At 36.6% G+C, this 72089-nt stretch overlaps 3 protein-coding genes across 8 annotated transcripts in view; 2 read left to right on the top strand and 1 right to left on the bottom strand.

Moving 5' to 3' along the window:
- Positions 1-11555: 11555 nt before the first annotated feature.
- Positions 11556-43286, bottom strand: LOC115213024 (B9 domain-containing protein 2). 4 transcript variants are annotated; one of them, XM_036504111.1, is made up of 5 exons: positions 43270-43286; positions 42759-42769; positions 22229-22336; positions 18911-19036; positions 11556-13918 (listed from the first exon to the last, which is right to left on the bottom strand). In XM_036504111.1, exons 3-5 carry the CDS (start codon positions 22314-22316, stop codon positions 13605-13607), a joined length of 528 nt encoding a protein of 175 aa, XP_036360004.1. In that variant the 5' UTR covers positions 22317-22336; positions 42759-42769; positions 43270-43286; the 3' UTR covers positions 11556-13604. The 4 variants fall into 4 exon arrangements, with proteins under 4 accessions (XP_036360004.1, XP_029637783.1, XP_036360006.1 ...); XM_029781923.2 differs by lacking the exons at positions 42759-42769; positions 43270-43286 and adding an exon at positions 33698-33831; XM_036504113.1 differs by lacking the exons at positions 42759-42769; positions 43270-43286 and adding an exon at positions 33698-33831 and having other exon boundaries at positions 22250-22336.
- Positions 30528-56608, top strand: LOC115213505 (putative gamma-glutamylcyclotransferase CG2811). Of its 3 annotated transcripts, XM_036504114.1 has the most exons (5): positions 30528-30533; positions 34367-34374; positions 41400-41439; positions 41493-41717; positions 49405-49800. In XM_036504114.1, exons 4-5 carry the CDS (start codon positions 41523-41525, stop codon positions 49681-49683), a joined length of 474 nt encoding a protein of 157 aa, XP_036360007.1. In that variant the 5' UTR covers positions 30528-30533; positions 34367-34374; positions 41400-41439; positions 41493-41522; the 3' UTR covers positions 49684-49800. The 3 variants fall into 3 exon arrangements, with proteins under 3 accessions (XP_036360007.1, XP_036360008.1, XP_029638373.1); XM_036504115.1 differs by lacking the exons at positions 30528-30533; positions 34367-34374; positions 49405-49800 and adding an exon at positions 56209-56608 and having other exon boundaries at positions 41268-41439; XM_029782513.2 differs by lacking the exons at positions 30528-30533; positions 34367-34374 and having other exon boundaries at positions 41285-41439.
- Positions 56609-64885: 8277 nt separating this feature from the next.
- Positions 64886-72089, top strand: part of LOC115213501 (probable serine/threonine-protein kinase DDB_G0282963) — a 38835-nt gene continuing 31631 nt past the window's right edge. Inside the window, exon 1 of the mRNA XM_029782507.2 lies at positions 64886-65002. The gene's annotated coding sequence lies outside the window, so the exon portion shown is untranslated. The remainder of the gene's footprint in view (positions 65003-72089) is intronic.

Here is a 72089-nt window from a genome sequence, read left to right as displayed (position 1 = left end):
TAAAACTGGAAAGTATTTTGTTAGTTACAAAACTGTATGTTCATGAGTGCAGATATAATGGTCATATAATAGATTCTCAAAGTGAGTAACATCTAAAATATCCTTTGCATTTTTATTCACTCTTAGTTTAAAATGCATATATATATATATATCATAATTCTCTCGTTGAATATAATATACACTGTAGTGTGTAGAGGTAAATGATTTTTTTTTTTTTCAATATCTAATTGGGGTTTTCAAATGGTAGTAAGATCTACATTATTGAGAAAAACATTATGTTGTGCCTCTGTGAAGGTACATAACTCTGCTAGCTTGACTGACAAATTGACTTTCCCTCTACTTCCCATTTGGTTAGCAGTGAGAAAGATTGGGTATCCGACTGTGTACAAGAATATAGTTTCTTTGCACGCAATAAACCATTTCAATTATATATTGCACTGACTTGAACTTTCTTATTTCTATGTTCTAGATGTCACCTAAGTACAAGTTAAACTTCATAAAATATGATGTGTAATAATACAGAATGGGGGGTTTTTTTTCTAATTTTCTTTTATTTTATTCTATTCCTAGAATTATCTATTAGCAGCTTCTGATTGCATGCTGCTTCTTGATTTATGAACAGCATGCATATCTTAACAATTTTCATTTTATAATAGTTAATATGAAGCATTGTGGAAATAGAGTAATAGCATTTAAGAAAGCTGCCTCAATGTAAATTTGGAAATAAAGCATAAACAGAAACGTTGTTTACCATTCGTTTCTCAACTTACATTGTTGTGGCTTTCTTAAACTCTGTTTCTTCTGACAGAACCATTAGCATGCTAGGCAAAATGCTTAGCAGTATTTCGTCCATCTTTATGTTTTGAGTTCAAATTCCACTAAGGTTGACTTTGCCTTTCATCCCTTCAGAGTCAATAAAATAAGTACCAGTCGAACAGTTAATGTAATAGACTTGTCCTCTCCTCTGGAAATGCTGGCCTTGTGCAAAAATTTGAAACCATTATTTTAACTTCATTTGATATTCAACTATTCATTTAAAATACTTCCTTCGTTTCATTTTTTTTTTCTCTGTATTATGACATCTTCATTTCACTATAAACTGCCAAAATTGGTGACACTTGGTCATCTAACTTAGAAACTTTAGACCAGTGGTAGCTGGGTTTTTGTTTTGTTTTTTAATTATTTTAAGATATAAGTAATATGTGCTGTTCTATGCCATCAGCTCTGATACCTTCTTTTCTGTATCATGTATGACTCTAGACTTACTAATGGACTATCTTATCTGATAACTTCACAGTTATACTTTTGAAATGTGATATCCTGATGTGAACATAATTGTCACTTTTCATTGTTATTGTTTACTCATATTTTAAGTAATGATAATGGTTTTACAGTAGCTTTAGTCATACTTCAATTTATATAACATTAAAAAAAATTAACTTACCTTGCAACATCAAAATTATCAAAATGCAAAACAAATTTTTTTCCCCAGTTACAGTGCATGTTTGATGTAAAAAAAAGAATTTGTGTGTGTGTGTGTGGTGTGTGTGTGTATACATATAGATAATTCCAGTGTCAAAATTTCTGCAGAAGCTGTCAGATATGTAAATTGCTTGCATGCAATATTATTGGAGCTCATTTTCCAAGATTTCAACTTTTATCATTTTCTTCCCATAGGAGTATAGTATTTGAAGTATAAACAGTTATTAGCAGTAATCATTATAGGGCTTAATGTTATTCATTATTATTGGGTGGCTGGATTAACAAAATCATTAGAGCATTGGAAAAAAATACCTTGTGGTATTTGTTCTAGCTCTTTACTTTCTGAGTTCAAATGCTGCCAACATCAAGTCCGTCATTTATCCTTTCAGGGACAATAAAATGAAGTACTTGTCAAGTGCTGGGGTTTGATAAGACAATCCCTTGAAACCTGTTGGCTTTTTGCCTAATTTAGAAACAAGAAATTATTATTATTATCAACATCATTGTCATCCATGATTATTGACAAACCATTTTATATTGTATAATATTTTGTTCTTATTATGAAATGAATTTCTTGTAATAATTAGTCAAATGGGATTATTTTCTCTGAATGTTACATCATATATGTTGACCTTGCTTAGAGGATTTTTAATGGGCAATTAAAAAATTATTTAAAAAATTTTTAAAGCAGGAATTTAACACTTTGCATATCAAAAACTAGTGCAAGGACTTGTTTTCTTCTCCAAATATTTTTTCAAAATTATTATATTTTGGCTTTGAAGCTTAAAACTAGTGCTGGATGTTTTATTACTTAAAAAATAAATAAAAACCCATAAGGTTTCATTATCTACTGACTGATTGGTATAGCCATAAATTTGTTTTCTGTTAGAGACTCTTACCTCTGTATTCTCTTTGCAGTGCAGTGCAGTTCAAAAACATATCATTCTCTTCGCATTTCACTTGCAAAACATGCAAAAACCAAACTTTTGCTCTTTATATTAAAAAAAAATATGTAAGAAAAAAAAAGAAATGAAAACTGCCCATTTTCTCACAGATAAATTCATTTGGTGTTTGTTGTCAATTTATTAATATTGGCAGAATGTGAGTGTATCTCTGTCGACTCATATTGAATGATTATTTGTTGTTAGCTATGGCATTGCAAACAAAATAGGTGTATGTTTTTGTTATTTTTAATTTTCAATCTGATTCATACAAATACACACTTTTTCACTAGCCTACCAATTTCAGTTTTTTTTTTTAACCATTATTCTTGTCAGTATGTCTACTCGTCTTGTCGCCTGTTCATTGAAAGATGTTACACAACAGTGGTCAGCACATCAACAAGAGACAAATTGCTATTGTTAACTCAATGGCCGTCAGTCATTATTGACATATAACAGATACAATAATTTGTTACCAAATAATTTGTTATAACTCACCCTTCTTCAAATGTGATTGCAGCATCATGCAATTAGACGACATTCAGTGTATTTACTAATAGGAACTTGACTTAGTTCTATAACTCAGTAACTATCAATTAACTGTTAGTAAGCAAACACATCTAAAAACCCTAATTTTCATCTGGTAACTCTACTCTTATACCCGAATTCAACTAATTTGAGCAACTCCCGAAAGAAATTAGTTTAGGGATACGAGTATATTCCTGAAATAATTATAGTTCTGTGTGTATATATATATATATTATACATATTTTTACAAAGGCAGTTTTTTTCATTGGGTGGTTTCACAAAGCTGACTGTCTGTGCAATTTTTTTTTTTTTTAGCTTTGTCAGGAAGTATTTCCTCATTATCGAAGTTGATTGATTAAAATTACTAACATTTTTATCCCTTGTATGCTGCTGCTAACATCTTAAATAATGCTAAAACTGTCACAGTAAATCTTTGAATCGTTGATGTCTCTGAGCTAGGGGCTTAGAACTTCCTTTATGTAAGAAGTCTTTTCTTAAACTTTGTCTTTTGCTCTATAGGTCCTTAAGTCTGTGAAATTATATTTGGGAAGTTATTGTATCTTGATAAGTGTTTTTATTTTCCTTATTTTTTCACACTGGCATATTCTTTGATAACATGTCTGTTTTGTTTAAATGTGGGTCTTCATCTTGGTACACCATCTTTCCTATAAAATTATATTGTTATTTAATTATTCTAAAATACTAATTATCAATTCCCATCAAATTCATGATTTTCTTCTGGTTTTGAATTAGTTTACCAGACCTTTCTCCTATCTATTCTTTGATTTCCTTGAAATATGCCACAAAATTGACACCCTAACTCTTATTACAGTTATTATGGTTGACTGAATTGTGACGTTTTTTGTTGTTTTTTTTCTCTCTTTAGTTTGTACATGAAAGGGGTGGAGGAGGGGGTTCAAACAACTGGACTCCCGATATTCACTAATAAAACGAAACGTTTTAATTGCCCGAAAACTGACCTCCTTCATCTGCCTCATTTTATGTCAGTAGCATAACTCTTCAACTAAAACAATTCAACCAGATGTTGATGTTTCACTCCTGTCTAAACCCTCTCTACACTAGGAAATAACAATTATAAACCAGTTAACTTTTAGAGGGGAAAAATTTTCAGATATATTAAATTTTTCTTCTATGAATATTATTCATTAACTTGATACAAAAATTGCATTTGCTGGTGGATACTGAGACAGAGTTGGTGTTCACCTATCAGTTATCTCCCGAAATAGGGTGAACCCAGCAGTAAATCAGTATTAAATCCTCCTCAAATGTTTTATTCGGTTAGTTTCTGTCTTTGTTCTTTCTCTTGTGGGTCTAGATGTATCTATCTTCCTTAGTGGAAATGTAAAGAGACTCAACATACTTGTACAGCTACTAATGACTACTGTTGTACATAGCTGTTTTCACCTCCCGATTGCATGTTAGCTGTGCAACACTTAATTTTACAAGTATATCTATATACACTCATACTGTATCTATGTTGGCCTCTTCCATCTCCAACTGTTTTTTTTTCTTTCTTTTTGGTTGAGGGATCTCCATTGACAAAGCTATCTACACACTATACGTGGAAGTGTATATGTCTAAGTAATTATTCAAATGTCTCCTGAAAGAAAAATCTACTTATTTCTATTCTCATTCTCCCGACATATATTTTGTAGATTTCTCTCTATTTAGCTTTGTCATGCGGAGTCCCTTGCCTCCTACTCAGTCTAGTTTCACACTACCCCCTCTATTTCATTGACACAACAGTACTCTTGTATTTTTGATATATTTAGATCATTGGTGGGTTGGATTGGATTGCTTTTGGTGATTTAAGTTAGGCAACATCACAGTCAGATAAATTCCCTTAGATGGTTGACATTGATGTTATAAAATAAATACCAGTAATATACTAGGAATAACTCAATTGATGCAACTCCTTCCACTAAAAATGTAGTGGGCCTTGTGTTTTTTTATCAAAATAAATCATTATTGGCTTATATTAACAACTCTAGGGGCTACTCCTTTTTTATTCTTTTTCTTTTCATTCATTATGGACCTCTTCATTTATCGAAGGATTGATTCTTGTTGTCAGTTCTCTAAAAATTATTATTATTGTTGTTTTAAATGGATAATACCAATGTATCCCATGTTTTTACATCATGTCAGATGTTTCAGTCAATTGTTCTTTTACAACACAAGGCTCTCTCTTTTAGAACATCTCTTTTCTCAATCACAAAATCAAAACAAATCGCTGTTTATCTGTAGCAAGCTAATACAGTCTATTGCACGTCATCCTAAAAGTACAGCGTAATACCTACAGCATACACATCTAAAACTGGAGTCAATAAGAGATCTTCAGCTTGATAGAAATAGTAGTTGATTCTCTCTCAAGTCACACCTTTAAAAAGATGGGATGGTCATGGCTGAAATGCCTTTGATGATAAACCTTCTCAGTAAGGGTTGAATTTGGGTTAAATAACAGTAACAATAACATTTAAAACCAAAGCTATGTTGTTTCTTTCTAGCTGTTAACATCCAGTTTGATATTTTCTTTCCTACCTATTTCTCAACATCCACTCTGGTTACAAGACAAATTACTCTTTCTTATATATTGTCATATAAAGATAGCTAACCTACTTTCTTCTCATTTTCCCATCTTCTCGGATGTCTTTTGTTGTAATGTAATTCTGTATTGTACAAGTTCGTCTAAATTTGATTGTTAATCTAGAAGTATAGCTTTGCTTTTTTCTGTTCCTAAATATTTTATCACATACAAAAAAACCCAAAAAACAACAATAATGCAGTCACCTGGAATTGGTATAGTAATCATTGATACTGAGTACTGAAACTAATACTTCAAATGATTGATTTTTACCATTTATTGTTTTTAATTATTTTAAATTTTGCCTCCATGTTTTTAGTGTAATACAGAAATATTTCAGAAAAGCACAAGCGCGTGCACACATACACACATGCACACATACACACTTCTTTAATTCTTTGTTTCTAATAGGCTTTGAATAAAAATACATATATGTATATATATTATATACTGTAAATGTATATTATATAATGTAAGCTATATATATATATGATATTTCTGGTAATATCGTCTCTTATCTCTAGCTGCCATTTATATATATGTACACTAGTTTTCTGAATATGGAATGTACTAAGAAATTTTATTTATTAATTTTGCAAAGTTGTACACATGTAACATGTTTTCCTTTCTTTGTTTCCATTTTTTTTTTAATATATCAAAACTTTTGTGTTTCACTTTTTTTTCTAGAACTTAAAACATTAACTGTCTGTTATATATATATATATATATATATATATATATATATATATATATATATACTGTCATATATATCATTAACTGTCTGTTATATATATATATCATTAACTGTCTGTGTTTTTGTAATATTTTCTGTTTCACTGATCTAAATGTTTGAAGGAAAAAAACCAAAACCTCTTAAATAACTATTATGTATCTTTATGTATACTCTCTGCTTATCTGATTCTCTGTTTCTCTCTCTCTTCTCACTTCTTGTCTTAGTTTTTTTTTTTTTTTAGACAATGTTTTTACCATGATGTAATAGCAATTTGTAATAAAACAGTTCTTTTAAAGTTGATCAGAGTTCTCTCTTTTCATTTATGTGTTTTTATTTTTTTAATCAAAAGCATGATCGTTAACCCTTTAACTGTAAAATTAAGCTTCACAATTATTCCAGTAATGATGTTAAATAACGCTGGCAGTCTGCCAGTTATGACAATGAGGGTCCCTGTTTACTCTATCAATGGAACTGCTTGCACATGAGATTAACATGAAAATGGCTAACCACTCCACAGACATGCATACCTTTAACATAGATCTCAGAGAGATTAAGCATGACACAGAATATAACAAGGCTGGCCCTTTGAAAAACAGATAAAATTCATTTTTACTGGCTGAGTAGACTGGAGCAACATGAAATAAAGCAACTTGCTTAAGGATACAACATACCACTGTGATATTCCCTGGTCAACAAATCGTCTGGTAGCTCTGTGCTTTCAAAGGTGAATGGAATGAAAATTCCTTTACTTGTAAACCAGATAAGAGTTAGCAACAAGAAGTGTACCTGGCTGTAAAACAATACCTCAGTAATATGTAGTCGTCTAACCTATGCTAACATGGAAAAATATTAGTCTATTATAAATAATATGGCACATTATAAGCACCAATTTGAGAATGAGTGGAACAGCAGACCCTCTAACAAGTCTTGAACCATGTATTTATGTCTTGATGTTCTTCTATACTGTCTTAAATTGTTTCTTATATTACCTGATATCATTTACATTAATTTTGTCACAGTATACGACCTTTATAGGTAGATGTTGGCATGGTGACAGTAAGGGCATTTGGCTGTAGAATATCAGTCACAATAAGTTCCGTCCAACCCATGCAAGCATGGAAAAGTAGATGTTTAAACAAAGAAAATTGAAAAATAATAAACACATATGCACACATTTCTAACTCGCTTCTGTACAGTTTTTCTTTACCGAATTTCACTAATCAGCTTTTATATCAACATTGTCATTATTGTCAACATCTAATGTTTGCTTTCCATGCTGTCATGGGTTGGACAGTTTGACAGGAGTTGACCATGCAGAAGACTGCACCAGACTTCTGTTTTGGCATGGTTTTTACAGCTGGATGTCCTTCCTAAAACCAACCGCCCAGCAGAGTGGACTGAGTGCTTTTTACATGGCACAAGCACAGGGGAGGTCAGTTTTGGCATTTTTTTTTATAGCTGGAATCCCATCCAAGCACCAACCACTTTACTGTGTGGACTGGATGCTCTTTACATGGCACTAACATTGGCAGGATCACCAAGTAACTTGCAAGACAATGATCCTTTGAGAGGGAGCTTTGGAGGAGGTGATCTTGTGCCAGATGATGAAAGGTCAGAGTATGGCAGAGAGACAGAAACAGAAAAGGTGGTGAGCTGGCAGAAACGTTAGCATGCTGGATAAAGTGCTTAGTGGTATTTCGTCTGCTGTTATGTTCTGAGTTCAAATTCCGCCGAGGTCAACTTTGCCTTTCATCCTTTCGGGGTCGATAAATTAAGTACCAGTTACGCACTGGGGTCAATGTAATCGACTTAATCTCTTTGTCTGTCCTTGTTTGTGCGCAATAAAAGAATTAAAAGAGACAGGAACAGGTGTCTTGCTATAGAGGAGGTACATGATTACCTGGCCAGAGAGAGTGATCAAGAATGAGGACAGAAACATGTGTGCTGTTGTAGAGGAGATACATGGTTACCCAACCAGAGGGAAGAGCAAGAGAGAGAGAGAGAGAGGAAGACAGCAACAGAGAGCAGGAGAGAGATGGTGGCAAAGTGCCAGGGCATACTCACAAGGGTTATTATAATATATGATAGAATACATTTGTCCAAGGTACATGTAATGGGATTGAACTTGAAATCATGGTTGTGATGTGAACTTCTAAACCACACAGCTATGCCTGCACCTATGCAAAGAGTGTAGCATTGTGTCTTGATCAGTGGTTCTCAACCAGGGTCTATATAAGAATTTTGGGGGTCCATGCAACAAAATAATAAATTGGTGGCCCACAATAGTATTTTATGGGTCCCTGAAAAAATTTTGTTTTAGATGTATGTATTGGTATGTATGGCAAGAAACAGGTAGTCCAACCTACAAAAGTTAATGTGTGAAAACTAGTTTTTAAGCATCAAATGGTTATGGGGATCCACCAGAATAAAATAGTAATCAAATAGGTCCATAGATAAAAATGGTTGAGAAACCCTCATCCTCCTCCTCATCATCATCATCATCGTTTAACGTCCGCTTTCTATGCTAGCAAGGATTGGACGATTTTGACTGAAGGCTGGCAAACTAGATGGCTGCACCAGGCTCCAATCTTGATCTGGCAGAGTTTCTACAGCTGGATGCCCTTCCTAACGCCAACCACTCCGAGAGTGTAGTGGGTGCTTTTTACGTGCCACTGGCACAGAGGCCAGTCAGGCAGTGCTGCAATGACCTCGCTCAAATCTTTTTACACATGCCACCAGCACAGGTGCCAGTAAGGCGACGTTGGTAACAATCACGCTCGAATGGTGCCCTTTTATGTGTCACCGGCATGAAAGCCAGTTGGCTGCTCTGGCAACGATCACGCTCAGATGGTGCTCTTGGCACCCTACTAGCACGGCATGTGTGTCAGTAAGATGACGCTGGTAACGATCACACTCGAATGGTGCCCTTTTATGTGCAACTGGCATGGAAGCCGGTTAGCCGCTCTGTCAACGACCACACTCGTATGGTGCTCTTTGCACCCCGCTAGCATGGATGCCTGTCATCGAATTTGATTTTGATTTCACTTGCCTCAACAGGTCATTGCAAGCAGAGTTTAGTGACCAAAGAAGGAAAAGGTACGCATAAGCGGGCTGGTTACACTCCTGGCATAAGCCACAGGTTATAGTCTCATTTGACTTGCCGGGTCTTCTCAAGCACAGCATATTTCCAAAAGTCTCGGTCGCTAGTCATTTCCTTGGTAAGGCCTAATGTTTGAAGGTTGTGCTTCACTTCATCCCAGGTCTTCCTCTTCCACAGATTCCCTCAACCGCTAGAGTGGCACTTTTACACACAGCTATCTTCAACCATTCTCGCCACATGACCATACCAGCGCAGTCATCTCTCTTGCACACAACACCTAATACTTCTTAGGTCCAACTTTTCTCTCAAGGTACTTACACTCTATTGAGTATGCACACTGACATTACACATCCATTGGACCATACTGGCTTCATTCTTTGTGAGCTTACGCATGTCCTCAGCAGTCACAAACAACTTATGACAATTTTACTATCTTAAGATATTGTTTATAGTGATAGAGATTTGTATGATTGTCATTTAAATCAAGATATTGGTTTGTTTGTGAAGATTTCAGCAGCAAATTGCAAACAACAAAATGACAACCAGTTACTTGACATTCCCATCGCTTGCACTTCAATGTTATCTCATTGCTAACAACAATGAAAGGGGAATTTTTCTCATGCTACTTAGTGTGAATGACTTTGTATTCCATTCTCTTTACAATGGAAGATATTTCAAGTCTTTCTAGAAATATTTAAAAACCATTTTCAGGTCTACATAATGGAGCCTCTATGTGAACACTTGCCCTACTAGAAATATCAATAAAACCTTTTTTTCCAATCACACCTATCTTTAAAAAAGAATTGTTTAATGTAGTCTCTGTAGTCTATGGTACAATATTCCAGAAAAAAAAGACAGAGTGGTCATAATTAGAATGGTTTTAATCGCAGATCTACTCATTAAGGTGGCAAGCTGGTAGAATCATTAGCACACTGGCTAAAATGCTTAACAGCATTTCATCCATCTTTACAATTTGAGCTCAAATTCCGAGGTCAACTTTCATCTTTATAAATACCATGTGAACACTGGGGTTGATGCAATCAACTTAGTCCCTCTCCACAAAATTGCCAGCCTTGAGCCAAAATTTTAAATCAATCTTAAATCTGTTCAATAAGAGCCAAACTGGGGTGAAACAAAAACAATAATTTCATAAATATTCAAAAAATGCAATAGAAGCATCTCTATAGTAAAAGCATTATCAATACAACTTACTGAATATATGTGTTGTTTAAATGCCAGAAGCTGTGTTTTTACTTTTATCTTTTTGCCCCACCAAAAATACATTTAAAGATGTCATCATCATCACCATCGTTTAACGTCTGTTTTCCATGCTAGCATGGGTTGGACAGTTCGACTGGGGTCTGGGAAGCCAGGAGGCTGCACCAGGCTCCAGTTTGATCTGGCAGTGTTTCTACAACTGGATGCCCTTCCTAATGCCAACCACTCTGTGAGTGTAGTGGGTGCTCTTTACGTGCCACCGGCACAGGGGCCAGAGGAGGCCGGCAAATGGCCACAATCGGTTAGTGCTTTTACGTGTCGCCGACACGGACGCCAGTCAGGCGGCGCTGGCATCTGCCACATTCGGACGGTGCTTTTTACGTGTCACCGGCACGGGTATCTTAACTTCAATTTCCATTTGATTTTTATTTTGATGTTGGTGTTGATGTACATAACTCAATAGGTCTCCTCAAGTATAAAGTGTCACTCTACGATCCAAGGTTAGCACAGCAGGCCATCCTGCGAGCCATGAACTCACTTCATATGTCGGGTCTTCACAGTCACAGCATATCTCAGAGGTCTCGGTCTTTATCATTTCCTCTGTGAGGCCCTACATGCCACCAGCACGGGTATCACAACTACAATATCCTTTCGATTTTTAATTTGATGTTGTATAGTATTAAAAAACACAATTTCCTTCAGAGCTGGGCAAAATGAAATCACAAGAGCAATCACTTCTGAGGTGATTTCTTTCTGCCAAGCACTGAAGTATAGTGTGATTTTTAACACTAAATGTCTTTAAGGAGGCTTTTCCTGCATGGAAAACAGCAACATCTGGCATTGAATCAACACATACATTGTGCTGTGTAGATAAAATTTCATAAATATTTTCATACACACCCAAACAACACAGAGAGAAAAAAGCGAAAGAAAGACAATAACTCAAATATGTATAAACACTACAGCTGTTTATTGAATAAGAAACGTAGTTGGTTGTTATTTTGTTCAAAATATAAAATTGATTTCATTATATAAATAAAAAATTTTCAGTCACATTAGAAACTGTAGATAATTGATTAAAAATTTTCATGATTTGGACGGATTTAACAAATGATGAAATGAAAATAGCATTCATTTATAGGCAACCAGGGAGGCTTAAACTAATTAACTAAGGAGAAGAGAACAGATTCTGAAAGTTTAAATCCAGTTATAGCCTAGATATCAATATTATAGTTTAGTTCTTTTGTAATTCTAAATTCCAAAGCAACAGTACAAGCTCCATCTTGCGTCAAAATGCAAATATTTCTTCTCTTAGCCAGTAAAAATACCTTACTAATGCTATTAACTTTTGAAATTTATTATGTAATATCTGTCTATTGTTATTTATAGTGATACTACAAATAATTATGTGTAATAAGGAGAATCTATAAACGTTTTCATTAATGGTTAGTTACTTTAATTAAAGCTAACTTTAATTATTTACTTTAACAGAGTTTACTGAATATGAAAAATAGAATAGACTTTATACCAAACTAACATTCCTTTATTTAATTTAAGGTTTTGAGCTGCTAGCATGTCTTGTTTTATCCAATGCTACACAGAAATTGTAGCATTACCCTAGTAGCTCTTCTAGAAGCACTGTATGCTTTGCAATCCTCAAGCTTTCAAAGCCACATCAAGTCAAACTGAATCATTCTGAAATGGGAAAGGGGTCTGCTAAGGCTGCATCGTTTTTCTCCACACTTTTTTTTAAATGTACACTGAAATGATCATGAAAATAGCAATCCCAGACAACATTGTCATGAAAATAGGAGGGGAAACTATCAGTAAGCTGAGATATATAGATAAAACAGCCCTGCTATCCATCACAAAAAGACTGGCAAGTTCTACTCAAAAACGTTGCAGAATTCTCAGTTGAATTTGGATTAATGACAAACGTTAAGGAGACTAAAGTCATGATAATAAATAAATCTGCAATTTAAACTGACGTCTCCATAGGAAACATGGAAATTAAACAGGTGTTTTCTTTCACATACCTTGGCACAGAGCTAAATGACACAAATGAATGCAGTAAGGAAATAAAGCAAAAGCTGGCAATGCCATGCACAAGTGCTACCGATTTCTGAAACATTTGGAAAGATAGATCTATGAATATTAACGCCAAGATATGTCTCAAGAATGGCCAGCAGCTCTATATGGCAGTGAAGCATAGATCCTAAAAGCAGCTGATGAAAAGAGGTTGACAGCATTTGTGATGTAAACAAACAGATAGATCCTCAGAGAATCATATATCGGAAGAGATCAAACAATTTCACTCAAGAAAACTCTGATACAATGAATGAATCTGAAAACCCTTATCCAAAAGAAACTTTGTCATTTTGGACACATCTCAAGAAATGATGAACCAGTGGCACACATGATGTTAGAAAGCAGGACAGAAGGAAGTTACTCGCAAAAGAGACAATGGACAACCTGGATGAACAGCATCAAGGGAGCAGAGGCTTGACTACTGACAGATCACACAGTGGAAGAAAGTAGTTGCTGAGGCTCTGGCAGAATATGGTACATGATGACAATGAGGTTAAATTTAAAAGTTATATTTTTAAATTGAGAGTATTGAGCAGTCAAATTGTCCCTCTTTATCTAATGCTACGTAAAAATTTTCAAGTTATATTTGTTTGAAAAGCTTCATGATATATTGTAATCTCAATTAGATGTGGTAAAAAACTGAGATAATTAACTTAAATATAATTATGACATGAGGCGGCATAGGTTATAACAGAGCAAAATAATTAGATCTTAATGTGAATTCAATATAAAATTGCAATACCAGTAGCCTATATCTTACCATCTTAATATGCCACAAAAAAAAATCTTTTTGTAGCCTCTACACACAATTTTAGCGTATCATGCAGAGTAAAATTAAGTTTTAAAATTAGTTATTTACATATGATAACTGATAATCTTCCCTATACACACACACATATATATATATATATCTCAGTACTCTACACCAAACTTTTCAAATCCTCGTAATATGACACCAAGTTGAAGTGTGACTGTTCCACGAGCAATGGTATGTAGCCGGTAGCGATCTGTAGCACAATAAACTAGATCAGGACGTCGGAGCTGGGCACTGCCACCAATAAAATACTGTGATATTTGTTCCCACAATGTTCCTGTTGGACTCCATGTTGGGCACTCAATAACATGCATCCCAGGAGAAGAAGGTACATGACAGAATCCATAACCATAGTGCTGATTCCGACCAAAGTTATCCTGGCACCAAACTTGCAGATAAATTTTGGGCCAACCTGCATATAAAAATAGAGAAAAATACACAAAGAGAATTAAGAGTTGTATTTAGTAAGAAATATTCTTATATTTAAACAGTTTCATATTAATATTCATGCTAAACTGGCAGTGCTTCCACCGACGGTGCTCCAGCAAGGCCACAGCTTTAGGGCTGAAATGTATAAAAGAATAATAAAAAAAAATAATAAAACATAAGGCAGAGAGCTGGCATAATCGTTACTACATTGGACAAAATGCTTAGTGATATTTCTTCAGATTTGACATTCAGAGTTCAAATGTTACCAAGGTTTACTTCACCTTTCACCCTTTTGGACTCGGTGAAATAAGTACCGAGTGCTGGGGTTGATGTAATTGACTTCCTCCTCCCCTAAAAAAAATTGCTGGCCTTGTCTCTAAATTTGAAATCATTATTCTTGCTAAACACACCACACAAAGCTACAATGGGCTGGTCATGTCGCAAGGTCCATAGACAATTGGTGGACCCATGCAGTTGTTAAGTGGTGCACACACAAGTAGAAAAGAACACTCAGAAGGCCTCCAATCAGGTGGGAAGATGATTTAAAAAATGTTTGGAACAACACGGAGGAGAATGGCCAGAGCATGAGGGGAATGGAGCAAATGCTGGCTAATCCAGGTGATCCAGGTGGTATATATATATATATATATATATATATATATTTCTCAAAGGAATTCCGACTTTGTCTGATTTTCACATTTTGTTTACAATCATATAATAATATAATATAAGATAATATACGATAATGAAATTATATTATCATTTCATTATACTATATTATATTATATTACATTATGTTATTATAAGATTGTAAAAACAATGTGAAAATCAAAGTTGAAATTCCTTTGAGTAATATATTCTTCTATACACAATCTTACAGACCCATGTGTGTGTGTGTGTGTATAAATGTATGTGTATTTTTTTAATATTTACAAATAACATGGAAAAAATAAATAAATAGTTACCAGGGTAGCAAAAATTCACACAAGTACCAAGGATGTAACAGCATACTTATAAAGGTAGAAACACCAGGTTTAGGTGAAATGTTTTTGTATAATATAGATAAATAGATAAATGGAGTTAAACACAGGTGTTATTCAAATCTTTTTACTTCCGACATATGTTTCGAAGAAAATATTGGTATTATTCCAGAAGGAAAAAAATGGTGTAAAACAAAGCAATCTTCTCATCAGGGAAAGAAAGAAACCAAGCACATAAATAAGACATTTTAACAGAATGTGAAGACTGCGTATATGATGACAGAAACACTATCAAATTCTTATTTAAAAAAAAACGTTAGTAGATATATCGTCAAAGGTAGTTTATAGAAAGAGAAGGAGGAGGAAGAAAGAAATTAGCAGAAAACTAATAGTGGAGAGATATAGAGCAATAGGTGAATAGGAATAAAGCTTAAAGGCTTGGGAGTAGACATGTTTAGTGGAAGTGAAATCTAAGAAGACAGTCAAAGGTCAAATTTTATAGAATAGTAGAAATCACTTACAGGAACTAAGACATGTTTTTGTCAATGTTTGCAACGATAAACACGTTCTATAAATGTGTTTACAAGAGGATTCTTTGAGAACAGGATGAAATACATTTTAATGTTACAAAGTGGACAAAAATATTTACCTTTATCATACAGAAAAGATATAGATAGAATATTCCACCCCGAATCAAATTGTTTATTATGATCTTTTAGATAACAAATTCATTTACTAAGCCTAGTATTGTTACATTTATTGATATGTCTAAATGTAGAGTAATGATTAGATATTCTTTTGGACAACTGAGATGAAGAATTACTTATATAAAAAAAGACGTCAGATCTGGAAGTAATTTTACATTGATAAATAGAGTTTCTAGTCTTAGAATTACTGCTAAGGAAACGAATGTGACTGGAATCAACATCAGATACACTAACACCGCTGCTATTATTATTTAAAGAATGGTTAGTGTTAACAAAATCAACATTACTATTTTCATTAAGTAAATATGTATTTAACAACTTATTATGTGAAGAGATGATTTGTGAAAGATTTTTTGTGTTAGAAAACCCTATCCTGGTTCGGTTTCTTAGGAAATTCTTTTCTATAGCTTCACGAAACTGAAGAGATAATCCAGAAAGTCTAAGTGAAATATTCCTAACTAAATTCTTTGTAATAGCCTTAGAGTGATTACTGAAAGAGCTAATATATTTTAAATTAGTTGAGGATTTATAGTATGGGAAATATGAATCATTATATAAGTTAAGGGTAATATCCAAAAAGTTGGCTTTAGTCATATTATATTCCTTCTGGAATAATACCAATGTTTTCTTCAAAACATATGTCGGAAGTAAAAAGATTTGAATAACACCTGCGTTGAACTCCAATTATTTGTTTATTTATTTATAGATAGATAGCTAGATAGATATACATACATACACACACACACATATACATACATACACACACATCTACACACATACACACATATATATGCATAAAATATAACATATATATATATACATATATATACACCAGCCTTGGCTGGCCCCCGTGCCGGTGACACGTAAAAGCACCGTCCGTTCGTGGCCGTTTGCCAGCTCTGTCTGGCCCTGTGTCGGTGGCACGTAAAAGCACCATCCATTCGTGTCCGTTGCCAGTATCGCCTGGCCCCGTGCCGGTGACACGTAAAAGCACCATCCGTTCGTGGCCATTTGCCAGCTCTGTCTGGCACCTGTGCAGGTGGCACGTAAAAAACACCCACTACACTCGCGGAGTGGTTGGCGTTAGGAAGGGCATCCAGCCGTAGAAACACTGCCAGATCTGACTGGGCCTGACGAAGCCTTCCAGCTTCACAGACCCCAGTTGACCCGTCCAACCCATGCTAGCATGGAAGGCGGACGCTAAATGATGATGATGATGATGATGATATGCATACACACACATATATATATGTATGTGTGCGTGTATATATGTATATATATATGTGTGTGTGTATATATATATATATATATATATATATATATATATATATATATATACAATGATGATAAAAGACTAAAAGACAATTACCCTAGATATCGTGCAGTGGGATTGAACCCTTAACCTACATGGTTGCTAAGAAAACTTCTTAACTAGATAGTCACACTTGTGCCTATAATAACATCTGGCCTCTCCAAGATATTTTACATACCCACATAAAATTATGATGGAAGGTTTTAGCAAAAATATGAACAGACAGGCTTGTATCAAAAGGATTAATGAATATAATTTATCTAGTATCTCTCAATGTCACTTATAAATCAAACGAGATTTATCACAAACAGGTGAGCTTGACGGGTAGCATACACATGTTAGTGTTTTCAAGTTGGCATCTGGCACATAACTTAAGGAAATGTTCTTACATAAAATTACAGCTGAAGGTTTTAACTTACGCATAAACACATAAACATTGGCAGTTTTATGTCACAAAATCAGAGGTGGTCTTGGAGTGTATCAAAAGAATTAAGCTTATAAATCAATATGTGATTAAAAAATATCATATTAATTAGCAGTATACTAACTTTTAAATTAGACATTTGAATTACACACAAATAATTCTATACAGGTTGTCAACACCAACATATTTATTGCTAGTTAAATTTGGTTTAAAAACTAAATTCTGACTAAACTCAGATAATTCTGTAAATTATCAGATACTACTACTACTACTACTACTACTACTACTACTACTACTACTACTACATCATCATCATCATCATCACTGCTGCTGCTGCCACTGCCACCACCACTACTGCGCCGCCACTACCACTACTTCCATCACCACCACCACCAACATCGTTGCTTTAATGTGCACTTTTCCATGCTTGCATGGGTTAGACAGAACTTGTTGAGATGGATTTTCTAGAGCTGGATGCTCTTCCTGTAGCCAACCTCACCTGTTTCCTAGTCAGATAATATTTTCCCCATGGAAATATCTCAGAAGAGAGACATCTTCTTTGCTATCTTCCTGGGCAATGCCTTTTCCATTTTGTCTGCTGGTGCCATGAGAAATTAAGTTAAGGATTGCAACAGTTTGTAAATCTGAATATCCGTATACAATGCAATTACATTATTACTTCAATAAGTAGAGCTGTAAGCTGTCTTTATGATCAGTAGGAATAATTTTTTTCCACTTCAAATATTTTTTGTCTTTTACTTGTTTTGGTTATTGTGCTCGTCTGTCTCAGAAAATTAGAGATGAAGGGCATTGGTTCTATGTCAGTGTCACTCACAAAAAACTATCACACAATGTCAAGGCAAGGAGACACTAACACACACATCATCATCATCATCATCATTTAACGTCCATTTTCCATACTGACATGGGATGGACAGTTTGACTGAGATCTGGAAAGCCAGCAGCTGCGCCAGGCTCCAATATGATCTTGATGCCCTTCCTAACACCAACCACTCCAAGAGTGTAGTGGGTGCTTTTTACGTGCCACTGGGACAAGAGCTAGTCAGGTGGTCCTGGTATCATTCACATTCAGATAGTGCTTTTTATGTGTCACCTGCACAGGAGCCAGACAGGGGGCACTGGCATCGGCCATGTACATATACATTTACATACACCCACACATATACACACACACACAAACACATACACACACAAAACAGGTTTCTTTCAGTTTCCATTAACCAAATTCACTCACAAGGCTTTGGCTGACCCAGGGCTATAGTTGAAGACTCATGCCTATGGTACCATGCAGTGGAACTGAACCTGAGACCACGCGTTTGGGAAGCAAACTTCTTACCACACAGCAATGTGATGCCTATAAAAACGCACTCATTTGTTACAAATTAAATACAATTAAAGAATTTTAAATTAGGACTAAACTCAGATAATTCTATGGGTTGCTAATTACAGCATATTTATTTGTTGTCATTTGCATATAATTTTAAAAAATTAAATTCAATGAAGTTAGCAATAATAAAAGGTTGGTTGTTACCTTGTAAACCTTTTGTAGTAAAGTGGATGTCAAGTGGATAGGACCAATAGGCAGCTTCTTCATTTTGGCAATTATCCACTTGCGTTTGGCCTTCAGTTAATCCGGATAACACTTTCCAAGCATTGCCTACAGTAAATAAAAGTAAAATTATTATTAAATCATTAGAATGCTGCTAATATACATTACATAGAGAGCAAAAGGTAAAAAAAAAAAATTAATTAACATTAACCCTGTACTGAAGAGAAAAAAAAAGAAGCCATTAGCACAGGTGTTAATTCTTAATTAGAAGGGCAGGGGAGACAACTCCCTAAAATAAAATTAAAGTTTATTAAAAACTAGCAGTATCGCCCGGCGTTGCTCGGGTTTGTAAGGGAAATAACTATATAAGCATTTTTAGAGATGTAAAGTATAATAGCCATCTCAATATGGCTAACCACAAAGGGGGGGGGGTTACTGTAGCTTTTTACATTCTGAGATTTAATAATAAATTTTTAGAGAGTTACTTCCCTTATATATGCCAAAAATGCATTAAAAATGGGAAAAATTGATGGTAAATTTTTTTTTAAATCGTAGACTCATCGTAGACGCGCGCTAATACCCAGAAGGGCTCGATATGAATCTCGACTATAAGATACTCGGTTTTGATTAAACTGCACCGCAAAATGTGGGAGTAGTTAGGAATCTAAATCGTAGGAGACAGACAGCACACAACCTCACTTTTATATATAAAGATTAAACATGGACATGCAATGGGGATAGTAGTAGTAGTAGTAGTGGTGTTGGTGGTGGTGGTGGTGGTGGTGGTGGTGGTAGTAGTAGTAGTAGTAGTAGTAGTAGTAGTAGTAGTAGTAGTAGTAGTAGTTGCAGCAGCAGCAGCAGCAGCAACAGTAGTAGTAGCATGGAAGCATGTGCTGTAACAGTACATCACTGCATCCACCATTTGTTGGTGATTCCCTACTACTTCTGGTGGATGATACCTTTGCAACCACTGAGGCAACAAAACCTCCAACTCACAGGTCTGTGGGGGTTTTATGAGGCTGGAGTGCAAATCCTACCTGAACCTTTTAGTTGCCATTTATGTGTTGCAGAGGAAGCACTGGGTCTATTCTTCGGCATGCTGGTCCCCATACAGCGCTAAAGCAAAGTGAAATGAAGTGTTTTACTCAAGAACACAACAGGCTACCTGGTCTAAGAATCGAACCCATGATTTGGCAATTGTGAGGGAAACACCCTGATCGCTAGGGCATATATGTTCACAATGGAGAGAGTGAGATAAGAAAAATATATATATAAACAGCAAAATATCTGTGTGTGTGCCCTTTATACAAATCCACAATTTTTCAGTTAGAGGGCTCGCACTTTCTATGGTCATTCAAAACCGTCCAAGGGTGGTCGTGCGCATCTTTACATTTCCCCAGTCACCCCGCAAAGCCATTAAAAAATCAATAGAAGTAACTTTTTTGTGAATTTTCTATCCAAAACCCAATCAAAATTTGATACGCCAATTGAATGCCAGCTAGCTGTATGTGATTGGTCGAAGATTTGGACAGTACTCACGTGTATGTGCGCATGCACGCAGCTGTATATGCATGCACTAGCACTATGACCTGGCAACGCTGGATCATAGTGCTAGTGAATAATAAAAGTATAGACCGATAAAAAGCATGTGATTGTTTAGCCCACAGTTGGCCCTAATCCACCCCAGCTGCGATGAAGGACATTCAAGTCTTTTCCTTATGAGATGTTAAGGTTATTAGGACTACATTATCTAGTATGTCATTCAAATTTTTAATGTTGGTCAGGTGTGATCAGAGGGAAATTTGGTAGTTATTTCTGGCAAATCAAACATACTGAGGGTCCTTTGTCAGCTTGAGAAAAAGCATGTAAAAAGAAAACAGACAGAGGAAACAAATAAGCAAAACAGAAAAGAAAAGAATAATGAAATCATAGATACAGTCTTTATTCTATATAAAATGGACACAGGAATGGCTGTCTGGTAAAGAAGTCTGCTTTTGAGCCACCTAGTACTGAGCTTGATCCTAGTGTGCACCACACAGAGCAAGTACCATCTACCATACCTTTGGTTTGACAATGGAGGTAGAATGTGAAAGACAAAAACTCTGCACAAGCCAATCACACACACACACACGTATATATGGATGGTTTTATACATATCACTATCATCCTCATCATAATTTTTTATATGTCCATGTTTCCTTCTATGCTCCCTCTCCTATCAACTTGCCTTTATCACCATACACTGCTCACTCTCCCCATATACACTATACCTTTCTCTTGACCCACACTCTTCCAAACCCTTTCCCCACTCAACATTCTTGCAACATGTCCACCTACACACCATTTCATTTCTCTTTATCCTACTGCCCTTTGTCTCACTCTACATCTGTTCCCCTACTCTAGGGCTCACCTTGACATTTTTGTTTTTCCTTTGTCTTTTTTCAGTCCCACTCCAATTACTCCCGTCAACTTTTGTTTACTATGAGCAGTCATGTACTGCCCCTTCCTTCTCTCTCTAGTTTTTCATCTCCTAGTACAAAGCTACCTCCTTTTCTACTGTAACTCCCCCACTCAGCTGAGCTACATGATGATCTGGTGCCATAACAATAAAAAAAAAGCACCCAGTATGCTCTGTAATCTGGCTGGCTTTAGAAAAGGGCATTTAGCCATAGAAACCATGCCAAAGCAGACACTGGAGTGCAATGCAATCCTTGGACCTTCTGGATTTTGTCAAACCACCCAACCCATGCCAACATGGAACACGGATGTATGTGTGTGTATGTATATATATATATATATATATATATATATATATATATATATATATATATATATATATATATGGCTGTGTGGTTAGGGAGCTTGCTTCCTAGCTATATGGCTTCGGGTTCAGTCCCACTGCGTGGCACTTTGGGTGGGTGTCTTCCACTATAGCCCCGAGCCGACCGGAGCTTTGTGATTGAATTCGGTAGGTGGAAGTTACTGCTGTGTGTGTATGTGTGCGTATAGCTGCTCAGTGCCTCTCTGAAAGAGAGAGAGGGGGGATATATATATATATATTATATATATATATATATAAACACATATATATAAACACACACACACACATATATATAAACATATACTTTGATACTTTGATAGGTTTCGGCCATGTCTAACTTAATAGCACCACCTGTATATGTAATGTTTATACATACATATACACACACACACACAAACATACTCATGCATGTATTTCTATATATATACATAAATCTTCATGGATTTAAATTGAAACCATTGAATGAAAGGGTACCTTACCAGATTGTATTCCAAACTTACAGAACAACCTACTGCTAGGAAATCCATATGCTCCACTGATTTGCCCAATAACATGTACTTCAGCCATTTGACCACAACCTGAAAGAACTGAACAGAAATGACTTTATAAAAAAACGTCGGGTAGCAATGCTGACAAAGAATAAAAGAAAATTATAGTAAGCCAAAGTTTCTAAGAACTGGGTCTATTAGGGACCTCCTCTTGCGTATCACCCTCAAGAACTTTAACACAGGAAAAGTTGATTATCTTTAACACAAAGGTTGTTTGTATTTTTCTTTGATTTGCTCTGGAAAAAGGGACTGTGCCCATGGCCCTTACAGTCCTCCAAGACAAGTGTAGTCATAGGAAGAAGTTGTGCCTATGGAACAATCATCATCGTTCAGCATCCGCTTTCCATGCTGGCATGGGTTGGACGGTGCAACTGGGGTCTGGGAAGCCAGAAGGCTGCACCAGGCGCAGTCTGATCTGGCAATGTCTCTACGGCTGGATGCCCTTCCTAACGCCAACCACTACATGAGTGTAGTGGGTGCTTTTTACATGCCAGACGAGGCTGGCAAACGGCCACGATCGGATGGTGCTTTTTACGTGCCACTGGTACGGAGGCCAGGCCAGGCTGGCAACGGCCACGATCGGATGGTTCTCTTGAATTTCACTGAGACCAGTTCCTCTTGAACACTTAAAGAAAATAACATGAGCAGAGGGGGAATTCCAGAGAGAATGCAGCATGGGGAGGAAGAACAAGACAAAGTGGTTAGTGCAGGGTCTGAGTGCAAATAGTATGAGTGATGATGGAAAGAGAGACGAGTGAATTAGAAGTGCCCAAGTAGATGTGATGCAAGACCAACTACCTTCAAAAAGCAGAGGTTATTCCCCTTGGTCTCTTATACATCCTTGATCCAGTAGCACTTGCAGAAGGTGTTAGTAGAGGGAACAGAAAAGATGTACCAACACCTGGTTAGTACTCATTTACTGCTGGGTAGATTAGAACAATGTGAAATGAACTGCCTTGCCCAAAGACAGGACACAATGCCCAATCCAAGAACTGAACCCACAACCTTTAATCATGAACCAAACAATTAAACAACTAGATCACACTGGGATGGGAATACATACCAGACACTTTGAGATTTATTTATTTTTTTTATTACTTAATCAAAGACAGAAAAGCAGCACCCAATACTCCTTGCAGGGCATCTGAGTAAACTGCCCTCTAGAAAACTAGCCTGAATGCTTGTAGCTGGATGAACTCTGCAAAAGACACCCTAAGGCCTAGTTAGTAATGGTGTTAAAAAGGGTAATGAAAGTCTACTACACAAAAGATTATCAATTGATAGTTTATCAATCGTTTATTTGACATCCATTTTCTATGCTAGCACCGGTTGGATGAATACATGTTTATTAAGACATGCTGTGCATGAGAAGACCTGGCAGGACAAGTGAGACCATAATCCGTGGCCTCTACCTGGGATGTAGCCAGCCCACTTATGCATACCTTTCCTTCTTGGGACACAAAACACTGCTTGTGAAGACTTGTTGAGGCAAGTGAAATCGAAATCGCTTAAAAATCAATGGAAATTGTAGTTGTGATACCAGTGCTGGTGGCATGTAAAAGAACCATCGGAACGTGGCCATTGCCAGCGGCACGTAAAAAGCGCCAACCGATCGTGGCTGTTGCTAGCCTTGCCTGGCACATAAAAAGCACCCACTACACTCACGGAGTGGTTGGAGTTAGGAAGGGCATCCAGCTGTAGAAACACTGCCAGATCAGGCTGGGCCTAGTGCAGCCTCCTGGTTTCCCAGACCCCAGTCGAATCGTCCAACCCATGCTAGCATGGAAAGCGGACGTTAAACGATGATGATGTTATACAGTCCAGCCAGGTGCTCTTATTATTGTTGACCCTTATTTGTCTTTCAAGTAATTTTTTATCCCCCATTCATCTCATCTTTGGATGTACAGAGTTAGGAGATTTTTTTGACAGAGAATGTTAAAAAACACCAGTTTTTTTTTTTTTTAGGTCAATGCTTTCGTGTGAAGCACAGACACACATGCAAACGCATACATAAATGTTGTGTAAATATGGAAGGATAATATATATTTTCAAGAGACAAAAATAAAGCAGCCCTGAGATGGACCAGAATCCTATTCAAGAAGAGATTCATTTCTTACCTGCCTTCATCATCATCATTGTTTAACGTCCGTTTTCCATGCTAGCATGGGTTGGACGGTTCAACTGGGGTCTGGGAAGCCAGAAGGCTGCGCCAAGTCTGATCTGGCAATGTTTCTACGGCTGGATGCCCTTTATAACGCCAACCACTCCATGTGTGTAGTGGGTGCTTTTTACGTGCCACCTGCACAGGTGCCAGACGAGGCTGGCAAACGGCCACGATCAGATGGTGCTTTTTACGTGCCACCGGCACAGGGGCCAGATGAGGCTGCCAAACGGCTATGATCAGATGGTGCTTTTTACGTGCCACCGGCACAGGGGCCAGACAAGGCTGGCAACGGCCACAATCAGATGGTGCATTTTACGTGCCACTGGCACGGAGGCCAAAAACAACAGCTCATGCTGTATGACTAGGAAACGGTTACATATTTAATTTATCACATCTACCCAATATTCCTCTCTTAACATCAACAACTTGCTAGCTGTCTCTTCAAAATACTCTTGCTCCTGAGTTAATAACATTTCCCACTTTTCCTTTATTTATTGTCTATGTTACACCAAAATGTCCCAAGTGTGCACATATTCATTGAACAGGGACTGGACAACTTAGTTTCTTTCAACCACAGACATAACTTATCTCAACAACAAAAACAAACAGTAAACCCCTTAACTCATTAACAAATACACAGCTCAAACTATCACACATTTTACATATGTGTATGTGTGGTGGGGGGTCTATTAATAATAATAATAATGAAATTATTGTATACAGTGCTCAGGTGCACCACAACTTGTTAGAAAGTGCGTATAGAGTATATGCAGTAATGTACAAATGTCTGGAAAGCGAACAATGTATGAGTCAGATACATGCTTGTGTGTGTATGGAGGGGAGAAAATCAGGTGTAGTGTTGGCGAATCTCAGAAAGCATGAAGTCTTGAAGGATGCAGTGCTCTGACAACTAACAACTGATGCCGGCAGTTTGTTCCATGCTTCAGCAACTCTCAGCGTGAAAAAATGTTTCCTAAAGTCATGGGAGCTGTGCTGTTTTCTGACTTTGTAAATATGTCCACGGGTGTTAGACGGGTGGAGTTTGAAAAGAGTTATTGTTTGTAAGAGTTATTGTTTGTAACTCAGAGTTATTGTTTGTAAGATGGTTGATAATTTTATGAGTGTCTGCCAAGTCAGCTGCCAGACGTTGGAGTTTTATTACTTCTTATAGAAACCTGACATTCATAAAGGCTGAGTTTCATGAAAGCTGTGTGTTATACAACCCTTTTGATACCAACCCTTCTGAAACTGGCCTTGGTTCTGATACAAACTTCTTATTTTAACCCTTCAGCATTCAGATTTTTCTGTCAAATGTAATGCTTATTTATTCACATTGATAAAAATTTGCCATGCATTATCTTGTAGCTTTGAGATTTCATTGGTGTGATTGTTTAATTTTAGAATAATATTGTAAAGTAAGTGTGAGAGGTCAGATCTGGCCAGTTTGAAGATAAAACAGGTAGATTATTTTGGCCATATATGGCTGGTTTAAATGCTAGAGGGTTAAAGTTATCTAAATTAAAACCATCCCCCAAAATTTGTTGTTGTTTATGTTCCAAGCACCAGCTTAATACTGACAAAGTTGGTTTAATAAGTTTATTATTGTTTTCAAAATTAATTGAAACGAAGATGGTATAGTTCAACAGAAATAGGGTAACAAAAGGGTTAACTACAACTTGTATTATTACTATATATTTTATACTATAGCTTGAACTATTACATAATAATATCCAATCCAGATAAATATTACACCAGTGTACTGTCTACACATGCTAGCATTCAACACATCAACATAAACATGTATTTGAGAAACAAACTGTGACCTTTAACCTTTTAGTAATATTGTTTTTGGTAAACTATCAGGTCATTAAGAATGAAATGTCTGATTTTGAACTGAAAGTTTATTTTACTTTATCTCAACAAAAAACAATGCATTTATTTAAAGTATGCACCTAAATTATCAACACAATTTTGCCATTTTATTGGTAGTTTATTCATGCCAGCAGCGAAGAATTCTGAAGAGCCAGAGGTGATGAAATCACGAAAGGCTGTTTTTGCATCTTCTTTAGATTTTAAGTTTTTCCCTTGCAAAAAGTTGTCTAATGCCTGGAAAACGTGATAGTCAGATGGTGCAAGGTCTGGTGAATATGGTAGAGGATAGAGTACTTCCAAGTTCAGTTCCTGTAACTTGAGTAGAGTTCTTTGTGCAACATGTGATCGAGCACTGCCTTGTAAGAGAATTGGCCTGTCTCTATTGACCAATCTCGGTTGTTTAATTGCATGTTTACTCATCATTTCATCCAGTTGGTTGATGTATACATCTGCTGTAATTGACTTACCAGTTCTCATGAAGCTGTAGTGGATGACACCAGTGCTGGACTACCAAACAGACACTTAGCTTTTTTTTTTGGTGAATATTCTTTTTTCGCATTGTATTTTGGCACTTCGTCTCTATCCAACTACTGCGCAGAACACTTGCTATTGTTGAAAAGAATCCATTTTTCATCACACATAACAATATGAAGCAAAAATGGTTCACTTTTATGCTGTGACAGCAAAGAACAGCAAGTTTCAAGATGACGTGTTATTTGATGCGCATTCAGTTCGTGTGGTAACCACTTGTCCAGTTTCTTTACCTTGCCAGTTTATTTCTGATGGTCCAATACAGTTGAAATCGAAACATCAGACCTTGCTGCTAACTCACACATAGTTTGAGATTTATTCACTTCCACTACAGTTTCCAGCTCATCATTATCCACCTTAGTCTCAGGTCTACCATGGGGCTGATTTTCAAGAGTAAAATCACCAGACCAGAACTTCATGGGGCTGATTTTCAAGAGTAAAATCACCAGACCAGAACTTCTCAAACCATCAACATACAGTGCCACATCTTCACCAAGCATCTCATTGATATATCGAGCTGTCTGGGATGCATTGGTTCCATGATAGTACTCATATACATAAACAACACGAATTTTTTTATCTATCCATGGGTTCACAAAAATTGATTTACAAGAGAAAACTCACAATATGATCAGACACCATGAATTGCATTTCGAAAAGTGATGATGTAACTCTTCAATGTTGTAAAACTTCTTCTTCTTCTTCTTCTTACAGCATTCACCAAGGCTTCATTTATCCTCAATGCTGCATCTCTCACAAATGCCGACCAGGCCTGGTGATTTGAGGCTAACGACCGCGTGATCTCCAACCACTCCTTATTCCAGTGGCGAACACCATAGATATGGGGGCCTAGGTTGGGTTCCAGAACAGCCTTGACCGTCATCAGCCAGGTTTTTCGTTGTCCACCACGACGCTTTCGCCAACCCTGAAGGGGAGCTGGGGCAATTGCCTCGTAGATGAATTCTGGTTGACGACGGAGGGCATGACCCAGCCAATGCAGACGTCTCGTTAGGATGACTTGTCGGAGGGAGGTGATTCTGCACTGGTGTCGCACCGAATTGTTGGAGACAAAGTGATGCCATGGTTCCAGGTTCAGTCCTACTGCATGACACTTTGAGCAAGTGCCTTCTACTATAGCCTCAGGCTGACTAAATGTTGTAAAACAAAGAATTGTCAATATAAAACATTAGAGCTAATGACTGTCAAACTTGGTGCAGAAGAAAATCTGACATGTCATTCTTAATGACCTGATATTTCAGAAAAAAAAAAAAAAAACCACACACACACAGCAGGAATGCCTTTTGACATAGATCATTTTGATTAGGTTTAACTAAGAACTAAACAACACCAGCTGGCCCAGTTAGACTGTTCTCTCTACAATGGCCTCTATTCCTTGCTGATAGTTAATTCAATACAACCTTCACCTAAATACACTAGTTGCATTCAACCCACTTTTCCTTTTGTTTTTCTCACAGATGATGTACACAGTTTGTTCAATTCTGGGACAGAAAAGAATTTATATAAAAATTAAATAATAAGATGTCGTCCACATTTTTTTTTTTTAAATATTTTCTAGTCAGGATAGATATCAACACCCATGACCTTTCAAAGGGCTTCCAAGAATTGGTGGAAGAGGAAGAGAGAGAAGGGATAATCAAACTGGAAATCTAGTCCAAAAGCCTGCAACAAGGTGGTGGCACTAAACTGGGTGACAGATTGTTTTCAACCCAAATAGGCTTTGGTAGGGTCTGAACTTCGAACACAAAAATCCAGAACAAATATTCTTTTTTTTCTTCTATAAATGCAGGCATGGCTGTGTGGTAAGATGCTTGCTTCCCAAGCACATGGTTCCAGGTTCAGTCCTACTGCATGGCACTTTGGGCAAGTGTCTTCTATAGCCTCAGGCTGACTAAAGCCTTGTGAGTGGATTTGGTAGATGGAAACTGAAAGAAGCCTCTCATATATATGTGTATATCTATATAAATATATAATATTAAGTATGTTATAGAAAGTATGGGCTATTTATGGAGTGATTGTAAAGAGCCAATACAAAATAATAAAAAGTAAAGGAAAATAAAAACACAAACCCTAGGCAGTCAACCAAATTCCTGAACACATAAATGAAGATATTCAATCAATGCAATTAAATCATATATATTTACACACATCAACATAAATCATGCATGTACAGGCATACAGATTTTCCAAGGGTCGAAAGAGTAAAACCAAATATACATAAATATATAGGAGAGATATAAAAGCATATAAAAATACATATAAAATCACATATGAATAAGGATTACATGTATAAAGCCATGCGTGATAAATATAGGAGGCACAAAGCGAATGGGGGGATTGATAAATATAGAAATAAAAATGGCAATCTTCAAAATGGCAGATCACCTAAATCGTCTAAAATTTCTAAGACATCTAAGATATGAGATAAAAGTGACACAAGATACCAAGGTTAAGAAAAATAAATATAAAGGATCCGAAAAATAGGAGGGTGTTCCATCTACGGCTGTTTCAGGAGTACATATATGTGATGTCCCCATCATCAAGATGACGTACTCTCATTCATTTTGTACCTTGTATATTTATCACGCATAACTTTATACAGGTAATCCTTATTCATATGTGATTTTATATGTATTTTTATATGCTTTTATATCTCTCCTATATATTTATGTATGTTTGGTTGTACTCTTTCTACCCTTGGAGAATCTTTATGCCTATACATGCATGATTTATGTTGGTGTATGTAAATATATCTGATTCAAATGCATTGATTGAATATCTTCACTTATGCGTTTGGGAATTCCTCTACTTTGTATTATATATACAGGGTGTCCCAGATGTTACACACCATTCTAGTTTTTATTTAAAATAATTAAAGCATTTTACTTTATTATATTTTTTCAGCATATTTTATTGTAGAGAGTGCTCAATTTGAGCATTTGTTATGATTAATTTCAATAACGTGTTTTTGAAATCAGTAAGGGTGTATTCTTTTAAAAAGCCAGGGTGATGCGTGACTTCTGGGACACCCTGTATATATGTGTGTGTGTGTATATATATATATATATAAGTTCAGCAAAAATTTAGATTCAAATGAATATGGTACTTAATTTAGATGCACCAGAATTCTGTATGGTGTTATCCATAAAAATCCTTGGGGTGATTATAATCAAAATAAGCAACAAGAATGACTCCGGTAATTTGGTACGATCGTTTCGTACTACATCATTTTATTAAATGTTGTAAGTATTACAACAGTTTTAAAATGCTGAGTACTCATCAGCCAATTATAGAGGTTTTCCAAATTACCAGAGTCATTCTTGTTACTTATTTTGAGTATATATATATATATATATATATACATATAATATATATATATATATATATGTATGTATGTCATTGTGTCTGTGTTTTCGCCCCACCCCCACTGCTTGACAACTAGTATTGGTGTGTTTATGTCTCTACAACTTAGTGGTTCAGAAAAGACTGATAGAATATGTACTAGACTTAAAAAGAAAAAATTCTGGGGTCAATTTGTTCAACTAAAACCCTTTGAAGTAGTGTTCCAGCATAGCCAGCCAAATTACTGAAACAAGTAAAAGAATAAAAGAATATAGGCACAAGGACTGAAATTTGTGGGAAAGAGAGCTAGTCAACTGCATCAAGACCCTTCCCCACCCTTAGTGCTTGACTGGTACTTATTATAATCGATCCCAAAAGGACGAAAGAGAAAGTCAACCTCAGCAGAATTTAAACCCAGAACATACTGCCAAAAGAAATACCTATTTCTTTACTACCCACAAGAGGCTAAACACAGAGGAGATAAAACAAGGACAGAGAGACAGATTAAGTCGATTATATCGACCCCAGTGTGTAACTGGTACTTAATTTATCGACCCTGAAAGGATGAAAGGCAAAGTCAACCTCGGCGGAATTTGAACTCAGAACATAATGGCAGACAAAATATGGCTACGCATTTCGCCTGGCGTGCTAACGTTTCTGCCAGCTCGCGAAAAGAAATACCACTAAGCTTTTTGTCCAGTGTCCTAACAATATTACCAGCTTGCTACCTTTCCAGAAAAAATCCTAGAAGGCTTGTGCAGCTCTATGTTCTTACAGTTCTGCCAATCCACTGCCCTGGATTGATACCTTTTTTTTATCAACCTCGAAAGGATGTAAAGTAAAGCTGACTTCAGAGGACTGAGCTTCAGAACAAAATCAGCATTCTATCTGATGTTCTAACCACTCTGCCATATGACAAAGAATAATTAAATAAATCAACATAAGGAATACTGAAGTGGTTCTCTTCAATAAAAGGGGAAAAAATTCATCTAAAAATGCTGGCAGAAAGCTAGTTTGCAACTGCCTCCAATTACATTTGACTGAATTGATAATAGAAATCCTATTTATTTTGCTTAGTTTTTTCTTTTTATGTTATTTTCTGTAGTGTGGAGCAAAAGCATTAGCCATAGGTATTGTAAGTCCTTTTCTTAACATCAACTATATTGAATTCTGTGACCCTGTCTTACATTCTAATTCAGAAAAAGTATTTAATATAGATAAAATTGTTAAGTCTAGTAAGAACCCTAAAACACTGTGCTGCGATGCATAGCACCCACTGCTAAGGGCAAAGGAATAACAACTGTTGCCCTCAGATCAAGTTTATATCTACTTTTACTGTGGCCACCATCAGAATCTAAAGATATACAGAAACTGGACAGAGGTAAGAATGCAGCAAGGTCTCAATGCACTTCATAAGATTAAACATCGTATGTCAGAATGAGAAGTGTAGACATCGGCAAAGCAGAGCCAAGGCATAACTGGGTATGATCCAGAAACTAGTGCTGGACTACATTGGCAACACTTAGTTCATAGGAGAGTTTGAGCAAGTATCAGGGAATAAATACACAAGTGTGCCTCCACCCCGAGTTTGCTTCTTCATAACTTTCAGTAAATTGATATTTTTTAAATGAAACTTTCTACAAATACCTGATAGATGGTATAGATAGCAATTATATTGGAATTTAATGTGGAAAAAAATCAACAACTATAATTTGATAGGCGCACGCACCTACATACTGATCCCACATCATAAATATATTTGCCATATCCTGAATGCCTTACTTCCCTTTGCATGGACACATTGAAACTCCGACGTCTGGCAGCTGACTTGGCAGACACCCATAAAATTATCAACCATCGCACAAACAATAACTCTGAGCACCTCTTCAAACTCCACCCGTCTAACACCCGTGGACATATTTACAAAGTAAGAAAACAGCACAGCTCCCATGACTTCAGGAAACATTTTTTCACGCTGAGAGTTGCTGAAGCATGGAACAAACTGCTGGCATCGGTTGTTAGTTGTCGGAGCACTGCATCCTTCAAAACTTCCATGCTTCCTGAGATTCGCCAACACTACACCTGATTTTCTCCCCTCCATACACACACAAGCATGTATCTGACTCATACATTGTTCACTTTCCAGACATTTCTACATTACTGCATATGCTTTATACGCACTTTCTGACAAGTTGTGGTGCACCTGAGCACTGTATACAATAATTTCATTATTATTATATTATTATTATAAAAATGAAACTTGAAATTTTGTAAAAAAAATAACTGTCAGCACACCCACTATTTTATACACACGCACACACACATTAAATTCCGATGTAATCGTAATCTACACCATCTGAACGGTATTTCTAGAAAATTTCGTTAAAAAATATTTTTCTGAAAGTCATGAGGAACAAAGCTAGGGGCGGGGCACTTGTGCAGGTATGCTATTAGTTCCCTAATGTCTCTTGCTTTTCATCTAGGAGAGAGAGAGAGAGAGAGAGAGAGAGAGAGAGAGAGAGACTAGGTGTCGATCATCATCACTTTCTTTAGCACAAATGCCCCTATGGTTGAATGGGATATCTCTGGAACCATAGATCTATTGATCTTGTTCATTTGGGTCACCTACGTGACGAGATATAAACTACCATATTTTCAGATGAATAATCAGAAAATCGATTAGATCAATAGTCTCTTCTGGGAAAATGCAAACATTTGTGACATGGGTGTGTGTGTGTATATATGAGCGAGAACGAGCCAGCTGCGTATGTACAATGATGCATATAGAAAGAGAAACACGTATATATGAGCGAAGGGAAAACTAAAATATATGTAGGAGAATGATAAAGAAAAATATCTGAGTGAAAAAGTGGGATGTATATGGGTGAGAGAAACATATAATTCTTGTATGAAACACAGGATTACTAAAACACACACACACACAAAATTCCTTGAGAGCTATCCCAAAACTTCGATACGAATTTTTTTTAATTGTTAATTCCATTTTGAAAAAATTATTTCAATCAATGAACGTCTTATTTACCACTCACTACATTCAAATTAGATGACAAAATGCTTAATATATCTACTTAATAACTATTATCAATAAATTTTTCATTCATTTTTATTTTCAATGAAAAAAAAAACCCACGGTTGAAATGACTGTTAAACGTGCTGTAGGAGCAGTCTATACGCGATCGCTCACCTGTTGCATTTACTCAGCCAAATCCCCCTTTGATTACTCACTCCCGTCTTAAAACAATGAACGATACGTTCGATAATGTTGCTCTAGATATGCAAAAAGACGAGATAGTCAAGGCTGGAAGTTTTTGTTATCCTTAACTAAGCTCGATCACAGCCAACTTAAATCTAAACAACCATTATATTCAAAATATAAATAGCACGGTTACCTAATAGTTTTAATAATTTCCTGAGGCAAACTATTTCTGTATATAATTTATCATTAAGCTTACCTATTTTAATGAAGTCAACATCGAATTATGTGCGGATTAAAAAAGCGCTAATTAGAGAAATGTAAGCAAATGTATCGAATGGAATCCATTTTCGGCTGTTGTCAATTATGGCGGCAGTATCCATAGTAACATTCTTATTTTCGTATAAAAACTTTAGGAAATCAAATTAAGGTTCTAAAATCTATTGAAAATACAAAATATATGTTACACTAAATTTATTCTTATTTTCAAACCATCCAGTTAGACTTTTTTTTAGGTCTTAGGCACATATTCGATGCACCAAGCCATATGGGAGAAGATGAGGAAAAGTACTTTTTTTTGCTCCTACTTTTTAACCAAAGTTATAACGTTTTCAAGAGCTATTCAAAATTGAGAGGGTGGGATAATCGAGTGAAATTAGAACTACTATATACGCAAATTAAACTTTGGGAGTTAGTTTCAAAAAGGAAAAAGTAGATCCAAACACATTTATTTACATATGCAAGGCGCATTCCAGAGTTTTGGAAATGTTTTCAGGAGACATTTATTACTTTCAAAAAAGTACAAAACTCTGACTTCAATGCACTTGTAGTGCTCCATCACGAAAACCCTACAGTAGCTCCCCAGGACCCTTGTCACAGTGTCCTTCATCTTCTCTTCAGCTTGGGGAACAACCAAAAACTCAGAGAGAGAGGAAGGTGAGGATCCCAATCATGTAGCTGGTTGCTAGGATGGAATCGTGGACTGGTGCTTTGCCCTGGTGTAGATCTCTGGCCTTTTGTAACAAAATCTCTTCTTGAACTCCCTCAAAACCTACAAAAAGTACTCTTTGTTGATCATCTATCAAGAGGGAACCCAGTGGATATAGATGATGGCTTTGCTGATGAAACACTGATCCAGAGGATTCCACTTTGGATGACCTGAGTACTGTCTTTACTTCCTGGGTTGAAGGTATATAGCAAGTCATTAAAGATGCAGAGTGGATGCTGTACAGTTGTCAAACAAAAAATAAATGATGCCCCATCTGATAGATTTTGATGATTCTTGGTTACAATTTGCAATTTCTTATATCTTTTTTCTGCTTCACACAAATAATTTCTTTTTCTTAGTTTTCCTCCATGACATTCCTTAACAGAAAATATAAAATCCATCAGTTTTTGTAGGCAATCTCAATGACACATACGATATAACACCATAATTATTTGCAATTTAAGTACAAACAAGCAATTTTGGGGAGAATGTTAGTCAATTACATAAATCCTTGTACTTGACTGGTATTCTATTAATCTTAGAAGGGGTGATAGACAAAGTTTATTTCGACAGGATTTGAACTTGGAATGTAACAAACTGGAATAAAAACCACAAAGCCTTTTGGTTGGCACTCTAAAGATTCTGTGAACCTATCACCTAATAATACCTTCATAATAAACACAAAAATAAATAAATAAATAAATAAATAAATAAAACTTTCTTTTTTGCAATATATAATGGACTATCATCTACAAATTATAGGAGACAACTGTATTGCACCAGACATTCATGAGGTAATTATGTTTGTTTATGCCACAACAGAGCCTGGGGTTAATAAACTTTATGTATTTTTTCACTTTCAGTTATCAACAAATGAGTTGTGTTAATGTATTCTCAATTCTTCTAACACATGCAAAATATTCTGTTAATATATGCAGATAGGAAGTTATGATGTCACTGTTTTCACTCCCCAGATGCCATTGGTCTCAAACACATTATAGGAGAATGAACATATAGTTCAAAACGAGGGGAATAGGTCAAATTAAGTAATGAATCCAGAAAGCTCTTCCAAGGCCTTTAAATAAAATAAAATAAATAAATAAAAAAGAGATTTGACTTTTATATTACAAAGGAATGAGTGGATTAAAAAGTTGTTAAAAAGGTGCAATTTTTTTAAAGAATGTGCTGAAGAGAAGCAGCAGTCATTCCTGTTTTAACTATGCTGCCACCGCAATAGTGAGATGTTGGGTGTGTAGTGTATATGGACTGCAAAAGGTGACCATTTTTATATATGTATGTTTCCTGTAGTTAAAGATATGATACATCTAAGGAGGGGAGCAGCCCGTTTGGCCATCATACAAGGTGACCAAAGCCTATGTTCCACCATTGCAATCCAGGTATCACCCGTTTCTCTTTGAATCAATGAAAAAAATCTCTTCATGGTTATTTGGCCAACTAAAAATGTGATCTTTCGATTTATGTACATATAATGATAAAGTGAGAGAAAATGAGGGGAAATACAACTAATGAAAGTTGAATGAAAATCATAATTGTTGATAATCAGCAATGAATAAACTTGTAGCTTTCAGAAAAATGGATAGTTTGTAATGAAATTCTTCACAAATATGCTTCAGATGGCGTAGATTTTGAATTTATTGGATTCTGTTGCAAAATTTTTTGCGGGGATGAGAAGAGTTTTGGAAAATTCACATGTTGGTTTTGTTTCCTCATAACTTTCAGAAACATAAGGATTTTTGTATAAAATTTTCTACAAGCACTTTCAGCTTACATAGATTATGATTATAATGGACTTTCATGTGGAAAAGAAAAAAAAAGGTGGACGACGTGCACACATTACCTACTGACAAACATTGTAAATTTTCTCAAAATTTCAAGTACCACCCTGTAGATATATGGGATGTGTATCAGTATGCTTGTATGCATGCATACCATTATTTCCCCATTAAATTCAATATTGGGAAGACCGTTCTTACGTTACAAGGATGTTTGCAAAAGGGACATGAAGGCCTGCAATATCAATATTAGCAATTGGGAAGCAGTTGCCAGCAATCGTGGAGATTGGCAACGTACCGTAAAAGAGGGAATACAAAGGAGTGACAGAGAGAGAGAGAGAGGAGAAATGGAAAGACAAGAAAAGACGTCAACAAGAAACTATGACATTACAACCAGCCAGAAACAGTCTTCGCTACATTTGCGGCACCTGCCAGAGGGAGTGTTTGTCCAGGATAGGACTACACAGCTACAGCAGGAAATGTATTAGGACATGAAATGTAAAAGCCGGACTAGACTATTTTATGTGCAACTCCATTGTTTCCCGAGACAAAAAGGATGCCAACCAACCAACCAACCAAATTCAATATTAAAGTAATCCACACTATCTGAAAGATATTTTTCTGAAAGTTATGAGGAAACAAAGTTAGTGGGTACGTGGGCAGTGCACTTTCATAGGTATGATTATTTAAAAGTTATTATTAGACTACGGCCATAGTCAAGCACTGGTCTGAGGAAATTTAGTTGAATGAATCAAACCCAGTGCTTTTTTTTTCTCAATCCTAGTACTTATTCCCTCTTTTGCCAAACCATTAAGTTACAGGGACATAGATACAGTAACACTGATTTTCAAGAAGTGGTAGGGGGGAAACACAGACTCATGTGTGTGTGTGTGTATATATGTATGCACGTGTGCATACGTAATTACATAAGTATGTATGAATATACAATGTATGTATGTATGTATGTATGTATATACATGTATGTATGTATATACAATGGGCTTTTTTTCAGTTTCTATAGTAGAACACTCTTGCCCAAGGTACCACAAACACAAGAACGATGTGGTTGGGAAGTAAACTTCTTACCATTCAGCCTCTCCAGCTGGGTATTTTTTTAAGTGAAATTAAACTAGCTATATAAAATATGAAACGCTTGCATGAAATATTATTTTTAACTGTTACTTCCAGCACAACTTGTTCTCTTCTCCATCAAAAACGAAGAGCAGATATTCATATATCTCACCACAATCATTTTATAGTATAATATTGGGTTGTTCGGAAAGTTCATGCCGATTTATAGTAGCTTACCTTTTGACTTATTTTAGAACATGGTTGAGTCCATAAAATAGGATTTTACTACACCTCCATTTAGAGCACAGTTTAAGCTATCTTTTTGTGGAAGAAGATTTATGTTCCTATAACCTGTGTTAATTCTGTAACCCTTTAAAATGGAAGATAAGAAAGTTCATTTTCGGCACTTGATGCTTTGGGAACCAGACAAAAATTGCTGCAACTCGGCTGGGATGTGTTACCCCACTCTCCATATTCAACAGATATTGTTCCTTTGGATTTCCACTTATTCAGGTCTCTGAAAAATAGTCTTAATGGTAAAAATTTCAATTTCTTGGATGACATAAAAAAATATCTTGAATTCTTTGCCATGAAACCACCTCAATTCTGGGAAGAGGGTATTTTCAAGTTAAGGAAAGATGGAGACACATTGTGAAACAAAATGGTTCATATTTGGTTGATTAAAAATGTAATGACAAGTATTTATTGAACTTTTTCTTTCCTTTAAAAATTGGCACGAACTTTCCGGACAACCCAATATATAATCCTAGGTACATTATATCGGAATAAAAGATGAGATAACATGTCTTTAATCACCGTTCTGGGATCTTTTTGACTGCCAGTTTTCAATCTCTTCAATTTCTGTTTGAATTGATATCATATTCAGTGTAATAATATAGTTCTATATGTTAATCAATGACTTCAAATTCATTTTTACCATAAATCAATCAATACAGAGTTAATAGCTTTTAAAGTTTGCAAATTTTGGGTAATTTTAGAACAGTCATAAACCACAGACACATTCATGCCTGTTTCCATAGTAACAAGCCAAGCATGAGAACTTGTCTTCCTTCTCAAGCAGGTATGGGACTTGCAGGAAGAATAATTATTCCAAAACGTCATAAAGAAAATCCATTTCTAATTATACATTAATTTGATTTCTGAATTTCAAGAAAAAAAGTTGCTTCTTTAATCACTAAATAAGAATATGAGATATACCTGTAATAATGAAGCAACAAAAAAAGTGTATAATCTACAAAATCAAATAAGAAATGGATTTTAACCTTTTCATATAAGATAAGGGAACAATTATGACCTACTTAATTACAGTGAAAAAACTGAATGGGAAAAGATAATTGCATAATTTAATGATTTTGTAACTAGTCATCATCACCACTGTTTAATGTCTGCTATTCATTCTGGCATGGGTTGGATGGTTTGACTGAGGACTGGCAACCTCGGAGGCTGCACCAGGCCCCAATCTGATCTGGCAAGGATTCTACAGCTGGATGCCCTTCCTAACACCAACCACTCCGGCAATGTAGTGGTGCTTTTTACGTGCCACCAGCACAGGAGCCAGTCAGGTGGCACTGGTACCGACCACTCTTGAATGGTGCTTTTTTACGTGCCACCAGCACTGGCATCACCCACACTCGAATGGTGTGCTTTATGTGCCACCAGTACAGGTACCAACTAGGCAGCACTGGCATCGGCCATGACAACAATTTCACTTGATTCAACAGGTCTTCTAATAGCATCGGCCATGGCTACAATCTCATTTGGCTTGCTGGGTCTTTTCAAGCACAGAACATCTCCAAAGGTCTCGGTCGCTTTTCATTGCCTCTGCGAGGCCCAACATTTGAAGGTTGTGCTTCACCACTTCATCTCAGGTCTTCCTGGGTCTACCTCTTCCACAGGTTCCTTCCACTGTTAGGGTGTGACACTTCTTCACACAACTGTCCCCATCCATATGCAACACATGACCATACCAGCGCATATCTGATGCTTCTTATGTCCAACTTTTCTCTCAGGGTGCTTACACTCTGTTGTGCATGTACACTGACATTACACGTGCAGTGGAGCATACTAGCTTAATTTCTTTCAAGCTTATGCATGTCCTCAGTAGTCACAGCCCATGTTTCATTGCCGTGTAGCATGGCAGTTTGCACACATGCATCAAAGTCTACTTTTCACTCTGAGCAAGAGGCCCTTTGTTATCAGCTCTCTGAACTTTGCCCAGGCTATTCTTATCTTATTCTAGTAGTTTTGCTCTCAGAGCATCCACCCCCGCTACTGACTTGGTCACCTAGGTAACAGAAGCTATCAACAATTTCTAGTTTTTCCCCCTGGCATGTGATGGAATCTTGTTTTCTGTACATCTTCAGTGTTTAGGTGTGCTGAAAGTGTAACTGCTAGAGTAAGAATAGCCTGGGCAAAGTTCAGAGAGCTCTTACCTCTGCTAGTGACTAAAGGCCTCTCGCTCAGAGTAAAAGGCATACTGTATGACGCATGTGTACGAACAGCCATGCTACATGGCAGTGAAACATGGGCCGTGACTGCTGAGGACATGCGTAAGCTCACGAGGAATGACGCCAGTATGATCCGATGGATGTGTAATGTCAGTGTACATACTCGACAGAGTGTAAGTGCCTTGAGAGAAAAGTTGGACCTAAAAAGCATCAGCTGTGGTGTACAAGAGAGACAATTGCGCTGGTATGGTCATGTGGCGAGAATGGATGAAGATAGGTGTGTGAAAAAGTGCCAATCCCTAACGGTTGAGGGTATACGTGGAAGAGGTAGACCCAGGAAAACCTGGGACGAGGTGGTGAAGCATGACCTTTGAACTTTAGGTCTCATCGAGGCAATGACTAGTGACCGAGACCTTTGGAAATATGCAGTGCGTGAGAAGACCTGGCAGGACAAGTGAGTCCATCCCATGTCCCTTGCCAAGGATGTAGCCAGCCCACTTATGCATGCCTTTCCTTCCTTGGACACGCGAAGACCTGTTGAGGCAAGTGAAGTCGAAATCGAACCTCATCCGATGACTGGCACCCATGCCAACCTCCCTCCATTGGACACTAAACTCTGCTTGTGAAGACCTGTTGGGGCAAGTGAAATCGGAATCGAAATTGAACCAATCCTATGACTGGCACCCGGCAGTTGCCAGTGCTGCTGGACTGACTCCTGTGCAGGTGGCAAGTAAAGAAACACCGTTTCGACCCTGTGCTTGAGGAGATCTATTGAGTCAAGTACACCAACATCAAAAATCAATGGAAACTGTAGTTGTGATCCCTGGGCCGGTGGCACCTAAAAGGCACCATCTGAATGTGGTCGATGCCAGCGCCGCCTTGACTGGCTTCCGTGCCGGTGGCACATAAAAAGCACCATCCGAACATGGCTGATGCCAACACCACCTTGACTGGCTTCCGTGCCGGTGGTACGTAAAAAGCACCAATCCAATCGTGGCTATTGCCAGACTCGCCTGGCACCTGTGCCGGGGGCACGTAAAAAGCACCCACTACACTAACGGAGAGGTTGGCGTTAGGAAGGGCATCCAGCTGTAGAAACACTGCCAGATCAGACTGGAGCCTGGTGCAGCCTTCCGGCTTCCCAGATCCTTGATCGGACTGTCCAACCCATGCTAGCATGGAGAACGGACGTTCAACGATGATGATGATGATGATGACACAAATGTGTCAAAAAATACATACACAAGAACACACACCTTCACTCACATATGCATACACATACAAAAAAGGTGCATGCATATGTATGTACATGTATATGAAAGATAATGGGTGTATGTGTTTGTGTGCTGATAAAAAGAAAAACCGCGCGCGCGCACACGTACACACACTATTCTTCATATACACGTACATACATCTTTCACTTTCCTCTCTCACTTCAAAGCAAATGTTTCCTTCCACAAAACCAAAACAAACACTCGGCTGTTTCCGTGACAATTCGACAATTCACATCGGATATCTTCGTGATAGAACAGGCACACACAGAGACAAGAACAAGCGCGCGCGCACACACACACACAGAGTTCGCAGTAGCTGTTACAGAGGTCACGAAGATATCCGAAAAGAAGTGTAGAATTGTCAAAGTTTTGTCGAGTTATATCGAAGGATTGCTCTAATTTGTTTACTATCCTTGGCAACGTTTCGGTTGTCGTAGCACAAGTTTTGCGAAACATCGCCCTATCCTTTATTGTATGTTTACTTCTGATCATGACGGTTCAACTGGAACGTGTCTTCGTCTATGGTACACTCAAACGTGGTCAACCCAATCATTTTGTGTTAGAAAATGTAACACATGGTTTGGCTAAATTTATAGGCGATGCAACTACTGCCCTTCGATACCCGTTGGTCGTTGCTTCTCAATATAACATCCCTTTTCTGTTACCATTTGAAGGGAAAGGAAACGTAAGTGTTAATACACCAAATTTATTTTATTGTATTTTTTAACGATCCAGGATCTTTAGTTACTTAGAAATTATGTTAAAAACTGCCGTTCAAACCGAAAAAATCCACGATCCCATTCAAGATTAAATTAATGTAATTTCAGTTTTGAAAAATGAGACATTAAACAATGTACGAATGCCGATGCATTTTACATAGTTTCGATATATATATATACGTCACTCGTGTTTACGTTGTTGTTTAGCCCTGGGTCTTTCTCGATATGTGATCAAAGATGCTCCAACCGTAACAAGACTAATAATCTAATGCAGTAATCTTCCAACTTTTTCTTGTCGGTTAACTCCTCGGCAAGTTCGTAATTGTTTTTAAGGCGGCGAGCTGGCAGAAACGTTAGCACGCCGGGCGAAATGCGTAGCAGTATTTCGTCTGCCGTTACGCCCCGAGTTCAAATTCCGCCGAGGTCGACTTAACCTTTCATCCTTTCGGGGTCGATAAATTAAGTACCAGTTACGCACTGGGGTCGATGTAATCAACTTAATCCGTTTGTCTGTCCTTGTTTGTCCTCTCTGTGTTTAGCCCCTTGTGGGTAGTAAAGAAATAAATATTTGGTCTGCTGTTACATTCTGAGTTCAAATTTCGCCGAAGTCGACTTTGCCTTTCATCCTTTCGGAGTCGATAAATTAAGTACCAGTTACGCACTGCGGTCGATGTAATCGACTTAATCCATTTGTCTGTCCTTGTTTGTCCCCTCTGTGTTTAGCCCCTTGTGGGCAATAAAGAAATAAGTTAACTCCTCGGTTTGCCATTTATCCCTTATTTCTAGTAAACAAAAAATTAAACAGTTACAGGAAATAAAAATACGCTTAACAACTTTGAGAAATTTAGATTTAACATTTTATTCTTTGTTTTATTTATATTTTATTCTTTGACTTGTAAATTTTGACGAACCAGGAAGTAAATTTACCATAGTTATAAATGGTTGATCGACCGAAGTACTGTAACGGAGTTCACCGAATTGGTGACTTTTTCTGGATTATAACTTACCGAGTAAATAAATTCAGAAAATCACACGAATGACAGATGCCATCTATATTATATTTCAATAATATACATGACATTTTTCATTTGATTTTTTTATTATTATTATTTTATGAATGAAAACGTGTAAAGTTTAAATAAATGATGTCAACACTCCAGCTTGTCATCAGCTTTTTTTGTTTTTATACTGTGACTGAATAGCAGTCAGGAACAATTACCATAATGGCCCCATGTGAACCCGTCTTTTGGTTATAACTCCTGCCAAATTCAGAAATGAACTTGGAAGTGGAGGGATAATAGTTCCCAACGTGCCTCGCCAACCTGTTGCCATTAAGTTTGCCAAACAAGCAGTGATATCCATTGGTGGTTCTCACAAGGCAAACAGTTCATTTCAGTAAAATATAAATTATAAAGTATTGAAACAATAATGTACTTACAAATTGACAATACATGACTCGTATATGGTAACAATTTAGATGTATATATAGTATTACACGTGCTTGATAATTATTGAAAAGTTTATAATTTTTGCTTCGTTTTGAAACTTGTTACTTTATAAACACCGTAAATCCTCGAGTATAATACGCAGGGGATTTTTAGGGGGCTGTACCTCTGAAAAGCCTAAACCTTGTGTATAATACGCACCCCTTCTCTAACTTGAGTCAAGGAGGTCTATATAACGTCCTTGGTTTGTAAAAATGTATACGATAACGTCCTTTATTATTATTGTATATATAACATAATGCAAACGTATAGCTTTTTTGTGCATTTTGTTTGCAGAAAATAAAGAAATAACAGTAATAATGTTTAATAAATGTTGCTTACTGCAAGTTATAGATGATTCTTTTATGACTTCATTGCTTTCAGGCTTAGCTTAAGGTATTTTCGCGCCCAACATCACAAAATTTGTGTCTGAATAAACATTGCCGGACAGCAAATAGAGGCTTGAACATTGCTTAGAAAATAATTTTTTTAACCTCGTGTATAATACGCACTAGAGATTTTGACCTTTAAATTTTGGGGAAAAAATGCAGATTATACTTGAGGATTTACGGTATATATTTCTTGGAACAGTGAATCTCGAAACACAAAATAATCTAAACATAAAATTGATTTTAATTTTCTTGGCGAAACGGTTAGTATTCTATACCTCCGCCCCTAAAAAGTTTTAGATTTTTAAGAACTCAGTGTGTGTAGGGAAATTACGTGGTACCAGCCCAATACAAGGGTCCCGAAATATTGACTTAACGATTCCTCTGTGAATTCTTGATTGTTTTTAATCTATTTTTTAAAAATAAAATTTATTATATTTGTTCATTTTATTGCGATATATGATAGAAATAATGGCTCTCTTTCGTTTTGACTTGATTCCGTGATCACGTGTCAGTTGACAAGAGAATGAGAAGAGAAAGCTAATGAGTTGTGAAAACCGTTTTGGTCCGAAAAACAGGGTGAGGTGGAAGCCTCAGAAATTTCACCCCCAACCCCATTGATCTTTTCACCAGCACAATTTTCTTTAAGGAAAAAAACAAAAACAATCGGATTTTTTTTTTTCGCGGAAAACAAGGGTAAATTTTCAGAGTAACACCCCACGAAAACTACAGAATTCAGTGTGTACATTTTTTCGAGTCAAAACGAATTGGTTAATGCTGTACAGCCACCTAGAGGTTTTGAGTTCAATCCCAAGCAAGACATTAAAATAATTCACAAAAAAAATCGACTGAAGGAGTGGCTGTGTGGTAAGTAGCTTGTTTACCAACCACATGGTTCCGGGTTCAGTCCCACTGCGTGGCACCTTGGGCAAGTGTCTTCTACTATAGCCTTGGGCCGACCAAAGCCTTGTGAGTGGATTTGGTAGACGGAAACTGAAAGAAGCCCGTTGTATATATGTATTGGGGTCCACCAGGGTTCAGTACTCAGCCCCCTCCTATTTATCATAGTCCTCCAGGCAATTGTGGAGGAATTCAAGACAGGCTGCCCTTGGGAGCTCCTCTATGCTGACGACCTCGCTCTAATTGCTGAGTCACTATCAGAACTGGAGCAGAAGTTCCAGGTGTGGAAGGAGGGTTTAGAATCGAGGGACCTTAGAGTCAACCTAGCTAAAACCAAAGTACTAATAAGTAGAAAGGTAGACAATCCACAAATATCCTCAGGAAGATGGCCCTGCTCGATCTGTAGAAAAGGTGTAGGTAGAAACTCTATAAGATGTACCCAGTGTAAGCTATGGACACATAAGAGGTGCAGCAATGTCAAAGGTAGGCTAACTGGGAAGATAGTTTTTGTATGTGGCAGATGCTCAGGAGCATTGACCTCCGAAAATCTGCAGAAAACAACTTCCGTCACTTTCCGGGGGGAAAAAACTAGAAGTAGTTGATAGCTTCCGCTATCTAGGTGACCAAGTCAGTAGTGGGGGTGGGTGCGCTGAAAGTGTAACTGCTAGAATAAGAATAGCCTGGGCAAAGTTTAGGGAGCTCTTACCTCTGCTGGTGACTAAAGGCCTCTCGCTCAGAGTAAAAGGCAGACTGTATGATGCATGTGTACGAACAGCTATGCTACATGGCAGTGAAACATGGGCTGTGACTGCTGAGGACATGCGTAAGCTCGTGAAGAATGAAGCCAGTATGCTCCGATGGATGTGTAATGTCAGTGTACTTACTCGACAGAGCGTTAGTACCTTGAGAGAAATGTTGTACCTAAGAAGCATCAGTTGTGGTGTGCAAGAGAGACGATTGCGCTGGTATGGTCATGTGGCGAGAATGGATGAAGATAGGTGTGTGAGAAAGTGCCAATCCCTAGCAGTTGAGGGAACCCGTGGAAGAGGTAGACCCAGGAAAACCTGGGACGAGGTGGTGAAGCACGACCTTCGGACGTTAGGTCTCACCATGGAAATGACTAGAGACCGAGACCTATGGAAGTATGCTGTGCGTGAGAAGACCTGGCAAGACTAGTGAAGCCATATCCCGTGGCCCCTACCTGGGACGTAGTCAGTCCACCTGTGCATACCTTCCTTATTGTGACACTTGAGAAGACCTGTTGAGGCAAGTGAAAATCAAAATCAAAACCAAATCAAAATAGATGTACATCAATGGAATTCGTATCCTATTTGTATCCTTTTATGGTACCAGTGCCGGTGGCACATAAGAAAACCATCTGAACGTGACCGTAGCCAGTACCGCATCGACTGGCCTCCATGCTGAGGGCACGTAACAAACACCATCCGAGCGTGGCCGTTCGCCAGCCTCGTCTGGCACCTGTGCCGGTGACACATAGGAAAACACCATCCGAGCGTGGCCGTCTGCCAGCCTCGTCTGGCACCTGTGTCGGTGGCACAAAAAAAAACACCATCCGAGCATGGCCGTCTGCCAGCCTCGTCTGGCACCTGTGTCGGTGGCACATAAAAAACACCATCCGAGCGTGGCCGTCTACCAGCCTCGTCTGGCACCTGTGTCGGTGGCACATAAAAAACACCATCCGAGCGTGGCCGTCTGCCAGCCTCGTCTGGCATCTGTGTCGGTGGCACATAAAATCACCCACTACACTCTCGGAGTGGTTGGCGTTAGGAAGGGCATCCAGCTGTAGAAACACTGCCAGATCTGACTGGCCTGGTGCAGCCTTCGGGCTTGCCAGACCCCAGTTGAACCATCCAACCCATGCTAGCATGGAAAGCGGACGTTAAACGATGATGATGATGATGATGATGATGATATATATGCGTGTGTGTGCTTGTGTGTTTGTGTTTGTCCCTCTAGTATTGCTTGACAACCGACGCTGGTGTATTTTTGTCCCCGTTACTTAGCGGTTCAGCAAAAGAGACCGATAGAATAAGTACTGGGCTTACAAAAGAATAAGTCCTGGGGTCGAGTTGCTCGATTATAGGTGGTGCTCCAGCATGGTCGCAGTCAAATGACTGAAACAAGTAAAAGAGTAAAGAGAGTGAAGTAAATAAAAGAAAGTCAGAAAACACAGAGAGTGTAATGAGAATAGTGGACCTCTGCAGATCAAATAAAGGGATGGGTTCAAAATTCTGATAAAACAACTGAGTTCAACACAAGACACCTGAAGAAGGCTGGAGGATACAACAGTGAAATCAACAGGAAAGATGAAGACATCAATCCGCCTAATATAAACAGTATACATAAATAGTGTTATCATCTGAAGAATAGCTCAAACTATATCTAGAAGTGTTGATTACAAATAGGATTTTATCAGTACAAAGATTAACAATGCAACACTTTGCTTAACTTACTAAGATTTACTTCATAAAATTTTTTTTATAAATACTTTTCTTGATAAAAGAATCAAAATATCAGAAGTAGTTTAGCCATTCAAATCAAGAGAACTACTATAGTTTATAGCTTGTCAAACCAAGTTAAAAAGAATAAGTTATCAGCCTTTTAGTTTTGACAGTCGGTGCTAAAATTTTGGCCTTTAATTAATGTCTATCAGAAGCAAATAATATATGTTCTAAATGACATCTATCTTCCTTAATGTCAAGATAAAACATTTGGAGTGAAACCAAACAAGAGGATATCTTTATATATAAAATTGAAGTTGTGTGTGTGAGACTCTGTCTCCTCCGATTTAGATTCCTAACTACTCCCACATTTTGCGGTGCAGTTTAACCAAAAGCAGGTATCTTATAGTCATCATTCATATCGAGCCCTTCTGGGTATTAGCGTGCGTCTATGATGAGTCTACGATTAAAAAAAAATTTACCATCATTTTTCCGCATTTTTAATGATTTTTTTCTCGGGTTATATAAGGGAAGTAACTCTCTAAAAATGCTTATATAGTTATTTCCCTTACAAACCCGAGCAACGCCGGGCGATACTGCTAGTTGGAAACAAGTCTTTGGAGAGAAGGGAGAATAAATGTTAAAACAAAAAGTGGAAAGGTGCGCATTTTCTCAAACTTGAACTTGCAAGCAGAAATGTTAACAAGATGAAAATTTATAATTCATAATCCTTTCTACGATAGACACAAGGCCTGAATTTTGGGGATGGCCTAGTACATTACCTTGACTTCAATGCTCAACCTATTGTTATTTTATCAATCCTGAAAGAATGTAAGGAAAGTTAACTCTGGCAGACTTTGAACTTAGGATGTAATGCCATAAGAGATGCTACTAAGTATTTTCAGCCTGCTAACATTCTGCCAGTTTGCCATCTTTAACAGCTTCAAATTTTGGTTCAAGACCAGCAGTATTAGAGGAGGAGAGTAAGTCGATTACATCAGCTCTAGTAGATGGCCAGTACTTTATTTTATAGACACCGTGTAGATGAAAGGCATAGTTGATCTTGGTGGTATTCGAATTCAGAACATGAGAGGGTTGGAAAATTACTGCCAAGCATTTTTGCTGATGTGCCAATGTTTCTGGTACACTCCTCTTGGAATTTATAATTCTTAATAAAAGGCAGAAATGCATAGGTTTTAGGGTCCAGTTTGAAAATCTCTGCAGGGTGGTTACAATGATCGCTCTGTCCACTACAAGTGGCAAGTACAAACTTGTAGCATGTCTACGTCATTAAGAATTTCACTTTGCAACCATAGGGTTCTGATTTCAATCCTGCTGAGCATCACTTTGATAAAGTGTCTTCTATTGTAGTCTTATGTCATTTTAATTTTATTTTTATATCAAATCATTTCATCATGTCTCTCTAAGCAATGGGTGGTGAGCTGCCAGGATTGTTAGCAAGCTAGACAAAATTCTTAGCAGCATTTTTCTGGCTTTCTATTCTGAGTTCAAATTTTGCTGAAGTTGACTTTACCATTCATCTTTTCCAAGTCAATAGATTAAGTACCACTTGAACACTGGGGTCAATGTAATCAACTCTCCTCTCCCTACAAAATTCAACACCTTGTGCCTGTTGTAGAAAAGTTTATTTCTCTAAGCAAGCAAAGACTTGCAGAATTGAAAATGTGTTGGATAAAATGTTTTGCAGTATTCAGTTAACACTTCTTATGATTTGAGTTCAAATACTGTTGCCTTTCATCCTTGGAGGATCAATAAAATTAAAGTACCAGTCAAGAAATGAGGTTGATGCAATCAATTAACCCCTTCCTGAAATTTCTTGCCTTGCACCCATGCTAGAAACAGCTGTTTCTCTAATCATCCAAATAATAAGGAATTTTGGAATCTAGGATTGTAGTTTGTGAAACAAGACAACTTTGTGAAAGAATAAAAGTAGTATTTGCATAATTGACAGAATGTTTGTGAAAGGAGTCATGCCAAAAGTACTTATGCTGTGATTTTGTGTTTTGCTTGTATACATATATGCATATTGGTACAATGAAAATTGAAGTGTCCATCAATGTATTTCCTGAACACTGATATACAGTAGTTTACAGATGCACATACACATGTCTGACTTCAGAACAAAGCTTCCACTCTCCAAATTGCACTGTGTTAGTCAACATATGTTTTATGAATGGTATTTGGTTTAGTGATAATTTACTGAATCTTGTTCTCTGTGTGTTTGTCTAAAAATTGCTGTATCCTGGAACTTATGGAAAATTTACCTGAGTGATTGTAGTTAAGCACAATATATATAAATGCCTTAAATTTGGGATAAAATTAAGTAATGTATATCAAAATAAATGTTTCGAGAATTGCTTTTCCTTAGTAGTATTATAACTTTTATATGTTTTGCAGTTTATATCTGGTGAAGTCTATGATGTAGATGAGAAGATGCTCAAACGACTAGATGAACTTGAAAGTCATCCAGATACTTACAAACGTGAAAAGATATCAGTTATTTCCAACAACAATAGTTTTATGTCCTGGTGCTATATTCTTCAGAGGCCTCAGCCTAAACTTCTAAACCTAAAATTACTTGATAATTACAACAACAATACCCGTGCTGAAGAGGATAAATATATGAGGCGTACTAAAGATGATTCTCCTTATTCAATAGAAGTGATGGAAAGTTAACTTCTAACTCTAATGTTATGTTAACTCTTACATACGTATAAGAGTTACCATACATTTATATCAAATTATGTTTTAATTTTATTTTATGAGAATTAAAGATAAATCAAATATATTTTACCACTTTTGTTGACGTCTCAACTACATATAATTTTATTTTTTAATGGCTTAGTCTAAGGGGGAAAGACTAGGGTTTTTAACTTTTTATGGAACTGTAAGACTAGTTGGAGAAAGGGAGAAGTTATTTTCGAACCATAGATTTGTTCAGAATGTTTGCAATAGAGTGAACTTGGCTGAAGACATGTAAGGACCAGGTGGTAGTATTAAACTGGGTGACTGATTAAATCTGCCACCCAACAAGAACAGTCCCCCTAGTAGGTTTCTTAGCTACTCATATTTTGAAAGAGAAGGTGGTGATGATCTGGGTGGAGCTGGGGAAAAAATACAAATGTTGAGGATAATGTGTCTGGGTGGCCCTTCAGGTATGAAGTGAATGGAGACAAGAAATGTGTAGGTGGATAGACATTCTATGGGAAAGTGAGGGATGGGGAATGAGTTAAGTGGCATGACTATAATAACTGGTTCACCATCATTTATGATGATAAGGTGCCCAGTTGATTCAATCAGTGAAAAAGCTTGCTCGTGAAATTAACATGCAAGTGACTGAACACTCCACAAACTTGTTTATCCTTAATGTAGTTCTCATGGAGATTCAGTGTGACACACAAAGGCTGACCCTTTGAATTACAGATGCAACTCATTTTTGCTGATTGAGAGGTCTACAGCAACATGAAGTAATGTGTCTTGATCAAAGACACAATGTGCCACTAGGAATTGAACTCACAACTTTATTATTATAAGCTGAATAAACTAACCACAAAACTACGCTTCTTCAGCAGTTGACTTCAGCAGGATTGGAACTCAGAACATAACAAGATGGAATAAATCACTCTAAGTTTTGTGCCCAGTGTGCTGACGATTCTGCCAACTCGCTGCCAAGGATGAATATAACACTGTGTAACATGAGTTTTGTCCTTGGGTAGCAACTGTTATTTCCTATTTGCCTATTCCTAGAAAGTATGAAAAATGGCTAATATTTCCTTCAAACTTTGCATTTGTTATGTTTATTCAAATCCCAAAGAATCCTTCTCAATACATGGCCATAATGCTCTCTCACTACTCTTGCTCATGATCAGAGATGTATATATTGTCAGCCACTAAAGGACATACTCAAGTGGTTAAGGTGAAGCAAGTCTGTGATATTAAACAGAATATTTGCTACAATGATATTTCTGCTTCAGCAACTCAGTGCTGAATCTCTCTGAAATGTAATGGAAAATAGGTTAGTTTCAAAACATTGATGTCCTGGTTACATAAGCAAAGTTTGAAGGGAATAATAGTAATTCTAGATAGAAGTAAATAGGAAATAGCACTTACTGATAAGCCAAAAAGATTTTAAAAAATTTTAAATTTTGTTACACAGTGTAAAGAATGATAAACAGGTGTTGAGGAATAGATGAATGAATAGCAACAGAATAATAATTATGAGACAGTAGACAGGGAAAGGGTAACAGAGAGAAATGACATATGGTGGGGTCAGTTGCCAGAGTGTGTAGGAACAGAGATAGGTATAGCACATGGGGAGAGTGAAAAATATGGTGATAGAAAAGGTGGGTTGGGAAGAACAATTTAAGCATAAAAGATGCATACTGAGTGAAATGATTTTGGGTAGTTAAAAGATTACTGATATCAAGGAAACAGTGTAATTAGGCAGATGACTGGTGGTGGTGTTTTGAGGAGGAAATTGGGCAAAGGTCCAGTTGTGCATACATGTGCTCACACTGTGCTTCTAGAACTTAGTTTTGCTGAATTTGGTGGGTCTTCTTGAGAACCACAAATCACCAGTCACTGGTCCCTTGTCATCTCTATATGGTTGAGAATCCTGAAATCAGGCTTCACCACTTCATCACATATCTTCCTAGGACAGACAAAGGTATTAAGTTGATTACATTGACCCCAGTGCGTAGCTGGTACTTAATTTATCGACCCTGGAAGGATGAAAGGCGCGCAGAGTAAAGTCCATTATTGTATCAGAATAGGCTTCATAGACTCGCAACTTTTCAATACTATGCCAAAAAGCCTCAGATGTAGATATGGATGTGTTCAAAGACAAATTAAACAAATTTCTATCTGATAGAGCTGATAAATCCCCATCACACATCACTGCAAGAAACGCAAAGAAGAACAGCCCTGATCAACTCATTTCTTCACCAGGACCAATTCTGAAAACAGGACTGGGAAGTGAGTCTAAAATAAACAAACATTAGCAGTAATGGCAGTGCCCCAGCATGGTCACAACCTCTGGCTGAAACTGATAATAGCGCAATAGAATTTTTACAAAGCCTCCTAAATGTAAATGAAATTACAATATAAGAAGACTATTTGAAATTCATGAATCTTTCAGTTGTTCTACAGTCAAGATTGGATTTAAACAATGGGTGGTCTGAGGCACTTCAAGTTTGGTGGGCCCCTTATATGGAAGAATTAAAGTCTTGGAAAATTACCAAATTTAAATCTCAGTGTAATTGAATTTGATGAGTTATTTTAAATAAACAACTGAAAATGTCACTTTATAAGATACATGTTTAAAAATTCAAATTTTGTTTTCCACACATCCACTTGCAGTGTTTGACTTTTCCTTCATTGTGAAAAGTACAATGAAGGAAGGAGAGGTGCTAAAATTTTTCAAATGTTTCTGAATGTAGAATATGATTAAATGATAGAATATTACAAAAAAGAATGAAAGTCATTTTAGTGGTTGTTGCTGTTCCAAAGGCACAATGCATGTGTGTGTGAAGGGGTGGGGAAACCAACATTTAAAAGACATGGATTTTTAAAGATTTTTTTTTTCAAAAGTCTTCCCTTCATTGTTTTGTAATGCACAAAAGAAGGGGAAAAACCCGATAGAAACAGAAATTCAAACTTATATGGGACAGCTATTCCCATAAAAATCTGCTTTTTCACTTTCTAGTAGGAGTGGTTGGGGGTGCACAATGAGTAATATTTACAGCAGTTTTAACTTTGAAAACAAATATATTTCTTATGAATCATTTTATCATTTTATCTAGTTTCAGCTCACGAGCTGTGGCCATGCTGGGGCACTGCCATTCGGTGTTGCTACATGATTTTACTTCACGAATGCTTTTTAGCAATTGACATTTGGTGCATGAGAGAATGTTCACTATCTTACAAAAAAAAAAAATATCAGCTAAGCAAATTGACCTTCTCTAAATTCAGTAAAAGCACTCTAACATATCCAAAACATTATTTCAGAAAATTATCACTGTTCTCTGAGCATATAAAAGACAAAATGAGTAAGACAAGATAAGGTAAATTAGCCTCTTCATTTCTCTGGAATTACATTTGAAAAAGATTTATACACATCTGTATCCATCCTTAGACATCAGAAATGCAAAAAAAGTGTAAAATATCTTGATCAAATGAAAGAGAAACAAAGAAAAATGACACATGATATGAAATTAATGAAACTTGACTAAATCTTAAAACTCAACATAAAATATTCACTATAGCTTCTTCATGATCTGCTGGAGTGGCTTTCTTCCATATATATTTATGCACAATGTAATTAAAGAGAGGAAATTATTGAAATTAGATATTACTCATTTTATCCCATTTTAGACATCATTTTTTGATACTTGAAAACTATGAAATTGAAATTAGTGTGGGTAAAAATTGATGTGGAATCCAAGTGAGAAAAGAATTATCATCATCATCGTTTAATGTCTGTTTTCCATGTTAGCATGGGTTGGACGATTTTGACTGAAGGCTGGCGAACCAGATGGCTGCACCAGGCTCCAATCTTGATTTGGCAGAGTTTCTACAGCTGGATGCTCTTCCTAATGCCAACCACTCCGAAAGTGTAGTGGGTGCTTTTTATGTGCCACCGGCACGGGGGCCAGTCAGGCAGTACTGGTAATCCTTTTACACATGCCACCAGCACAGGTGCCAGTAAGGCGACGTTGGTAATGATCACACTCAAATGGTGCCCTTTTACGTGCCACTGGCACGGAAGCCAGTTGGTTGCTCTGGCAATGATCACACTCGGATGGTGCTCTTGGCGCCCTACTAGCACGGGCACAAATGTCAGTAAGGCGACAGTGGTAACGATCACACTCGAATGGTGCCCTTTAAGTGCCACTGGCACAGAAGCCGCTTAGCCGCTCTGTCAATGATCACGTATGGTGCTTTTTGCACCCTGCTAGCACGGATGCCAGTCATCGAATTTGATTTTGATTTCGATTTTGCTTTTGATTGATTTCACTTGCCTCAACCACCAAAAATTATCCAGATATTCTATTAACAACTTCAGTTACAGTCAACTCAAAGTCGACACAAAACTTTTGGAAAAGAGTATCTGTCATCTTATGTTTCAAACTCTCACAACTTCAACAACTATACCGACCAATTTTTACTCCCAAAGATGAGGCCTTTGGGATATGGAATTGGCATGCAATACTTGCAATGTAATGGTTTCAAACAGATAGGGTAAAAATTACAAGAAATTGGAAATTACTCATTTTGTCCCACTTTCCTATTTCAAGTATTTGACAGAATGATGAAAAATAGAAAAAAGAAAGTAAAAGGTTTGATTTAATGAAAAACATTTGAACATATATGCAATAATTCTAAAGCCAAAACAGATGCATTTAGCTGTTGAGAGATGTAATTTTATAATAAAAATTAAATTCAGAATTAAAATTTTGGAACATATTCTTTACTTACTTCTTGAACAGAGTTTTCAATCATCATCATCATCATCATCATTTAACGTCCGCTTTTCATGCTGGCATGGGTTGGACGGTTTGACTGGGGACTGGTAAGCCAGATGGCTGCACCAGGCTCCAATCTGATCTGGCAGAGTTTCTACAGCTGGATGCCCTTCCTAATGCCAACCACTCTGAGAGTGTAGTGAGTGTTTTTACATGCCACCAGCATGAGGGCCAGTCAGGCGGTACTGGCAGTGACCATACTCAAATGGTGTTTTTATGTGTAACCTGCACAGGAGCCAGTCCAGCAGCACTGGCAATGCCCTCGCTTGAATGTTGTTTTTCACATACCACCAGCACAAGTGCCAATAAGGTGATGCTGGTAATGATCACGGTTGAATGGTGCTTTTTACATGCCACCAGCATGGGGGCCAGTCAGTGTCCCTGGCAATGATCATGCTTGGGTGATGCTATCAGCGCTATGTCATCAGAAAATCTTAGATGGGTGAGCAGCTCTCCATTTATCCTTATGCTTCCATTACATTTCATGTCTCAAATGACCATTTTGAGACATGGCATGAAAAGCGTAGGAGAGATGGTGTCTCCTTGCTTGACACCCTTCTTCACCAGAACATTCACTACTGAGGATAACAGGTCACAAACATTAGGCACCCAGTATTTGCTTCCCTAAGGAGGATGACGTTCTGCATCATCACATCATGTTTACTGAGAGCTTTGCAGTACTGTGTTGATTTTGATGTTGTCAAAGGCTTTCTCATAATCAATGAACACAATGCATAGAGACAACTGGTACTCTCTTGCTCATTCCAGCAACTGCATTAGAGTAAAAATATGATCTATAGTGCTGTACTTCTTTCTGAACCCTGCCTGTTCTCTTAGCTGCTGTTAAACCAGTTGTAGAGATAACCATTCAGCAATCATCTTTGCGAACAGCTTGTAAAATGAGCTTGTAGCAGAAAGACTTATGTCTCTAAGCATGCAAAGACTTGCAGAATTGAAAATGTGTTGGATAAAATGTTTTGCAGTATTCAGTTCACACTTCTTATGATTCGAGTTCAAATACTGTTAAGGTCAATTTTGCATTACATCTTTGCAGGACCAATAAAATTAAAGTACCAGTCAAGAAATGAGGTTGATGTAATCAAACCCCTTCCTGAAATTTCTTGCCTTGCACCCATGCTAGAAACAGTGTTTCTCTAATCATCCAAATAATAAGGTATTTTGGAATCTAGGATTGTAGTTTGTGAAACAAGACAACTTTGTGAAAGAATAAAAGTAGTATTTGCATAATTGACAGAATGTTTGTGACAGGAGTCATGCCAAAAGTACTTATGCTGTGATTTTGTGTTTTGCTTGTATACATATATGCATATTGGTACAATGAAAATTGAAGTGTCCATCAATGTATTTCCTGAACACTGATATACAGTAGTTTACAGATGCACATGTGTATGCACATACACATATCTGGCTTCAGAACAAAGTTTCCACTCTCCAAATTGCACTGTGTTAGTCAACATATGTTTTATGAATGGTATTTGGTCAGTGGTAATTTACTGAGTCTTGTTCTCTGTGTGTTTGTCTAAAAATTGCTGTATTCTGGAACTTCTGGAAAATTTACCTTAGGGCTGTGATGAGATTAACCAATGAATATCAACATACATGTTTCAAGAATTGCTTTTCCTTGGTGGTGTTACAATAACTTTTGTATTCTTTGCAGTTTATTTCTGGTGAAGTCTATGAAGTAGATGAGAAAATGCTCAAGCAACTTGATGAGTTTGAACTACATCCAGATGTCTACAAACGTGAAAAGATATCAGTTATTTCCAACAACAATAGTTTTATGTCCTGGTGCTATATTCTTCAGAGACCTAAGCCTAAACTTCTAGACCTAAAATTACTTGATAATTACAACAACGATAACTGTGCTGAAGAGGATAAATATAACGGGGATACTGAAGAGGATACTTTTTATCCATCTGAAGTAATGGAAAGTTAACTTTCAACTCTAATGTTAACTCTTACATACATATAAGAGTAACCATACATTTATATAAAATTATATTTTAATTTGATATTATAAGAATTAAAGATAAATTAAATATATTTTACCACTTTTATTGATGTCTCAGTTATATATAATTTTATTTTTTTATGGCATAGTCTAAGGGGAAAAACTAGGGTTTTTGACTTTTTATGGATACTATAAGACTAGCAGGAGGTTAGGAGAAGTTATTTTCAAGCCATAGATTTGTTCAGAATGCTTTCAATAGAGTGAACTTGGCTGAAGACATGTAAGGACCAGGTGGTGGTCTTATTCATTGGGACCAAATCCGGAACCACACAGTTGCAAAGCAAACTTGTTAACCCCACAGCTATACCTGCACTCATTAACAACCATTAATTACAAGAGTATTTAGTGTGTTAATTTTGCATTAATATTTCATTGAAACAGCATTTTTTTTGATAAATCAGAGATTCTGGCCATTTAAATATAGTTTTATGTGGATAAAAAAGAGAGTCAGAGATTTGAGTCTTTATATTTCCATCCAGATCATATTTTGGCATTTGTGAAGAAGATACTTGAATCTGTTAATGCTAGCCTTCAAAGAACATACAGCTACATTAGCACCAATCTGTTGAAATTGCATTCTATCTTAAGTCATTAGCATAATTATCATCATCATCACCATTATTTAACATCCATATTCCATGGGTTGGATGGTTTGACAAGATCCAGGGTTTTGAAGACTGCTTTATGCTTCACGGTCTACTTTGGTATGGTTTCACTTAGTGGATACCCTGCGTATTGCCAACCACTTTATAGTGCATACTAAATGCTTTTACTGCTTTGTTTGTGCTATCAGCATTAGTGCGGTCACCACGCAGCTTGGAAAACTATGTAAGGCAGCTTTATGCTTAGAGAAGAGGAGCCAGAACGGAACAGGTTTTTTGCTGTAAAGCTGGTTTAATGTAAATGAAATTACAGTCTAAGAAGTCTATTTGAAATCCATGAATGTTTCAGTTGTTTTACAGTTTCTAGATTTAATCATTCCATGAAGACATTTATATTTCAAGGACTCAAAATTATGTGAAAGTACAGATGTAAGTACAAGTCAACACTTCCATATTCTTTTGGCAATCCTTACTGCATTTGTATTCTTTGGAAAACTGCAATTTTCACTGTTTCAAAAAAATTGTGCCTGAGGCTTTCTGGGAAAATATTCTTCAAGATTCTTTGTATTCCACACATTTATTATTATGCAGGGTAATTAATAGTGCTCCTTCCTCAAGATTCTTGGTTGCAGTTATAGATTAAAGTGTGGATGGTCACATACCATCATGTCTTACTGAATCTATCCTTGGTTTCTTTCCACAAAAGAATTTTTTTTTGCAGTGAAGAAGAATTAAAAAATTGAATTGTGTTTATGTTCATTATTTCTTTGGTAGGAATCAATCAACTGTCTCAATACAAAATATGCCTCTTTGTTATATTGCTACATGTAAAAGGATTTTGATCTTTCATCATCCAAAATGTTCTATTCAGAGTAAGTCTGGGTCATAATCTGAGTGAGATTAGCTGCAACAAGAACTTGTACCTCTGTAATCAGACCGTGAGAATGTCACACTGGGTCTGATTGAAATGTACCTATTAGGAGACTCAAAAATACTGAAAATAACATAATTAAAGGATGTAAAAGGGTTCTTTTAATTATACCCAATGTTTCTAACATCACAAATGACTGTAGTATGGTTGAATGCGTTACGAAAAAGAAACGTCTTTGGCCAACTTAATTCTTTAGCAGAGCTAGGAAGGGAGATAACTCAAAACCTTGCTACTTTATTAGGCTGCATTTATCTTACTTGCTTGACTAAAGAAAAATATTAGTTATATAATAACTTTACATGATATTGTGAAATAAACTCTTTTTCTTTTCTTTTCTTTTTTCTTCATTTTTTTGCTCTACATGACCGTCGCATCTGGGTTTTCTTTTTAATGTTTATAAATATATGAAGAACTGATTTCGACTCGTTCACTTCGTCAGCTCTAGCTCTCTATCCTAAAATTACAGTATCAAACCATGAATTTCGATCAGAATAACATTCGTGGTGGTTGTTTTAATATGAGCGTTATTAATAATGCAATATTTGTATTAACTATAATCGTAACAGCATTTTATTATTATAAAATTAAAAAATCTTTTCTGTTGCCGTCACAGTTTATGAAATTTTAAAATTTAGTGAAAATTTTCAAATTTGGTATGTTGTTGTAATTTTTCACGCCGAATCTGGTTTTATTATTCACTTGTGTCTGGAAAAAAAATTAGTAAAATGTTAGATTTAAAGCTTGATCATTTTTACCTAATTAGAAAACGACTTGGAAGCTAACATTTTATGCGTGATAGCTGTCTATGATAACAATACGACGATAAACTTGTATGAAGTTTTGAAATTTTAATGAATAAAGTCATGTCAAATATTGGAACAGTCATGTATACAATACAAAAAGGGAAAAACTCCTCAATGAATTCTTTTTGTACATAATTTTCTCTTGCAAGTAAGAAACCGCACCCTCTTCAGTTTTCAATTTCTCCAACATATTCGAAAGGCTAAACGAGTTGGTTGCAGACATACCTCTATTTAGGTTGAAAAGGTCCAGGAAAACACGGTTCGAAATTATGAAAATGAGATAGTGACACGACAGCAACCGAAAACATCTGTTCGTTTCTCAAAAAAAAAAAAAAAATTAACCGGAAAATGACAAAAATGAGGTACAAGCATTTAGAAAATAAGCAGACTAGACCTAGGCTTGTTACTATAGAAACAGACACCAATGTGTCTGTGGCTTTCGATTGGCTAAAATTACTCAAAATTTGCAAACTTTAAAAGCTATTTATTTATATCATTGCAAAAATGAATTTCATTCCTGTAATTAGCATATAAAAACTACATTAGTACATCAAATTTGAAAACAATTAGAACAAGATTAAAAGAATTGAAAGCTGTAACAGCATCAGAAAAGAAGCAAATGAACAATTGAGTAACAGCAGTTAAAGATATTTTATCGGGCAAATTTAGTTTGTAGACTCGCCTAGTTTAACACAATCATCTGGCACCTTGAGTGTTCTCAGCAGTGTCAACGCAAGCATTCGGTTGAGGTCTCTGGTTTGAAGATACTTTTCTTCTTCCCACCATTCTCTAAAATGCTATGTTTACTGCTTTTCGGGGATCTTTTCGGTTTGAACGGCAGTTTTTTTACATAATTTCCACGTAACTAAACACTTTGGATCTTTTCTATTTTGAGGCCAGTTTTTTCAAATTTTTCCTACTGGACCAAACAATTTGAAACTTCGTATACTGGTAGAATGTGTCAAAAGTAAACTTAATTGTAAACCAGAATGAAAACGGAATTGTAACTTCTAAGTTTAACGTTGTTTAATAATTAGAATTTTAACCAATGATATTCCGTCATTCGGCTTTATTTTATTTACTCCGTCTCGACCACCAATTTCGTGACGTATTTAACATCTTAAATGTAAACAAGTCAGCCACCTTCTAATAACAATATTTAAAACTAGTTAATAAGCCACATGTATTAAATTGAAAATGTTTCCATTCTGTATGTCTGCATGTATGTGTGTGTGTATGTATGTGTAAGTATGTGTGTGTGTGTATGTATGTGTGTGTGTGTGTATGTATGTATAGCCGATTCATCGTAATCGTAATTACGATGAATTGGCCATACATACATAGATACATACACACACACACATACATGCAGACATACATATACACATACACCGAGTAAAAAATTTCAGTTATCTCTCTCTTTCACACATTACTCTCTCTGTCTCTTCACACACACTAACAGAAGCACTTCACTTGCACAACATACTGTCTCCCACACCCCATCAAACACACACACACACACACATGTACATCAATGCTTCCCCTAGACCAGGGGTGGGCAAACTACGGCCCGCCATAGGTTTTCATGCGGCCCGCCGAGAGCTTTTATGAATCCCAACTTCTATGCAGATACTTCGTAACTGTACGGTAATTCACAATATTTTCACTTGATTTTTATAAATGAGGCCCGCCAAGGTTCGAAAGACGCACTGTGCGGCCCGCGATCAAAAAAGTTTGCCCACCCCTGCCCTAGACGGTAACTTCAAAGACAAACTTCCTCGTCATAAAATCGCTTCCTCTTAGTCTCTTTCGCTCTCATTACTTATGTAAAAAAATAAAAGTTTTTTACGGAAATCGACGGAAAACTTGTGCTACGACAAGCGAAACTTCGCCGAAATTTAATATTAAAAAAGCAAAGAGCTGGCAGAAACGTTAGCACGCCGGGCGAAATGCGTAGCCGTATTTCGTCTGCCGTGTTTGTTTACAGTTTTCCGAACGTTAGTACGTCACAAAAGCGCTTTCTACGTCACACTAATAGAATGCAGTCAAGTTTTACACATGAAAACAAACAATCTGATTGGTTAAAATTCGCAGTTTTAATCTACGATTAAAGTCATAAAATAGATTTTTCTCAAATAAACTAGTTCCAACCTGTGTCTTGTTTTGCTAGACTCTATCAGCATACGAAGTTTCAGATTATTTAGTTAAGTAGAAAGATCTGTGGTCCTGGCTTCAGAATAGAAAAGATCCAACACTTTTAATCTTCGTATACTGGTAGAATGTGTTTATAAAACATCTTTTTCTCTTGGCTTTATTGAGAAAATTCTACAGATTGTAAGATATTTGTTTGTTTTTTTTTCTGCAATTTCAACCAATCACTGACGTCTATTGAGGTAAAAAACACATTCTGTGCCGTATGAATATGTCCCTCGTTTAAGAAACAGATTGGGTTTATTTACATTTTAGAAGAAAAAAAAATACCCTTCCCCCCACCCCTAACTCTAACCCTAACCCTAAAACAGATTGAAATGCAATAGATCGATACTAGGGTCATAATTATGGGTGACAATTTCATATGACACCACTAGAAAAACTGCCGTTCAAACTGAAAAGATCCTTTTTCGGACTAACATGAAAAAAAAGGCTGTGAGAATAATTTATATTAATCCGAGGTGAGGTGGGGGTACAGTTAAAGCACGTGTGCGTGGATGCTCACATGTATACTCACACATACTCATACAAATGCACACACTCATATGTGTAATGCCATCGTATAAATTATTGTCATCGTATACATGTCAAGTGTTTGTCATTTAATAAACTTATTTGATTAATTACTTTAAACAATAGCAATTATCCTGCTATCTCGGTGTAAAGCATGCTACTGATGAATAGCTCCTATAGCTTCAACGCAGTCTTTAATTTAGGAATATGTTTACGTGCTTTCTCAAACACCATTGTGCAAAATGGGTGTTTGCTTAACTCTCTAAACTCCATTATCTCAACACCATATGACCCTAAACTCTATTGTCTAGAATAGGTGTCCGCCTAGTTCCCTAACCCTCACTGTGTTGAATGGATGTCGCCTAGCTCCTTAATCATCAATGACAAAAACTGATGTTTGCCTAGTTCCCTAAACACCGTCGACAGAATAGACATTTGTCTAGCTTCCTAAACACCATTACCTTGAATGGGTGTTTGCTTAGTAACCTAAACACGATTGTCAGAAAAAAGTTCTTGTCAGGTTCCAGAAACACCATTACCAAGAAGTGCCTAGCTCTTCAAACACCATTGTCAAGAATGAAATGCAATAGATCGATACTAGGGTCATAATTATGGGTGACAATTTCATATGACATCGTTAGAAAAAACTGCCGTTCAAACCGAAAAGATCTTTTTCCGGACTAACAGATGAAAAAAAGGCTGTGAGAATAATTTCTATAATTAAAACCATTGTTAAGTAAGCAGCTTTAACTATCACATTTCCAATTCAGGAATATTACAACGTCAGTGCTTATACAATCTGCAGTGACAGCATCAAAGAAGTATGTGTGTGTGTGTGTGTGTGTGTGTGTGTGTGTGCGTGTGTGTGCGTGTGTGTGTGTGTGCGTGCGTATTTATATAGTATGTAGATATGGTTATAAGCACATCTGCATATTCTGGTTCTCCAAAGTTGTATGTAGATGTTGTAATTGCGTAAGGCAGACATAATAGTTGAAAAATGCTGGAAAATAGTATTTGCCGAGTTATTACATATCAAAACAGGGGGTTGAGGAAAAAAATATTGGTATTATTTATTCACAATCACACGTGTTTCATTTGCTAATAGGCGTTACAAAACTGTACTTCAGATAAAGAGTTTTGTTACACACACACACACGAGGGGGTACTGAAAAGTTCTTGTTTTTAAGGGTGTCATGAAGGTTCTGGTTGGAGGCCCAACCTTCCGAGTTATTTTACAGGGGTTAGAAAAACTGAAGGAATGTTGTGTGAATCTGAGAGGGGAATATGTTGAATAAAATCATAATTAACTGATCTTCCTGTATTTTCTTTTACCCAAAGCCAGGAACTTTTCAGCCAATCCCTCGCGCGCGCGTGTAGCGATTTGCTAAATCAAGAGATTTTTATGGTGGATACATATGGGATCTTTTCGGTGTCATGTGACATTGTCACCCATAATTACGACCCTAGTATCGATCTATTGCATTTCAATCTGATTTAGGGTTAGGGGTGGGGGAAGGGTATCTATTTTTTCTTCACAAATGTAAATAAACCCAATCTGTTTCTTAAATGAGGGACATATTCATACGGCACAGAATGTTTTCATCTCAATAGACGGTCATTGATTGGTTGAAATTGCAGAAATTGAAGAAAAAAACCCCAAATATCTTACAAACTATAGAATTTTCTCAATAAAGCCAAGAGAAAAAGATGTTTTATAAACACATTCTACCAGTATACGAAGTTTAAAAGTGTTTAGTTACCTAGAAATTATGTGTTTTTGGGCTATTACAGTCCTTGTTAGTACATATGTGTACAATTATTTGATAGACAGATAGATGGACATATACATACAATTTAATTAGTATAGGAAATATATGTGAGCTACTTCAAGGTTCATGTTTGGATAGTGCAGTAATCGGACAAGTTCGTGTAGCATACCATGCACGATCTGGCAATCGTTTAGGTTCAGATGATATAGATACCTCCTTCGGGAGAAGAAAGAAAAAGATGAACAAAAATTATGAGGAAAAAAAAGTCGTTAAGAAACTTTTTAAGGGAAAGGGAAGACGATGGTTATGTTCACTTAGCCAGTTAAATGAAGAATATTGTTAATGTTGAGTATTTACATATAAAAAGATTATGTCTAATAGGAATGTTCAAATGCATGAGTATTCCCATACATTTATAGCTAAAATACATGAAACTGAGTCTAATCTGGTGAGGTGGAGGAATATCTTCTATCTTGCTTTCAGAAACTTGGTTGAGATGCAATACAACTTATAAAAATCTCTGATCTCGAGTTTAGCAGGCCGGGTGCAGTTCTTTGATTTAATTAAGACGTGTGTTATTTCAGCTTTACAACGCTTGCATTTTGTGTCTGTTAATGTTGTTATATCTCTACAGTCTTCCTCTGGATGGTATGTAATATACTGCAGTTCTTCAGGTCCCTGATATAGCTTGCTAGCTCTGTGCTTTTCCTTTTGTTTCCATACTTGAAAGAAGACTTTTTGAAGTCATTTTTGCACAATGCAAGTTTTTTTTTCTTTTGCCAAAACAGAGGCAACTTCAGCCTCATAAACGACTGATCTACTCATGCATCCCTGGACTAGCGAGCACGTATCTGGGTTCCTATAGTTGTATTTTGGAGTGAGCATTTTGGTTAGCTTGCGTGAAATGATGCTTTTCATATTAGGACTGTAGTTGTAGTCTATGGAACGTTTATGGAAGATATGAAAATATCTTCCAAACAGCTTCTTTATATGGCTATCAAAGAAATGTTTATCTATAGGTTAAAATTCCTTGCTAAACCACACAAGATAATCTGCTGAGGTATATGAAATTTATTTCCCCATTATTTTTTTTTTATAAAAAGCGTGACTATAAATTGAACTTCCAATTTCTTTTACGTATGATAACCTTTCACAAACAAACCGTGACAGAATTCTAATCTAATCTTAATCCAATAACTATACTAATTATCAACACTAAATCTACTCTCAGCTTTTATTTACATCTCTAAACTTTTAACCGATACTATCGTTTAACATTAATTCGGCCTAATGCGACTCAGTCCCAGCTCCCACTTCAGTTGTCGTCAGAACATAAGATTTTACATAAAAGAAAAGTTAACTTAGCTGAGATTAATAAAGCATCATAACATTTACCGAAGTCTTGGATAATAGAAGATGATATAGCTGGAAGAAAAGAAACGGAAAAAAAAAAAAAGATTTATGATTTGGTAATAAATTTTACAGTGGTAAATTTTGTTCTTACACCGGTATTATACAACAAACCGGAAATAATATGGCAGTCGATCTAACAAGCTGTTATGTTTATGTTGATGCTTACACTTTAAACTGGGATTTTATCGCTTCCCCCAGGTATTTTACATAATTCTGATAACTGTATTATTTTTCTGAAGCGATTAGAATACTCATAGATTCTTATTGTCGTAAAAACATTTTTGATTTTCGTCATTTTTATATTAAAAAAAAAAGGGGTAAACATCGGTGTTAACATTTGTTCGTTCCTCATTTTCGTAATTAATCTTTTCATAACATTTCAAGTATAATCCTGTAAATAAATTTAGCTGAAATTATTGAGAGGAACAAACAGACAATAGATCCGATATTTATTTAAGTTTTTAACCTAATGCATAAATTGTGAGCTTTTTTTATAGCTTTTTATCGCTGCTTTCACCTATTAATTTTACTTTTGTTTATTATTATATCCGCCTAGCCAGAACAGTAATTGTTGCTCTCGAGTATTTTCATTTTATTATAGTTTTATGTCAAAAGACAACTTTACACCAGTGAGAAATGCTATAAAATATTTAGAAGTAACATTTTGATTTATTTTATAGTTTTCTGAAAAATAGTAAAAGTAATATTTCTAAAAAGTTTAAGAACATAAATGTTATTTTACTGTTAAACATATATTTTCTAAAATTAACGTTTTTTTCCCCCACCTCTGCTCATCTGGTTGTCGATCAACTTGTTCGCAGGCATGGTTGAGAAATTCGGTTCGTAACTAAATGGTGTTGGGTTCAATCCTGGAGTTAATCAAAGCTTTGTGAATTAAATTTAGTAGACGGAAGTCCCGAGGAAGCTTGTAAGGGATCCGTTCCTGTTTTGGCTAGTAAATCTAATCAGTTTATCTGCTCTAACACCACCATCTGCTCCTTGGGTGCATTTAGCGGGTTTAGTCTATTGCGAGCACTCAGGTCAGGTATCCAGTCAGGGATAATTTTATTCCACAAGTCTCCGTGGTCCTGAAAAGTTTCATGGATGCTGCCCTTCCTCCTTTGATGAAGTATCTAAAAAGAAAACGACCCCGAATGATCAGAAAATGGCTCTCAATGCCGCTGTAAACGGAATCTACGTCTACAGATGCAGTTGTTTAGCTTCGGGTGAGATGTGCCCGGCCAGGCCTATCATAGGCATTCTAACCACATCCACCCCGTTTTCGCTATGCACTGTATATACGCAACTCTATATTACCTACTGTCTCTTCTAAAACGGTATGATGTAATTTGAAGACGATTTGGCTGTTATTATTAGTACTTGAGCGACCATGCTGAAGCTCTTTGGCAACTTATATGAGAGAGAGGGAAATTATATAAGTTTGCACTCATGTAAAACAACAAAAAACCTTTATATCGCTAATAGAAAACTATAATGTCATGCTAAAAGTTGCGTGTTTTTTTTTTGTTATTTAGTAATTAACAATTTTTTAAATTTATGGATAAATGAAGGTTATTTCAGTGTTACATTGACTTGCATTTCAGAATTTAAAGTATACCTACACAATTGTGTCCCACCACCACTTTTGTTTTCTCATAACTTTCAGAGAAATGAATATTTTTCGAAGCGGAATCCTGCTCCAAGCACCCCATATAACCTTTTACATCTTCTTTATTTTGGGGAATTTTCAGAATTTTTTTTTTTGCGAATTTGTCTTCTACACCCAGGAATTCATAAGAGTATGCAAAATCCGGAAAAAAAAATTATGTGATTTAAATGCTATTTAGCAGTTATATTTTTAAGCACATCTCACGACCACCTGATACCTTCGTTTGTTTGTCACTGACGTATTTGATGCTTTTCAATATGTTTCTTCTCATAAACACATTTAATGGTCTGTTGTTGGGATTTGAGCAAAGAATTCGGACTGGCTGTATTTTAAACTGATTAAAAAAAAATTCGAAAACTTTAAAATAATTTTTAATTTCGAAAAGTTAAAGAAAAAAAATTCATAGTCGTATGAACTCACATGTGGAGAGAGCAAATTCGCAAAACTTTTCTGAAAACTCCTAAAATCAAAAAAGTTACGAGGGGTTATATGGGGTGCTTAAAGCAGAATTCTGCTGATTCCGATTATATCGGAATTTGGTTTGAAAAATGATTTTGTTGGGAGAGGAATTGCGGAAAATTTACACGAGTCGGTTTTATTTCCTCTTAACTTTCAGAAAAATAGTTATTTTTTTTTTTTAAAGAAAATTTGTACAAATACCTTCCAGAGTGTGTAGATCACGATTATATCGGAATTTAACACGGAGAAATAATTTCGAAAACAATTGTGATGTGTGTGTCCACCATTTCCCTCCTCATTAAATAGTGGATATAATCATAATCTACACACTCTGCAAGATATTTGTAGAAAATTTCATGTCTCCCCCGCCATTTTTCTGAAAGTTATGAGGGAACAGAGCCGAAACTCCTCTCGGAAAAAGTTTTTCACAACAAATTCCGATATAGTTGGAATTTACACCATCTGAGGCGTACTTGTAGAAAATTTCATTAAAAAAATATCCATTTTTCTGAAAGTCATGAGGAAACAAAGTCTGTGTGGGTCACACTTGTATAGGTAGGCCGAAAATAACTAGGCATTCCTCTAGAGCAGTGGTACTCAACCGAGGTCCATATGGCTCCTGGGGGTCCATATAAGATTTTTGGGGTCCACGCAACAAAATAGTAATTTAGGGATCCACAATAGTATTTTAAGGGCCCTTGGAAAAATTTTGTTTTGGATGTATGTATTGCAAGAAACTGAGGTTTCTTTCTCTAACATTTTACATAGTTCAACCTACACAAATTAATGTGCGAAAAACAAAATAGAAATTTTGAAAGAAGTTTCTATAAAACTAGTTTTTAAACATCGAATGGCTATGGGGTGTCCACCAGAATAAAATAGTAATCAAAGGGGTCCATAGATTAAAAATGGCTGAGAACACCTGTTGTAGAGTAATTCTAATTTATTAATCGATGGATATTTTAGAGCTGGATATATTCCAATCTGGTATCGTTTGACGATTGCATCGTGATAGAATTATTACAGCTTTAAAAGCAAAAGTGAATATAACAAAGTGTATGTATGTTTTTAATGACTCTACAGCGATGCAAATGAATAAATATTTAAATTTCTTTCCGGGCTATAAATCTCGTCTATAAGTGTGCATAAGCTAATGGTTAGGATGTTGGGTTGACGAACATTATGTCGTGGGTGTGGTCCCTGGACGGTGCAGTTATTTTGTGGCCTTCAGCAAGGCACATTATTTCACGCCATTCCAGTCTATTCAGCTGAAAATGAGCACCGGCTTGATGTGGTACATCACTTCTTTCCATTAGCTCTCATATCCTCTATGTTCTGCCGGGCCAAGAAGCAGCAGAGTCGAGAAGGTTGTCTGTGTCGGCTTGCTTTCTGCAGAAGTACTTAAAACAATCGGCGAAAATACGTTTACCATGCCATACACGCTTGCGAATGACGGCTATATTTTTTCTCTTTTTCCTATTTCAATCGTTGGATTGCGGCCGTGCTGGGGACACCGCATTGAAGGGTTTAGTCGACCCTTGTACCTGTTTCTTTTTTTTAAAGCCTGGTACTTATTCTGTTGGGCTCTTTTGCCGAACAGCTAAGTTATGGGGACATAAACAAACCAACACACATACACAAAGGGCTTCTTTTAGTTTCTGTCTATCAAATCCACTCTACAAAGCTTTGGTCGACCTTAGTAGAAGATATTTGGGCGGAATTCTGGTTTAAGCACTTTTTTGGAATTTTCAGAAAAATTTGTGTTTTATACACGGGAATTCATACGATTATAAAATACCAAAAAAATTGTGGTTTAAGCACTTTTTTGGAATTTTCAGAAAAATTTGTGTTTTATACACGGGAATTCATACGATTATAAAATACCAAAAAAATTGTGATTTAAGGGCGATTTAGCTGTTGTTTTTAGCATATCACATGACCACCTGATACCTTTCTCATTTGTTTGTCAGTCTGAGACAAACATATTTTCATGTTTTTCATTACTTTTCTCCCCATAAACACATTTATTGGTCCATTGCTGGGATTTAAGCCAAAGATTCGCACTGATCTAAAAACTGATTTTTAAAAGAATTCGAAAGAGTGGGAATTTTAGGATTTAGTGGGTGGGCAAAGGGATTAAAAATTGAAAAAAAAAACAAAAACGTTTTTTTTTTTTTTCATAATTGTATGACTTGCCGTGCGTAGAACACAAATTTGCAAAAATTTTCTGAAAATTCAAAAAAAATAATATAAAGGTTATGAGGGGTTATAATAGGGTACTTAAACCAGATTTCAGCATAGGGTGGTGCGCAGTGGGACTTGGGAAGCAAGTTTCTCAGCCACACTTGCGCTTATGCATTTTGTTTTTCTTGTAAAATCTCGTCCGTAGAAATGTAAAATAAAATGCATACAAGTAAATGGGAAATATTGAAATATTACAGTTTTGGAAGGGAACATCTATGGCCCCCTGGCATGATGTAATAAATGAAGGATCCGTGGCATGCCTCTTTATTTTCATTAGCGATCCCTTATCTCTTTCTGTTGCCATTTTCTTGTTGCTTGCTTTTACTAATTGTCCATTATTGAATTGTTCTGGATCTTTTGAATATTTATTTTTATGTACTCAAGTGAAATGTTTCATAAAGTATTGATGTACCACTTGTAAACAGAAAAGAAAAAAAAATTCCATATTTTATATATGTTAGCAGTTCGAAAAATCATAACCATGTGAATCTTCTTTCTTGCCTTTTATCTCTCACGTGTTTCAGTCATTAGGTTGCGGCCATACTGGGGCACCGCCTTAAAGAAATTTTAGCCGAATGAATCGACCTCACTATTTATTTTTTTTTAATTTTTAAATCAAGCCTGCTACTTATTCTTATTTCTTTACTACCCACAAGGGGCTAAACATAGAAGGGACAAACAAGGACAGACAAAGGGATTAAGTCGATTACATCGACCCAAGTGCGTAACTGGTACTTATTTAATCGACCCCGAAAGGATGAAAGGCAAAGTCGACCTCGGCGGTTAATATAGGGCGTTACGATTATCAGAAAATCAAAAAAAAAAAATGTGTGTAATAGGTGTAAAACAATTTCCTATGAACGAATATGAAAAAAAAAATTCGCGCACGCGAAAGGGGGGTGGGGGAGATGTCTCGGAAAATTCACATCGGGAAGTTCCGAAAGCGTCTGAGGAGCTGACCCGGGCACCAAAACAAAAAAAAAATAGTGTAATATGTGTAAAACAACTTGCTCTAAACGAATATGACAAAAAAAATGCGCTCTCGCGAAAGAGGGGTGGGGGAGAGGCCTCGGAAAATTTATATCGGGAATTTCCGAAAGCGTCTGAACCGGGCACAAAAACAAAAACAAAAACAGCGTAATAGGTGTAAAACAACTTGCTCTAAACGACTATCATGAAAAAAATGCGCGCTCGCGAAAGGGGGGTGGGGGAGAGGCTTCGGAAATTTCACATCTTCAGTCCACGGCCTTTAAACTAAGAAAAAATAGTGTAATTGGTGTAAAACTACTTGTTCTAAACGAGTATCAAGAACACACACTCACACATGAATCATAAACTCAGAACGTAGCGGCAGACGAAATACCGCTAAACATTTCGCCCGGCGTGCTAAAGTTTCTGTCAGTTCGCCGCCTTTACCTGGTACTTGTTTTCTAGGTTTCTTTTACCGAACAACAAAGTTACGGGAACATAAACACACCAGCACCGGTTGTCAAGCGGTGGTAGGGGAAAAACACAGATACACACACACACACACACGCACACACATATACACGACGGGCTTCTTTCAGTTTCCCTCTACTCAGTCCCCTCATAAGGTTCTGGTCGGCCCGAGGCTGTAGTGGAAGACACTTGCCCAAAGTGTCACGCAGTGGGACCAAACCTGGAACCATGTGGTCGGGAAATAAGCTTCATACCACATAACCACGCCATCCATCGTAGAAGTAAGGGCCTGAAGCCTTCAAAGGGATGTTTAGCATCTAAGTCCTGTACGAGGGAAAAACTCGGATTTTGTGAATTTTTCGAAGTCCTCTCTCCATCCCCTCAGAAAAGATTTTCCCTTCAAATTTCTTTAATATCGTAATCTATACCGTTTGAAAGGTATTTATATAAAATTTCATTAAAAAAACCCCATTTTCCTAGAAGTTATGAGGGAAAAAACATCGGATCCTGTGAATTTTCCGAAGGCCTCTCCCCACTCTCTGTTCCTTTCCGGGCATTTTTGTTTGCATAATCGTTTCCTACACCTTTTCTTTTTACATCCGTTGCACTATTTTTTAAAATTTTGACTTTCTTTCCGGCTAATAATGTAAACATTAACCAAAGACCAAAAAAAAAAACAAAGAAATCTTATATTAATTTTTCATTCGTTTCATCCAGAAAATCGTTAGGGTGAGAGGATTAACGACATCAGTGCTATATTTAGTTCGCATTAGGAGTCTAGGATCTTTTCGGTTTGAACGGCAGTTTTTTCTAGCGGTGTCATATGAAATTGTCACCCATAATTATGACCCTAGTATCGATCTATTGCATTTCAATCTGTTTTAGGGGCGGGGGGAAGGGTATTTTTTTTTTTTTCAGAAATGTAAATAAACCCGATCTGTTTCTTAAACGAGAGACATTTTCATATGGCACAGAATATTTTCACCTCAATAGACGTCATTGATTGGTTGAAATTGCAAAAATTGAAGAAAAAAAACAATAAATATCTTACAAACTGTAGAATTTTCTCAATAAAGCCAAGAGAAAAAGATGTTTTATAAACACATTCTACCAGTATACGAAGTTTAAAAGTGTTTAGTTACATGGAAATTATTTAAAAAAACTGCCAGTCAAACCGAAAAGATCTGATTAACGACATCAGTGCTATATTTGCGTATATAAAATGTATTTATTTCGCATTAGGAGTCTATAAATATGTCAACATATTCAAGTATTTAATTGCTTAAATTTCTGGGTGGGGAAAAAAAAATTCATTTTCAATTTATTGAAGATAAAATATACATCCTATCTTTTATCTTTCACTTGTTTCAGTCATTAGACTGCAGCCATGCAGGAACATGGACTTGAAGACTCGTCCCCAGAAGTTGTCTTTTGCTGAACCGCTAGGTTATAAGGACGTAAACACATGCACAC

Source organism: Octopus sinensis, linkage group LG6 (assembly GCF_006345805.1).
Source record: "Octopus sinensis linkage group LG6, ASM634580v1, whole genome shotgun sequence".
In the NCBI taxonomy this organism is placed as follows: domain Eukaryota; kingdom Metazoa; phylum Mollusca; class Cephalopoda; order Octopoda; family Octopodidae; genus Octopus; species Octopus sinensis.
The sequence above is the reverse complement of the archived record's forward strand: the minus strand, read 5'-3'. Positions and strand labels throughout refer to the sequence as shown.

Coding starts and splice junctions, on each gene's coding strand:
- LOC115213024 (XM_036504111.1), bottom strand. CDS start 22,316: ATGGCTGAAGTACATGTTATTGGGCAAATCAGTGGAGCATATGGATTT. Junction 19,037..22,228: donor TAAGTTTGGAATACAATCTG/GTAAGGTACCCT, acceptor TATTTACTGTAG/GCAATGCTTGGAAAGTGTTA. Junction 13,919..18,910: donor TACTACAAAAGGTTTACAAG/GTAACAACCAAC, acceptor TTTTATATGCAG/GTTGGCCCAAAATTTATCTG.
- LOC115213505 (XM_036504115.1), top strand. CDS start 41,523: ATGACGGTTCAACTGGAACGTGTCTTCGTCTATGGTACACTCAAACGT. Junction 41,718..56,208: donor CATTTGAAGGGAAAGGAAAC/GTAAGTGTTAAT, acceptor TATTCTTTGCAG/TTTATTTCTGGTGAAGTCTA.